We start from the raw sequence: 69,342 nt of genomic DNA on the forward strand, positions 1-69,342 counted from the left end.
GCATTCTGGGGGGCAGGTGGACGGGAATTCTTTGTCTTAAGTTTATTTATTTGGGAGGGGGGCGGGCAAAGAGAGAGGAAGAGAGAATCCCAAGCAGGCTCCGCAGTGTCAGCACAGAGCCTGACTCGGGGCTCGATCTCATCACCCTGGGATCATGACCTGAGCCGAAATCAAGAGTCGGACACCCAACCAACTGAGCCACCCAGGCGCCCCTGGACTTGAAGTCTATCACGATTTCATTGCCTTGCCTTCTCATACCACTTTACTTCCAAAGCAGCGGTTCCCCTGCTTTGTCCCTTTCCAGAAAAGTCTGGTATGAGAAAGTGACAGAATTTATAGGAGGCGTGGGGACAGCAGATGAAGGAGGTAGGATGGATTGGACCAGTCCAGGTCACGGAACAGTGAAGATGGAGAGAGGAGGCTGGAGTGTAGTAAGGACGGAGGGGTAGCCCTTCCCCCACTTAGAGCTGGTTTCGTGGGGCAAGGACATGAGGACCAGGAAACAAGGGAGCTGAATCACTTCAGGCGGGCTCATTCATTCACCGCACGTCGAGCACACCGTTCTGAGTCCTGGGGACACAGGTGCACCAGATCTGCTCCTAAAGTTCAAGGAGCTCATCCAGGTGGATGGATGGGGAAATGGGGGCCCACTCTGCGGGGATGAATAACTGAGCTGGGGGCGATGGCCCAGAGAGGCCCTCCAAGTGGATAGGTTGAGCTGCATGGGCCCTATGCCATGTCGAGGAGAGGAGGCTCCTACAAAGGCCTAAGAAATCATTATTGACTGTGGGGGAGAAGACACTGTCTCACTGTGTATGGTGGTGCCACCGTTTCAAACGTCTACACTCTGCAAAATGTTTCAAATGTCTACACTCTACAAAATGGCAGGAGTGTCTATAATGCCACCTTCTGAGTGCGAGAGTCTGAGTCCGCCGAGGCCAGATCTCCTGCAGTAGATCTCAGGACTCTCCAGCGGTCCTGAAGCTCCCACGGGAGAGCAGCAATCGGTATTTGGGGACAGAAGCTAGGATGGCCCCACGGGGCAAGGGGTGAGTTCTTGATTAGTGTGTTTGGAGAAGGAACAGTATGTTCACCTGAGCCTCTCTTGCTTTGGTCCGTGCCACGTAACAAAAAAGGGCTGATTAGTCACATAGGGCTCAAAACTTCACGGGGCGCCTGGGTGGCGCAGTCAGTTGAGCGTCCGACTTCAGCCAGGTCACGATCTCGCAGTCCGTGAGTTCGAGCCCCGCGTCGGGCTCTGGGCTGATGGCTCAGAGCCTGGAGCCTGTTTCCGATTCTGTGTCTCCCTCTCTCTCTGCCCCTCCCCCGTTCATGCTCTGTCTCTCTCTGTCCCAAAAATAAATAAACGTTGAAAAAAAAAATTAAAAAAAAAAAAAAAACTTCTCAAGCACGGTGGAAAGCAAGGTCTCTTCATTGTTTTTGGCGCTCGAAGCGTGGTAGAACTCGATCTTCCCTCTCACCCCCGTTCAGATCTGAAATGAGCACCGTGCGCTGGCCAAGACGGGTCCTCAGTGCCTGCCTACTGACCGAGTCACAGGGAGAGCTCTTAACCAACCAAGAAATGGATCCTAACCACACACGCTAGTGCAAGGGCTCCAAAAATGATTGCACTCATTGGTTATTGGTTACTACAGCCTGATGACAATCTAGAATGAGGTCTCTAGTGATATAACTCAAGGCTCAGACATCTAAGGTCCCTTTAACCCCTCTGGATGTATTAATCTTGAAAGTGTGAGACGTTAGAGTAGTGTAGGCTAAGGTCGCCAGTCACTCCCAGAGCTCAGGGGTCAAGCACGACAATGAAGAAACAGGCCAAAGACAGCTGGGTGGCTCTCCTCCAACTGTGACTCAGGGATCTCATCTGCTTCCGTCTTGTATCTCTGCCATCCAGAAGTTCTTTGCTGACAGCCCTTGAATGAGAGCACAAGAGTGTGGGGAGCTCACATCTGCTCTTAACAGCTTTGAACTGGTAGCGGCCAACCCCTCCCACCCACAGGCCCATCAGCAAGAACGCAGCCACATGACCCCACCCTAACCCAAGGGGTGCCTCAAACCCCAGTCTTCGTAGGCGCCCAGTAAGAGGAAGTGGTGTAGTGAGTAGAAAACATTCTCTAGGAGGGCCTGGGTGGCTCAGTGGGTTACACGTCCCTCTCCTGATGTTGGCTCAGGTCATGATCGCGTGGTTTGTGAGTTCGAGCCCCGCATCAAGCCCCGCATCGGGCTCTGCGCTGACAGTGCAAAGCCTGCTCGGGATTCGCTCTCTCTCTGCCCCTCCCCTACTCTCGCCCTTTCTCTCTCTCAAAATAAATAAATAAACTTTAAAAAATATAGGGGTGCCTGGGTGGCTCAGTCGGTTAAGCGTCTGACTTTGGCTCAGGTCATGACCCCACAGTTTGTGGGTTCGAGCCCCGTGTCAGGGTCTGTGCTGACAGAGCAGAGCCCGCTTGGGTTTTCTCTCTCTCTTTCTCTGCCCCTCCCCACTCATTCTCTGTCTCTCTCTCTCTCTCTCTCTCTCTCAAAAGTAAATGAAGGGGTGCCTGGGTGGCTCAGTCGGTTAAGCGTCTGACTTCAGCTCAGGTCATGATCTCTTGGTCTGTGAGCTGGAGCCCCTCATCGGGCTCTGGGCTGACGGCTCGGAGCCTGGAGCCTGCTTTGGATTCTGTGTCTCCCTCTCTCTCTCTCCGCCCCTCCCCCACTCATGCTCTGTCTCTCTCTCTCTCTCTCTCTCTGTCAAAAATAAATAAACATTAAAACATAAATAAATAAATAAATAAATAAACAAATGAGTAAACTTTTAAAAAACATTTAAATATATATATATGGAAAACATTCTCTAGGCTCCATGTATGTAGAAAACAGTCATCTTCATTGTATTTAATCGTACTAAGACCAATCAGGAGACACACAAACCTTTGTAGGATCAACTCGCTTTGCACCATAAGACAAGTAACTCTGCTCAAGAAGAAGCCTGGATCCTTTGTGGATGAAAACTTTCCACTAACCAGTCCTCTGCTTACACAATTGCCTCTTTCTAAGTCTGACCTAGAGCAAGAGGTTTGGTCCCACACAGGTACAAATGACTCAAGACTGTGTTTACAGGACCACGAGCAGCAGAGGGGGCGCTGTGACTTGCACGTGTGTTCGTGGACATCCCGCCGGCTAAGGGAACGGGGGAGCGCGTGCCACAAGGGGCTCCCCAGCGCCCCGAAGAAGCAGAATGTTTGCAGTAATTAACTGCCCTATAAAGCTTGGAAGTTGGATACAGCAAAAAAAAAAAAAAAAAAATTCTGTAAATTCTGCTAATTCTTACAAATGTCTAAACAAATACCCTGCGATAAAAACGCATGCTTGGGGCGCCTGGGGGGCTCAGTCGGTGGAGTGTCCTACTTCCGCTCAGGTCAGGATCTCACGGTTCATGAGTTCCAGCCCCATGTCGGGCTCTGTGCTGACGGCTCGGAGCCTGGAGCCTGCTTCCGATTCTGTGTCTCTCTCTCTCTGCCCCTAACCCACTCGCATTCTGTCTCTGTCTCTCTCAAAAATAAATAAACATTAAAAAAAACACATGCTTAATGAAAACGCACCCTTGGAATGAAAGTGTTTGTTCGTTGATGGGATTATGCTGATTGATAGTCATAAACCTGGCCCCAGAGCATGTGTGTGTGTGTGTGTGTGTGTGTGTGTGCACGCATGCACATGTGCACACTTCTCTGCTCCCTGGAGGGGCCTGAAGCTAGAGAAGAAAATGGGGCGCCTGGGTGGCTCAGTCTGTTAAGCGTCCAACCCTTGATTTCGGCTCAGGCCGTGATCTCACGGTTTGTGGGTTCAAGCCCTGCATCAGGCTCTGCCCTGACAGTGCGGAGCCTGCTTGGGATTCTCTCTCTCTCCCTCTCTCTGCCCTTCCCCTACTCTCTCTGTCTCAAAATAAACTTTAAAAAATAAAAAATAAGGGGCACCCGGGTGGCTCAGTCGGTTGGGTGTCCGACTTCAGCTCAGGTCATAATCTCGCGACTTGTGAGTTCGAGCCCTGCGTCAGGCTCTGTGCCGACAGCTCAGAGCCTGGAGCCTGTTCCGGATTCTGTTTCCCTTTCTCTCTGTCCCTCCCCTGCTCGCACTCTGTCTCTGTCTCTCTCAAAAATAAATAAACAGTAAAAATTTTTTTTTAAATAAACAAAAAAAATAAAAATAAAAACATCACTCAATACAACACTCAATACAAGCATCACTCAATACTTGGTCCACAAAATCATGCCAATTATGTTAAAACGTTGGCACATTTATGACGTCGTGAGCTCACCATTTAATCTCAAAGCACAGTTGACAGAAGAAAAGGGCTGGTGGCAAGTGAAGCGAGAGATTTGCATAAACTCCTACAAAGATGATTCATTTAGCCAAATATTTTTTATACCAGGGAAAGAACTGGGGGCTGCGGGTACTTACACAGGAGAAGATAAGAGTTTGGAAGGAGGACGTGGTCATAGCCCAACCAGCGGATGGTATTCCTGTGCCCTGAATGCAGAAGTCAGGTCAATTCACTGGGCTGGTCCCCCTGGTTCTAGCAATCATGTGCATAGAGACCCATCCAGTTTTAGGAGAGAATTCAGCAGCAGGCAAGGTGCCCTGGGGCGCTCTCGGTGAGGGTGCTGTGTCCTGGGGGGTCTTTGGCTGCACGCGAGGCAGACATTACTGCACCTGTAAATGCGCCTGGTAGGCTGGGAGAACGTTTTTCAGTATAGACGAGGCAAGGCACATAATCCCCTGAGCTCATGGGAGAGAGGGACCCGGTGCCAGGGACATCTGGATATGCCTAGGGATGGGGTCGTGGTGATTTTGTGACTAAGGACTTGATGGTTGAGGAAATGGCCTTGTTTCGTTCCCCCCCCCCATAGTACATGCTGTATGACTATGGTAGAATTAGGGTATTATGCTGACTGCTTGGTATTAGTTCTATTATCCATATGTATCATCAGAATAAAGTGACACTGGGGCGCCTGGGTGGCGCAGTCGGTTAAGCGGCCGACTTCAGCCAGGTCACGATCTCGTGGTCTGTGAGTTCGAGCCCCGCGTCGGGCTCTGGGCTGATGGCTCAGAGCCTGGAGCCTGTTTCCGATTCTGTGTCTCCCTCTCTCTCTGCCCCTCCCCCGTTCATGCTCTGTCTCTCTCTGTCCCAAAAATAAATAAACGTTGAAAAAAAAGAATAAAGTGACATTGGGTCTGTTTGGGTTGAGAGGCTGAGGATCACTGGTGGCCTGGAACAGAGGTTGAAGACGGCTCGGCGAGTCTTGCTGGCCTTGCTATTTAATAGCTGAGTGACTCTGGGCTAGTGACTCTGCCTCTCCCCGTGCCTCGGTGTCCTTGTTGTGAAGCGTCAAGATTTTTCTACATCCTGTGGAATCTTCCCATTTGGGACAGGCGAGGTTGCCTACAAGCCCCAAAGCCCTCGATCACGATTGGAATATGGTTACAAGTGGACCCGGAAGCAATGAAAAAATGTTAAATATGATGCATCAGCCCTCTTTTGCAAAAATATGCATTTATTTTGGGGAGAGTGCCAGCAGGGGAGGGGCAGAGACAGGGGGGCAGAGGACCCAAAGCGGGCTCTGTGCTGACAGGCTGACAGCACAGAGCCCGATGCGGGGTTTGAACTCAACTCACGAACTGTGAGACTGTGACCTGAGCGGAAGTCAGAGGCTCAACCGACTGAGCCCCCCAGGTGCCCCTGGAGCTCTTGAGAAATATTCCCAACAAGTTCACGTTCTCAGTTTTTCACCAAAGGCCTAGAATGCTCTTTGTCTCCCGAGAGAGAAAGACTTTTCACAATAAATGAGCAGAGTATTTGAAGACTATTTACACCTGTAGAATTACCCTGAGATGACAAGTCTAGTTGTTTGCGTGACAAAGAATCCTCTCTGCCCTCCTGCCTGACAAGGGGAGTCCCCTCAGCTCCCCAGATCATTTAACAAAAGTCCTCACCACCTTCAGAGGTTTCACGGCCCCTGGTGTCTTCTCTAGCTGCAAAGGAGCCAGCAAATTGTGTCACGCTGTCCCCAGCGGTATTTGTTAGAGGAAGCGACAGGGGGCAGTGTCCTCAGGGCGCCGTGAAGCATATAGAGCCTTGGCCTGTGTGGGGAACCCACCCAAACTGCGCGGGACTCATCAACACCCCATAGGTGGCCAAGGGCAACGTCAAGGTTATTAAGTTGGCAGCTTCCAAAATGTAGGCCCTTGAGTCAAGAATCTGATTTTATTTGAAAGAGACAAGTGCTGTTGACCAGGTCCCTCCTGAATGGGTGAGTCTGATCCATTGAGCTTAGTTGAAAAACAAGTTAAATGGAGTAAAAAAAAATCTCTTCAAGAAAGAGAACAACGTAGGCTGTGTTGGGGCCGTAAGCGGAATTTCGCTCAGCAGGAGCAACTGTTTTCATCAGAGAAAAGATTATGGAGTTCTTGAGGGAGGTTTCCAAGAAACAGAAAAAGAGTCCCGATTCAAGCTCGGTAAATAATGAGGTGTCTGTCTGTTGGCAACTGAACTGTCGGCCGAGTGAGGCCCAGTGAGTATGGTAGGAGGCGGATTCGCTGAGGGGAAGACAAAGCGGGTTAATTAATACCAAACGCCTCACGGACAGAAGGAACATCGCGGTGGGCGGGCAGAGTGGCGATCTGGGGGCGGGAGTCTCCCCATGACCTCGCTGGTCAAGTTTAAACGAAGACAAAACCCTCGGCGTTCAGACTGAGCCAGCGAGAGCTCCACCTTCTGTCCCACCCAAGTTCAAAAGCACCTATGTGAGGTTGTTGGGAAAATGAGAAGTCAGGAGACAATGCCTTAAACGTGTGCAAAAAAAGTAGTAAGAGCCCAGAGTCACCCAGAAGTCTTTGAACGCGACTGCCCTATAAGTTACTGCAGGAGTCCCTTCCTGGACAACCAGAATCATTTGATAGGACCCTCCCACGCTCATAACTACTTCCAAGATCCTTCCTCCAACATGAGGGGATTTGGGACTCGGTTCTAAGTCACAGCCCCTTTTGAAGACACCCCAGTCGTTGGTGAGCGTAGTAACTCAAAGAGAGAGTGTCTGATACGCTGTGTTATGCAGAACATCAAGGATTTCTGTTGGATATTTATGGAAGGAGATTGCTGGATTTTCTGCTCTTTAACTTATTATCATTGAAAAGTAGCCCGTGCCCACTGAGGAATAATGGCGGCGCCCACGAGGAGTAGCGAGGTGGCCGAATTAAAAGGTCAATGCCACCTGTCCCACCCGGATACCACCGCCAAGGGTCGACACTAGAGTAGTTCAGAGGGTGTCATTCCAGACCTTTTCTTTACATACACAAACTGCGTAAACACGTACCTCTTTCTTCCCCGAAGCTTCTAGATATAAATCTAAGGCCAACGTTAAAGCACTCTTTTCTCTTGAGCTCCATTTGATAACTGAGTGCTGGTGTGAACCATGATCTAAACCAGAACGCTTCCTCCCGTGGGGAAGTACTGTGTCGAATGCCAGGGCCCGGGGTTGGAGCCACGTTTTAGCTTCTTCTCAGCCCCACAGCTGTGGAGGTCATCGTGGCTCCAAATGGTTGGAATTTGGAATTACAACCTGGTCGGAATCTCATAGCCGGATCAGCCACGGAGTGAAAGCACGCATGGTCTCCAGGAGCCCAGGTAGGCCTGGGTCGTAGGTGCTGACTCGCCCTTGCAGGGCGGGCCCGGGAGCACAGACGTGGCTGTTCCAAGCCAGGTCAAGCTTTTGATGATGTTTGCGGGAAACTTATAAGGAAATACAGCGCAGCAAGTTCATTTACAACTAGGGCAGAAGACACCGCGTGTGAGAAGAATCAAAGAAGGTTTAGTCGTTAAGCCCATTCAAAACTCGCAGGAGCTTGGTTTCTCGGGTGGGGTCACAGCTCTATCTGCCCAGAAGCACCAGGATGTTTGTCCAACGTGCCACCCCAGGCCTGCTGGGTCAGAATCTCTGGGGGAATCATAACAAGCATTTTTTTTTTTTAAGAAAAAAAAATTTAAGGGGCGCCTGGGTGGCTCAGTCTTCAGCTCAGGTCACCATCTCGCGGTCCGCGAGTTCGAGCCCCGCGTCGGGCTCTGGGCTGATGGCTCGGAGCCTGGAGCCTGCTTCCCATTCTGTGCCTCCCTCTCTCTCTGCCCCTCCCCCGTTCATGCTCTGTCTCTCTCTGTCTCAAAAATAAATAAACGTTAAAAAAATATATATAAAAAAAAAAGAAAAAAATTTAAGCTTATTTATTGGGGCGGGGGGCAGGGCAGGCAGAAAGAGAAGGAGAGAGAGAGAGAGAGAGAATCCCAAGCAGGCTCCAAGCAGTCAGTGCAGAGCCCAACACAGGGCTTGAACCCATGAACTGTGAATTCGTGACCTGAGCCAAAATCAAGGGTTGGGCGCTTCGCCGACTGAGCCACGCAGGTGCCCCATAACAAGCATTTTTAAGGGCACCCCAGGTAAGACGTTAGTCACGCCACAGTGTGGAAACCACTGTCCAAGGGCACAGAAGAGAAGAAGACAGAAATAAGCCTGTCTCTGTTCCCTGGGGCTTATTTTAAGCCAGCCCGTGGCAAAGAAGACACGTAGACCAAAGGACGGGAGGTCTCGTGGCCTTGGCCAGCCACGGCGCACACACAGAAACCACGTGCAGGGACGAGGCCTCCCCTACACAGGACGTGAGGATTTCTGGAGCCAGAACAACTCGTTTTTTGATGTTGTAAATCAGTCCCTGTCGCTTAACAAGCAAGGAGTATTGACCGAGAACAGAATGAGCATGTGCTAAGGGTCATGGGACCAACAGATTTGCTCAGGGACAAAAGACAAGCAGAACTAAAGCTCTGTGGAGCAGCGGAAGCCATGGTGTTACGAAGCACTAAGTCAGGTGGGATAGACAGCAAACCCGGAGGAGACAGATGCGAGAGGGATAAGGTGAAACTTCAAGGATCGGTAGCTTTTGGACATATCTCCAGGCACTGGCAGGGAGCTGGGAAACAGCTCAGGATATTTGCAGACAAACGTGGGCCGGGGTTAAGGGAGTGCAGGTCGAGGAGAGAGACGAGGGAGGGCCCGGAAAATTAGGCAGAAAGTTGAGGCTTCGCAATGTGGCAAATGGCCACGGGTCTTTAGACGTGTGAGTCCACCTGTGCTGTGGGGGACAGATCGTCCTCTGACTGAGGGGCGCCCCTGCGAAAGCAAATAACACTTCTGTCCCAGATCTCGGTGGGTTCCTCAGTGCCTTCTAAGGTTTCCGTGGTAATCAGGCAACAAGCAGAGCTACGGGAGGAAGTTTGGGTTTTGGACTTGGAAAGTTTGAGATGCCTATTTAGATGTGCGTCTGAGTGGAGAGATAAGGTGGGCAGTGGGGTATAGTCTAGAGAAGAGGGAGATACAACCAAGGGCTCATGGGTGCACAGACAGTAGTTACGTGGCACTTAGTGCATCAAGGGACCTGATCAGCCTGCCCTGCTCCAGTCCCACTGCTTAGCGGCCGACTGGAACCGGAAAGTATTCCTGTCCCCTTGCTCAAAATCCATCTCCAAGCATGGAGAAGCCCCAAGCCCATGGGTCGTATTTTGTCACTTGGATATCTTGCCAAAATGTCTCATTCAAATAATGAAAAGACCTTATCAAAATTTGGCGTGCATCGGAAGTCATGCTCCAAGAAAAGCGTGAAACTTAGAACGCTTACCTTGGGCAAAAGGGGTGGCCAAAACATGGGCGATCTAAGTGGACGTCAGTAAGAAAGACAGACGACCCAACAGAAACGTCGGGAAAAGTCTCCATCAGGCACTTGACAAAGGAGATCCCGAGATGACCGACGCACATACAAAGAGATGCCCACCCTCATTAGCCGCAGGAAAAAGGTAAATTATCACTACCATTAGACACATGTATACACCTATCAGATGGCAAAAAGTAAAAGGCAAATCACACCCAACTGTGTGAACAACACACACTGCTGTTAGGAGGGTAAGTCTGTGCAACCTTTTGGAAAACCGTTTAAAACCATCTACCAAAGCAACCATATATCCCCCCCCCCCAAAATGCCACTTCTGGATATATACTCAACAGAAATGCCCACTGACATACACCAAAAACAGGCATTACGACGTCCATAGTGGCATTATTACGACAACCCTGAAACAGAAACAGCCCAAATGTCAACAGAAGGACGGACGAGTCTCTTCGGAGGCATTCATTCGACACATACAGCTCTGAAAATGAGCCAGAACCACATGCAAAACACAGACATCTCTCAAAATCAGAGTGAACAGCAAAAGCCAGACACGAAAGGGCACATGCTTCTGATTCCAACACACAAAACCAGACAAACGGAAAGACCGAGCGAAACTGTAGCTCCTACAGATGGGCGCTGCAGCACGGAGCTACTCAGGGGTGCTGGTCTACAAGCTGTTTCCAGCGCACCAAGGTCAAGGAGATTGCACCGGGGTGTCACTAAATGCGTGGCTTAGTTCAGCTGCCTTTTTTTTTTTTTTTTTTTTTGGTCGAGAGACGTCCATCTGAGGAGGCAGGGCCTTGACTTCAGGCTGACTTCAGCCAGCTCTCCACAACAGCCCGGCTGTGCATCTCCTCGGCTCACCTGGGTTCGCTCGTAGCCAAGCAGACAGCTCCCAGCTCAAGCTGCTGGGATTTCCTGAGGATTTGCTTTTCCTCCAAAAGGTGCAGCCACAGTGCAGGGCAGTTAATGCCCCCAAGCAGAGCATCCCTCAAACAGGGGGGGCAGGGAATGGGTAAATAAATGTCCCAGCTCCCATCCTCCAGGAGGACGATCACAGGGCTTCTCAGAGGCCCCAACGGGACTGAGCCCCAGTTGCCTACGTCTGTGACCTCCCCGGTCATTCACATCTTTGGTATTAGCTTTTCTCCCCTTCTCATCTCGTTCCTGCTTGCTGGGACCACCTCCCCAATAGACTACCGGCTTTGGGGGAACAAAAAATGACTCACGTGTAGATGTTACAGCTACAGAAATAAGCCAGAAAGCAATGAACACAGAAGTCAAAATGGGGGCGCCTGGGTGGCTCAGTTGGTAAGCGTCCGACTCTTGATTTCAGCACAGGTCATGATCTCACGGTCCGTGAGTTCAAGCCCTGTGTTGGGCTCTGTGCTGATAACAAGGAGCTTGCTTGGAATTCTCTCTCTCCCTCTCTCCTCCCTGCCTGTGTTTTCTCTCTCTCTCTCTCTGTCTCTCTCAAAATAAATAGATAAACTTAAAAAAAAAGTTGAAATGGTGATTATCTCTAGGCAGGAGTTCAGAGGAGAAGGGGGTAGTGACGCAGAAGGCAGGAGAAGGATTTCTGGCAAAGAGCCTGCTCTAGACCTGCCTATGGTTACATGTGTGTGATAAATCACTGAGCTGTTCATTTTGTTTCATGCACTTTTCTGTGTTAGATTTGATGATATAAAAGTTTACTAGTTCATGGGCATTCTTGAAATAAAAGGTTAAAATAATCTGAAATTTTGGGGGGCGCCTGGGTGGCTCAGTCGGTTGGGATTTCGGCTTCGGCTCAGGTCATGATCTCACAGTCTGTGGGTTCGAGCCCCGCATAGGGCTCTGTGCTGATGGCTCGGAGCCTGGAGCCTGCTTCAGATTCTGTCTCCCTCTCTCTCGGCCCCTCTCCTGCTCACACTCTGTCTCTCTCTCTCAAAAAAAATAAACAAATAAAATAAAATAAATTAATTAATTAAATAATTTGAAATGTTTATGTTTTTACATATATTCGTTGTAGACACAGTGGTTACATGCCAGAAATTTCTATTCAGCAGACTGTATTTAACTATTCAGGACTGTAATAAATTGGACAACTAGACAAAGCGATAAAACACAAAAACCACTGGAACTTAAAAAATCCCAGAGACGTACTATCCAGAAGTTTCTTCCCTCAAGAACCATCCAGAGGTCGGCCGGGACTTCTCGACGAATGCTGGGCTCACTCTTCTCTCAGGGAAACAGCAAATCAAAGCTGAGCCTGGCAGAGGGAGTTTCCCAGGCACCAGAAAGGGGCTGGAGGCTGGGGGTCCGGATCACCGGGCAGTCTCACTGGCGGGGCCTCGGGCTCCCAGGGTGGCCTCTTCTGCCGGGTTCCAGGAGCTGTCCCAGCAGCGCTGTGGATGGAGCCTATTAAAAATACACGTACCGGGGCGCCTGGGTGGCGCAGTCGGTTAAGCGTCCGACTTCAGCCGGGTCACGATCTCGCGGTGCGTGAGTTCGAGCCCCGCGTCGGGCTCTGGGCTGATGGCTCGGAGCCTGGAGCCTGCTTCCGATTCTGTGTCTCCCTCTCTCTCTGCCTCTCCCCCGTTCATGCTCTGTCTCTCTGTCCCAAAAAAAAAAAAAAAAAAAAAAAAAAAATACACGTACCAAAATGCAGGATGCCAAATATTGCCTGGGACGTATTTATATGTAAAAATTACGTTTATCTCAAATTCGAATTTAACCGGGCATCCTGCATTTGCCCTGTGTCCAGATGAGCCTCTGATCCCGGCTCACAGACAAGGAGTCCACAGCCGCCCCGGTCCCACTGCCTTGCCGGGTCCAACACCCTCGACTCTAGCACTGCCTGGTGTCCAGACCCCGGGTTCTTGTTCTGGCTCAGCTGGGCCTCCAACTGTAATCCTGTAGTCCCATCGCTGCAATTTGGACGGTCCCACGGGCAGGGTCTGGTTCTATAGGCTCTACAAGGAGGGCATATGTTTCCAAATAAGAATTCATTTTCCTGCAGAAACAGTATAATCAAGTTCCCAAGCCAGCCAGTAACAATCTGGTTCTCCCCCCACACCCCTTTTTTTTTTTTTTGAGAGAGAGTGCTTGCAAGTGGGGGAGAGGGGCAGAAGGAGAGGGAGAGAGAGAATCCCAGGCAAACTCTATGCCCAGCACAGAGCCTGACACAGGGCTCCTTCCCACCGTGGTGAGATCATGACCTCAGCCAAGAGTTGGATGCTCAACCGAGCCTCCCAGGAGCCCCCCATATCAATCTGTTTTAGCCCATAATATATCCGTGTGGACACAGGCTCAACAACACAACTTCAATCGATCCCGTTATACGTAGCTCAAATAAATACGTTTGCAAGCCTGTGTGTGGCCTTCTGCCAGTCGTTTGGGGACAGGACAACAAGGGATTGGGTTGTCCCGTACTCCTGGCGTTTGCTACGCCGTGTAATTAGAGGACCGTGATTTTGTGACTTTTTCTTTACGGAAACCTACGTGCTAGGTTCAAATGCAGAGTCTCGGGGTGGCTGCTGGTCCCCCAGCCAGAGGAGCTCCAGCAATTGGAATCGTGTGCGCACGTTCACGCACCGGTGTGCTTATCAGCGCGCACTGAGTGTGCCCGCATGCAAATTGTGTAGGCGTGTGTGCAGGCAAGTGTGTGCCTACATGTGTATGTGTGTGCGTGTGGGGGAGCGTAGGGCATGGCGGGTCAGTAGCAGCTTCCCTGAAGAGTGAAAACCGATATTGACCGGAGGACACGAATCCCAAGTTACCGACACAGAATTTAAGAGCAGACACCTTCCTCTCCAACGTTCCTGTAAGCACACACTTTCACGCATGTGTGCGAGCGCACGCACGCCTGAGGCTCTGAAACTGCCTAGATCTTTTGAACTGGGAGCCAGCGAGCAGCTCTCCTGGCAAGCCGTTTGTGGGTGGGCGGGGTGGGGGTGTGGGGGTCAGAGAGGACTGCCCGGCCGCCGCAGCCCTGGGGATCAGGGAAGGGGGAAGGAGCAGGGCTGGTTTTCTGGACTCCCTGCCTCCAGTCCCTGTGCCGGTGGAAGGCAGGTGCCCAACAAAACAGTCACTGGGAACCCGCATGAATGCCCCTAACCAAGACTGCAAACTGCATCCGGGGCCCTTCTGTTGCGGCCAGAGGCACACGGTGGGCCTGGGATCACCCGGTCCAGGGTTCCAGTCCCTGCTCCCACCCTGACTGTGGTGAGGCCTTCTCAGGGAGCCTCGGGTTTCCGGATCAAAAAACCACACGGTGGCTACAATACCCGTTTCATAACGGTAGGATGTGAGTAAAAGAGGTTTAAAGTACCCCAAAGCCTTAACGCAGGGCCCGGCACGAGATCTGGTGTGAAAAATGATGTTATTCACCAAAAACCACGTGGCGGTGCGCTTTGCAGCAAAAACGCGTTCACAAAGTAAAAAGAACAATCCAGTCTTGGAACCGCGAATCCTTGCAGCGTCAGAAAATGCTTGAAAAGGACCATCTCTTCGTCCCTTTTGTGCCAGAACAGCGCCGGATTTATACCGGTCCCCGCTCCGGGCGCTCCCGGCGGTGGCTGAGTCTCGAGTCGCCAAGGTGGGGCTCTTCCACCGCCTGGTGGACCCCCCGGGCATGGCAGGTTGAGCCGCGGGTCCCGCAGCCACCTGACGTCGGCTCACCAGCCTCCTCTACTGGCTGAACGGCAGGTCTGCGCAGTTGTTCACACCCCTGTCAGGAGGGCAGAGGAACCCGCGTTCACTTATTTATGTTACTGATCGGGGGGGGCTTTTTCAAGAGCCGCCACCCACCGGTCCTGCGCCTCGGAGGGTTGGGAGTGACAGGCAGGCACGAACTTGGTCAGACCTGGTGTATCGTTGAATCCAGTGGGCTCGTTGGAACAGTCCCCTTTGGGTCTGACTTGGTTGGTCTTTTTAGGATACCGACAGCCTTTTCGGGTCCGTCCTAATCCCGAATCCCGTCTAGGATGCTGCTGGGGTAGGGGCGGGGCGCACGTGACCTCCTGGGCTGGTGGGCGGGGCTCGCGGCCACTGGCCGTCACCCCTGTGCACTCCAGGGACCCCGGATTTCCCTGGCAGTCCGGTGGGAGGGGGGCGGGTGCCCTGCCTGGCAGTCCCCCCACTTCCTACCCCACCCCAGCCAGGCTGTGGCCACCACGTCGCTGTGGGGCAGCTCAGCCCAGAACAAGCTCCTCCCGGGACGGGGTAGGATCCAGGCTTTACCCTCGGGGTCCCCTAGACACAAGGCGTCCTGGCTCTGCCCAGGGACCAGGGGGCGGGCTTCTGTGCTTCCTCCAACCACCCCCCTCCGGCCCCCCTCTCCTGCCTCTCTGGCCTCCCGTCTTGACCTCCTGACAAGAGGGGGCTTCTCATCCACGCAAGGGGAGAAACACCACAGTTCAGTCTGGCCCTTGGAGGGGTAAGGAAGGAGGGTTCTAATCTTGGAAGGTTCTAACTTTGGAAGGTTAAAAATGGTCAAAGGGATCTTCTTAAAGTCTTTTCTCCCCTCCACAATGCCTAGATTCCAAGCCTTTTCTCTTGCCGCAAAATCCCTATTTTGAACCTCAGAAACGAGCCATCAACTTTTGTTCTCTTAGCGGCCCCGCCCTCCCCCTCCTCCCTCCTCTCTCCTCCCCCCTCCTCCCCTCTCCCCCACCCTCCTCCAGCTGATAAAAGGCCAGAAAAGCAGCTGCCTGCCAGCTTCCCCCCACACCCACTTCCTCCCCACCCCGGCAGGGGCCACGCATCCTGGCCTCCCGCGCTGGTGGGTGTGTCCCATCACCGACTGAGTGGCTGACAACGGCATGTGAATGGAATGTGGCCCTCTTGCAAGCCTGTCTCGGGCAGAGCCAAGATGGAAGGAGCCTGGGTCCCTGAATGACGGCGTGGACGTCCCCCACCCATCAGGAACACCCCTGTGGCCTTCACATGAGCCCCACCTAAGCGTCCGTCGGGCAAAGCCCCTGAGACGTTGAGGTTTGTCAGTCGCAGCTGTGAGCTTTCTGCTAATGAGAGAGCGGGTCATTTGGGTGTAAATGCAAGCTAGCAAAACACAGTGGTGTTTTTCCAAACCATTACTCCCACTTAGAGGGGGAAAAAAAGGTAGAGCCAGTTATCGTCCACGGCTGGTAGGCAGGTGACTCTCCAAGGACCCGTCTCTGAGCTCCAGACCCCCTACCTCTAGCGGCTTGGATGCCTCCCACTCATTCTGTCCCAAGGCCAACCCGCGACTCTCACCCCACCCGCCAACCTGCAGTTGGTCCAGATGCTTGAGCCGGAAACTTCCCGGCACCTCCCTCCCTCCTTCCCGCACTCCCTCCCCTCAATCTATCAGTCTGCCCGTTGTTTTACCTCCCAAGTGCCCAACCAACCCACACCTCGGTCCCTCTGCCGTCAACCCCATCCTCTCCCACCTGGACCATTCTAGAGGCTCCCCCCTGGTCTCCGGGTCCCCTCTGACCCACTTTCCAATCCGAGCTCTATGATCTTCGCAAAATATGAGCACGGTTGAGGCCATCCACTTCCCTGCATCAAACACTTCTAAGCTTCTCCTTGTTCTTAAAATATGACGGCAGCCCACGGGGCCCGCAGGCTGGGCCCAGTCTGCCTCTCCAGCCCCCATCAACCCTGGCCTCTGCGTTCCAGCCCCGCCGGTTCCTTCAGTCACCATGCCCTCTCCTGTCACAAGAGCTCAGCACCGGCTGACCCCTCTGCCTGGAACACGCTGCCCTCTTCACTCGGCTTTAACGTGCGTCCCAAGTGTCACTTGTCCTCAAGGAAGACCCGAGCCTCCCAGTGAGGTCAAACTCTCCCTATTAAAAACTTTCATAGGGCCACATGCTTCCCCTTATAGTATTTTCTGTGGTTATAATTTCACTACAGGCTGTGTAATTATTTGCTCTATCATTACTTGACTCAGCCTACCTCGCTTCTACCCCAGGCCCTTTGCACCTGCTCTTTCCTCTGCCTGGCATGACCTTCTCCCCAGATGCCAGCATTAATATCCCCTTTGCCTCCTCCTGGTCTCCCCTCAAATGTCACTTTCTAGGTAAGGACTCATGAACAACCCCATATAAAACCCCAGCGTTATCACTAATAGTCAAATTATGGAAAGAGCCCAAATGTCCATCAGCTGATGAGTGGATAAAGAAGATGTGGTATAAAGGGGCACCTGGGTGGCTTAGTCGGTTAAGCGTCTGACTTCGGCTCAGGTCATGATCTCTCGGTTTGTGAGTTCGGGCCCTGCATCAGGCTCTGTGCTGAGAGCTCAGAGCCTGGAACCTGCTTCGGATTCTGGGTCCCCCTCTCTCGCTGCCCCTACCCCGCTCATGATCTGTCTCTCTTTGCCTCTCAAAAATAAACGTTAAAAATTTTTTAAAAAATAAGATGATATATATATATATATATATATACATATATATATATGTATATATATATATATATATATATATATATATATAGTGGAATACTACTCGGCGATGAAAAAAAATGTTGCCGCTTGCAACGATGTGGATGGAACTGGAGGGTATCATGCTAAGCGAAAAAAGTGAGTCACAGAAAGACAGATATCATATATTTTCACTCATATGTGGAATTTGAGAAACTTAACGGAAGACCATGGAGGACAGGAAAGGGCGGGGGGCGGGGGGAGACAGTTACAAACAGAGGGGGAGGTAAACCATAAGAGACTCTTTAATACAGAGAGCAAACTGAGGGTTGATGGGGGGGCGGGGTTTGGGGGGGCGGGGAAAATGGGTGAAGAGCACTGAGGAGGGTCCTTGCTGGGATGAGCACTGGGTGTTGTATGTCAGCAGTGGATCGGGAGAGTCTACTCCGAAGCCAAGAGCACACTGTATACCCTGCATGTCAGCTAACTTGACGGCCAGTTATATTTAAAACTTAAAACAAAAGCAAACCGCAACAGGGCCCCCTCCCCAGCCCCACAGTCCCCGCTCCTTCTCTGGGGAGCAACCATCTTCTGGCACATCACGGACGTGTGATATTTGTCTTGACTGACGTGGCTCCCCCTGTCTACGATGTTGCGCCACAGGGGCAGGAACTTTGGTCTCTTTTGGCCATTGCTGTGACCCCAGTCCCTAGAACAGCGACGCGGAGAAGGCCCTGGTACACGTTAAGGGCCTAGGGGAATGCAGTACAGAAGTTGTGGGCGGGACCGACTTACCCGTTCTGTGCAGTGGGCACAGTGCCCGGAGCACCCGGTGGTTCAAGGATCAGCCAACATGAGTGTGTGTTTTATAAAATCATAATGAGTAACAGTAATAACAATAAAAAGGAGACCTCGTGGGCCTAGGAAGATATTGCAGCACAGCGCGTTAACATCTCCGTCTTCCACCAACCCGTTCCTAAACTGAAATCGTACTCTCCCGCGGAGGGCCCGGGGCTTTCCCGGCGGCGGCGGGAGGGGTGCGGGCCGAGGCGGGGCGGTGCCGCTTTAAGGATGCGCTGCGGGTACCGGGGCCGCGGGCGGCGCGGGATGCAGGGTGACGTCACGGCCCCGCCCCGCGGGGTGATGCTGCAGCCGCAGCGGCGGGCCGGGGGCTGCCGGGCGGGGACCCGAGCTGCGCGCGGGCCAGGCGGGAGCCCGGCCTCGGAAGGGGATGCCTCCTGTCTCGAGCCGCAGGTACCCCCATCTCCTCCCGCGCCCCCCCCCAGCACAGCTGCCGGGCTTTGCGCCGGAGCGACGCGGCGTAGGCCACCCCCTCCCCCCCGCCCCCGACCCCCGGGTAGTCACAGTGCCACGACTGGGGCTGGAGGTTGGCACGGAGACCTTTGTTCTTCCTTGATGCCTAACTGATTGACCTGTAAAGGGAGCCCCGGCCTCGCCCCCGCCCTGGGTGCGGAACCCTCGGCCCAGAGGAGGGCGGCCGCTGGGTGACAGGATTGATTCCACCCTGGCACACACTGGGACCTGCCCCAGGCTTGCGCGGTGCCTATTGGTGCCGGAGGCCTGATCCCGGGTCACCTGGGCAGGTGTCATCAGCTTCCGGTTTGCCTTCGGCCTGAGGCTGAACCCTCCTGCTGGCAGGGGGTTGTGGTAGGACCTCTGTCAGCATCCCAGGATTGAGTTTATGATGAGTTTACGGCCCAGGGTTTCTGCTTTCTTGCCACGGTTGAAACAGGAGGCTTACAGCAATTCAGTTCATTCCAACCTCATCAATAAACTTCTCGGGTTATTTCTGGGGTTACCATAATGTTTATGTTTTTCAGCCTTCGTAGGGAAGGAGAATCAGGTGCTAATGAAACCCAAGTTCGGTGTGCACCTGACCAGGGGTTTCTGGATCAGTTGGTTGTCAGGGAGGGGCCGAATTCCAGAGAGCAAAAGTGAGGAATGGCCGCAATTCAGTAACCAGCTCGTTAAATACACCCCCTCGGTCCCCGCAGCCCTTTGCTGGCCTGGGGATGGTTCCTTCAAGTATTAACTTTGAGAACTGGCGGAAGGGAGAGCGGGGAAGGGATGTGGCCCCGTGTGATCCCAGGCGGGAAACCTGTGTCATATAAAGAAGAGGAGAAAGAAATGAGGAAATCATTTGGCTCACAGTAGGGTCACTTTCAGCATTCAAATGGCATGGGCATTGTTTATGTTTATGAATCATTTGCCATTTAATCTTCCCATTCCACAGTTTGAGGGATTCATTACTTGAAACATCCTTTGTATTCTAGAAGCACAGTGGGCCCAGTATATAACTTTTGTGGGTCCAGGGAGATGATATAGATATAGATATAGACATATAGATATAAGTATAGACATATAGATTTTTTTGGACTGAATGCTCACATAATGTGATCAAGATGGCAAGATTGGTAAATATTGGTATTCATGTATCAAAATTCTATTTCATTATTTTAAATTTCACTTTCCTTTCTTATAACATTCAAAAATTAATTTCAGACATTCTTCTTAGAATGAACTTTCATGGACAGCGTTTAGTAAATGTATTTTTGGAATGAAAATAGTAACGTTGGCCCCAAAATTTGAAAATCAGGGAAGACTTCTTCAAGTCCAGGTTTCATTTCTGGTTTAGATGCCGGGGGGTGGGCGGTAAGGCAGGGGTGTTAGGGTCTCCCTTTCACTAGGACAGGCTGCAGGCTGTGTTTTAAAGCTGGGGGTGGCGGGCAGGTGATGGTGAAGTGGTCACATCACAGGTAGAGACATGGGTTATCCACAGAGTTCATTCTAAGAAAGGTTGAACAGTCTCCGCTTTTCAAAAATATGCTTCTACTATATGCGGTTTGAATCTGAAATTCTTCCAGGGTGGCCCATGGTTCTTCATTCCAAAATGAAAGGCAAGGTTTCTAATGCCCGTGCACTTAAGTTCACTCTATGGGGGTAACATGCTTATAGGAAAGAGCGATGGCGGAGAGGCAGAGAGGGAGTTAGTCACTGCCGTGGATGTGGGGCTATGACCGGGCGGGTGGGGTCAGGTCAAGCTCCCCACACACTTGTGCCAAAGGTCTTCCTTCTGACTTTCAAGGAGATGGTCCGATTAAGTGGTGTTCCAATGGGCTCTTGGTTTCTGTGGTTTTAACGAGAGAGTGACGCTCCGGAGAATGCTAACAGCCACCTGGGCTTTTAAAGGCAAGACTGGCCAAAGGACAGATTTTTCTGGAATATTTACTATGTCCAAGGGCCTGAGCTAGAATAGGAAGAGCACAATCAAGAAGTTTAGCTTTAAAAACAAAAAAAGCTTGACTTAATTGTCACAAACGGATCGTGTTTTTCATGAAGTACTACCTGCCTACATAGTTCTTAGGTATATCTGCCTTTGTTTTGGACATAGCGTGGGATCTTTCTGAGGCCATAAGATAAGCCACAGAGGCAAGAGTAGACTGGGTCTCTGGGTACATCCGTCCCCGTCATCCCGGTGTGAAATGCATCTCTTAGCAGGGCCACAAGGCCCTGCATCGTCAGCTGATCCCTTCCCAGTGGCCTCATCTCCCACCATGCTGACACGGTGCCCAACTGTTGCACACACTTCTCCTTTACACAGGTGGTTCCCACTGCTTAGAACTCCTTCCCTCCACCTCCCACCCAACTCAGGGGCAGGAACTTTGTCTTTCTTTTGTCTCTCTGATCTCAGTGTCTTGGTACTTAGTACCCAGCCAAATGGGAAGATGGGTAGGTTGGTGAATGAATGGATGGGTAGAAGGGTGAATGAGTAGATGAGTGGGGGATGGGTAGGGGTGGGTAGATGAATGCATGGATGGATGCTTGGAAGGATGGATGGATGCATGGATGGATGGATGCATGGACGGATGGATGCATGCATGGATGGGTGGATGGATCAGAGTGGATGTTTGGAAGGGTGGATGCATGCATGCGTGCATGTTGGAAAGGTGGGTGCGTGGATTAGAAGATCATGGGGTGGATGTGTGGTGTGCATGTGGATGGTTGGGTGGGTAAGTAGGTGGGTGGATGGGTTGGTGGGTTAACACGGTGCTCTAGATCCTGCCAGGGTGTCTCTAAAGAAAATCACTTCCGCTGTTCGTGTCTTCTGAACAGAAGGAAGATAATCCCTGAGCAGGTGGGGTAGGGGGTGGAGTCTAGGATACAAATCTGGAGTGATGAGGCATTTTGAAGAGCTTCATAAGGAAGTTATGGATTAGTGACGGTGTGATGGAAGGCGGTGAGTTAACGTCAGAAATAAGGGCCTCATTTTTAAAGCTTAAGAGTAATTTTGAAAGGGGTGCCTGGGTGGCTCAGTCAAGTGTCCGACTCTTGATTTTGGCTCAGGTCATGATCTCATTGTTGGTGAGATCGAATCCCGTGTCAGGCTCTGTGATGACAGCCCAGAGTCTGTTTTGGATCCTCTGTCCCTCTCTCTGTGCCCCTCCCTTGCTCATTCTCTCTCTCTCTCTCTCTCTCTCTCTCAAATGAATAAAAACATTTTTTAAAAAGTAATTTTGAAAAAAAAAGCTTATAATATTTATCTTGGTAAATAACAAGTGTCCTTGGCAGGAAGTTGGTCAATGTTGGGGGGTGTTGTCTTGAGTTTGGGACCTGCTTCTCAGGAAGGACTTCAAAGGAAATGTAGGCAGTTGCTTTTCTGCGAGGCAGATGGGGTGAGCTGTCCCAGAGGCCAGGCGTAATCCTAGAAGGTGCCCCTCTTGTGTTTTTATCTGCCTCTTTCCCTCCAACTTTGGTAGCCTTCCTCTCCCCAGGCTTAGTAAAATTGACGTTGGCCAAAATGCACAGGTCAACATACTGGAATCCATTCTTTCAACATCTAGATTAATCCCAAAGCAGTGAAGGGCAGTTGCATGACCAGGAACAGGTCTCTGTGTGGCAGATTGCTACTAACCCCAGGGAGCGGGAAGAAGGCTGCGCCCTTGCTAACTTCCTACCTGGGGCTTGGGCGTTGTGAAGATTGCTCCAAAAAATGATTTGAGGGTGGGTGGGGGCGGCGGGGGGTGGGGATCCATTTCTCACCCCCCTGCTTCTTTTTGTTCCTCACTTTTTTTTTTTTTTTTTGTAACTTGTATTCCTATTCAGGGCGTTTGGTTTATTTCTTTAAAGAGAGCATTTTCAAACACGCTAAAAGTCTCCATTCTCCTGACTTGACTACAAATTCACTCACCCATTGGTGCTGTAAGGAAAGGCCTTGAATTAAATTCATGCATCTGCTTTTAGGCAAGGGCCCCAGCCTTCTGGGAAGAGTAGACGTAAGCGTTAGGCAAGGTGACCGCTGCGACTTTCCATCGCACGAAGGAAGGACTGTCCCCTGACCGTGCACTCAGGGTGTGTGTCGGTGGGTCCTGCCCCAAGCCTGTCCCTGCCGCGGGGCTCCCCTGGGACCTGCAGGGAAAGGCAAAAATAGTTCCCAGAATGGGCTGCAGGTCCTAAAATAGCCTGGCTGCTTCCACTCCTCCTCGTGGAGCCAAGGGGGCGGGGTCGGTCCCCTTGAACTTCAGCGCAGGGACCTGAGGGCTGGGGTCCTCCCTCTGGGCAGGGGGACAGCGTCAGCTTTGGTCTCCTGAGTAGGAGCTGCACTGAGTCAAAACTGAGGCCCGGTGACATCACCCACAAGCAGTAGGCTCTACTTTGGGGGGCACAGCGTTTGACTCTAAGGGTTCTGCACCGTGAACTCATCCGTTCTCAAATGAGAAGGACAAGCAGGTGCCAGCTTGGGGGGGGGGGGGGGGGGTGGGAGGGATCCACCTGGAAAAATCAACTCTCGTGGTGGAGGCCCTGGTGAGTCACCGTCGCCCCCAAACGGGCTTTCCCCGCAGGCACTCGCACCGGCCCCCCCTACGATGATCCCCCCGGCGAGCGGCACCCCTCCGGGAGAGGCTCTGCTCCCCACTTTGGCTCCTCAGGACTTCTGGAGGTCTCAGATCTCCGGCTACACGGGGTCCGTGACCCGGCACATCAGCCACCGAGCCAACAACTTCAAACGACACCCCAAGAGGAGGAAGTACATTCGTCCCTCCCCGCCCCCGCCCCCCAACACCCCATGTCCCATCGAGCTGGTGGACTTTGGGGACCTGCACCCTCAGCGGTCCTTCCGGGAGCTGCTTTTCAATGGCTGTATTCTCTTCGGCATCGAGTTCAGCTATGCCATGGAGACAGCATATGTGACCCCCGTGCTCCTACAGATGGGCTTGCCCGACCAGCTCTACAGTCTGGTGTGGTTCATCAGCCCCATCCTCGGTGAGCCCCAGCTCAGCCCCGATGGCGGATGGCCTCCGGAAACCTCTGGAAGCTTCCGGAAGCCCGAGTCGAAGCAGCTAGAGGGGCCCCAGGGGCCAAGGGAGGAACGAGAGTTAAGTTCCACTCATTAGTCTGGGGCTGTGGGAAAACACAGGTATGGTCGTCGTCACACCCCATATTTTAAGGGACTCTGTCGAAACCAGACTCCAGAACAGGAATTTCGCAGACCCCGAGGATTCCCACCATCTTACACGGAGCTGTCATTGGAGGATCCAAGCGATAAAGCTTCCTGTGGTTTGGGGCTGGGAGGTCCTGGAATTCCTTGGATTCCCAAGGAAGGTCATGGCTGCTTAGGGCCTTAGGGGGGCCTGACTAGAAAATGTAGCGGGGGGGGGGAAGCTGAGCTTTCCCAAGACTCTGTCTTTTGTTTTCCGAGCTTAGGGCTGTGTACTCCGAGTTTTATCGTCTGTTCTTTTGCTGCCCCGGGACGCAGGGGTGCAGGTGTTTGAGGGGTGTGATGAGTCTCCCTCACTGTCCAGCCCAGGGTGCCGTGGGGACCCCCGCAATGACCACTGGCCTGCTCTGTTTCAGGATTCCTACTGCAGCCACTGTTGGGTGCTTGGAGTGACCGATGTACCTCAAGGTTTGGAAGGAGACGCCCTTTCATTCTTGTCCTGGCTATAGGTCTGTCGTTTTGGAATTGAAATAAAGTGGAAAAAAAAAAAAAAAAGAAAGAAAAAAGAAAGGAAAGGAAAAAAGGCCCCAACTGCTTCCTCTTAGCAAAACCTAGACCATCCATTGGTGACCGAAGCAGGGATATACAGATCATTTCTCGGGTGTGGGGGCAGGGCGCACCCCTAGCCTGGCCCGAGGTCACTGTGAGAATACATCACTTTGGTTTTTTAAGAGTGAGTTAATAACGTGTATGTCGTTCCTGCTCTGCTTGACAAAATAAAAAACCCCGACCCAAGCCGAAAAAAAAAGTATATATATATATATATATATATATATATATATATATATGGTGAGTCTGCGGGTGACTTTTCCGATGGGCTCTGCTTGAAGTTTGATTACAGAGGAATTCTCCGGGGCCCTAAAGATGCTCGACTCGAGCCCCGGGCTGCTCCGCGTTTCCTCCAGTCACGTCGGTTCTCTGTCCGCAGGGGCGCTGCTGGGCCTCTCGCTCCTGCTCAACGGCAGGGACCTGGGCGCGGCGCTGGCCGACTCGGCTGACAACCACAAGTGGGGCCTCCTGCTCACGGTGTGCGGGGTCGTGCTGGTGGACTTCAGTGCGGACTCGGCAGACAACCCCAGCCACGCCTACATGATGGACGTGTGCGGCCCCGCCGACCAGGACCGCGGCCTCAACATCCACGCCCTCCTGGCGGGTAGGTGTCCACAGCGCGGAGGCACGGGGGGCTGAACTCACACGTACAGATGACCACTGAGGTGACTATGTCTCAGAGGCGCCTGGGGGCCCAGTGGGTTACGGGGCCGACTCTTGGTTTCGGCTCCGGTCACGATCTCACGGTTCGTGGGTTCGAATCCACGTCGGGTTCTATGCTGACAGCACGGAGCCCGCTTGGGATTCTCTCCCTCCTTCTCTCTCTGGCCCTCCCCCACTCCCTCTCTCTCTCTCTCTCAAAAATAAAATAAAATATACTTAAAAAGAAGAAAATATATATCTCAAATGATATATTTTAGTAATAATATATAATGCTGGTACATGCGCATATGTATATGAACTATAGATATAGCTATAAATGTGTGTACGTAACTATCTGTGTATATAGCCTTATGTATAGTTTATTCTCATCGTTCGAGTAGTTACATTCTACAGAGTCGCCATGAAGCCTGAATTAGCCAGTACTGAGTCACTGCCCCAAGGAAAAGTACAGGGTTAGCTCCCTGTGAACCTCTGGTCACATTTTCATCAACCAATCAATACCTAAACTTGTTTTATGTGTTTCTATTTAAAGACACCCTTGGAATGTATATCACAGATTCAGTGCCATTGAGCCCATGGCCAACAGCCCTGTAACACGTCCCTGAACAAGGCTCATCTCACACACTTCTTCATAAGACCCATCACAGCTTTCTCGAACTTACCAACAAGAGACAGCAGTACATCAACGCTACACGTGGGGGCCATTTTAAATGGTGACGTCTCTCTCTCTCTCTCTCTCTCACACACACACACACACAAAACAGAGCAAAAAACCCTGCAAAATGATGGCACCATCTAGACAACAAAAAGGTCGGTTGTTCACACCTGAGGGTTGAAATAAGAAGGCGGAGTTTCGCCTTGTTCAGCCTCAGCTGGGACCTTGGTGGGTCCAGCCACTCAAAGTTGTTGCTTTGAGGGTTATCACCAATGGGCTCAGTGACGGGGCAGGTGAAAACTTCCAGAGAATTCACCGCAGAGCAGTAAGAGAATTCAGGGTGCTCTTTGGTTATCAAACTATCCCGTACAAATCAGTACTCCCAGCTTTCTCAATATAAAACCTGTATCCTGTTACAACATCAAACGGACTAAGACAATCCCACTTAAAATAGAGGTGGAAGGTGTTTGTCAACGTCAAGGGAAAGACGTGACAAGACGGGGTCGTGTGGGACCCGGACGGAGGGGTGGGAGGCCTGAATCGGTGTCCTCCTGTTTGTTGTGCGACCTGGGGGCAGACGGCTCAGGCTGTCCGGGCCTCTGTCGCTTCTTCTAGAAAATGCCACTGCCGGACTCTGTTCATACACCCGTGTGGCTGTGGGTCCAGGGAACTTCTGGAGGGGTCTCGGCAGGACCAGTGCGGGGTTTGGGCTTATCTCACTTCCGGTAATGTCCATCCATGTCGTAGCGGGTGTCAGAATTTCCTTCCCGCTTCAGGCTGAATAACATCCCGTTGTGCGTACAGATCGTACGTATCTCGCTTATCCGCTCACCCGTTGATGGACACAGGGGTAGCTTCCACGTTTCAGCTGCTGTGAATACTGCTGCCACGAACACGGGTGTGCAGATAACTCTCCGAGACCCTGCTTTCGATTCTTTGGTGTATGAACCCGGAAGTAGAATTACTGGATCTTACGGTATTTCTCTTTTAAATTTCTTGAGGAACCTCCACACTGTGCCCCGTGGCAGCTGTATCATTTTGCCTCCTACCAGCAAAGCACAAAGGCTCCGATGTCACCACATCTCCCGGCCAGCCCTTGTCATGTTCTGTTTTTTTTCTTTTCTTTTCTTTTCTTTTCTTTTTTTCTGATACGACTCATCCTGATGGGTGCAAAGCAGAATCTCGTTGTGTTTTGATCTGCATTCCCCTAAACGCTCGTGAAGTTGAGCGTCCTTCCATGTGCTTATTGGCCATCTGTATGTCTTCTTTGGAGAAACAGACATTAAATAGACATGCGAGTCCTTTGTCCAGTTTTTTAATAGTTCCTTCTCTGTGTTTCTTTTTTTCTTTTTATTTCCTTTAATGTTTATTTATTTTTGAGAGAGAGAGACAGACAGAACGCGACTGGGGGAGGCAGAATCAGAAGCAGGCTCCAGGCTCTGAGCTGTCAGCGCAGAGCCCGCTTCGGATCCCCTGTCCCTGTCTCTGTCTGCCCCTCCCCTGCTCTCTCTGAAAAATTAATAATTTTTTTTATTTTAAAAAAAATTGTTTTTTAACGTTTATTTATGTTTGAGACAGAGAGAGACAGAGCATGAACGGGGGAGGGGCAGAGAGAGAGGGAGACACAGAATCGGAAGCAGGCTCCAGGCTCCGAGCCACCAGCCCAGAGCCCGACGCGGGGCTCGAACTCACGGACCGCGAGATCGTGACCTGGCTGAAGTCGGACGCTCAACCGACTGAGCCACCCAGGCGCCCCAATAATTTTTTTTTTTAAAAAAGAGTTACTATTTAACAGTGGCTGCTTGCCCCCAAAGCGGAGGGCAGCCAGAGAGCCCACACGCTGCGGGGAAGCAGGTTCCTCTTCAGCAGCAGAAGTAAACAGACTCGCCTCCCAACCAGTAGACGGGCTCCAGATAACACACGAGACCCACAGTGTAGCGGCGAAGGGGCCTGGGGTGGGGGGGCGCTGGGACGTGGGGGGCAGCTGGGGGGTAGGGGGAGCAGCACTTTCTGGAGGTGAGTATATGTCGTGCCGGGGGCCGGCTGCAACGCGGCATTGCCTGCATTTTAACGTTGTGCTGCACAAATCAGTTTGCCCTTTACCTGTTCCCGGAGGCCTTGGGATACAGCAAGCGGGAGCAGAGGAAAGGACCGGATTCCCGCAGCCCTGTTGTGTCCCGGTGGCCCGCTGACCCGGAGAGCTAGTCACCAGGGTGGCCGTCCTCGGTCACCATTAGGGGTGACTCTTAATGGTGGCCGTGTATGAGGATGCTGGCATCGGGCGAGCAAGACACAGGGTGGCCACGTGGTCCCCCCTCCCCCGCCACACACACACACACACACACACACTTGAGTAAGCAACCTGAGTAAGAACCACGGTCCTTACTCTCCCAGAATGATGGTCTGGAACCGCGACCGTTGAGGGCCTTCCCTGCCCCGGGGACCTAACCCCGCTTCTCTCCGCAGGCCTCGGAGGAGGATTCGGGTACGTGGTCGGGGGCATCCACTGGGACAAAACCAGCTTCGGGAGAGCCCTGGGCGGGCAGCTGAGGGTCATTTACATCTTCACCGCGGTCACCCTGAGCATCACCACCGTCCTCACACTGGTCAGCATCCCCGAGAGACCCCTGCGGCCCCCCGGCGAGAAGAAGGCCACCATGAAGAGCCCCAGCCTCCCCCTGCCGCCCTCCCCGCCCATGCTGTGCGAGGAGGGGGCCGGCGAGCCCCTCCCCTGCCACCCGGCCACCAGCCTGTACGCCAGCTTCTCCAGCCCCATCTCCCCGCTCAGCCCCCTGACGCCCAAGTACGGCAGCTTCACCAGCAGGGACGGCTCCTTGACCGGCATCAACGAGTTCGCCTCGTCCTTCGCCACCTCCAACATCGACAGCGTGCTCATCGACTGCTTCACGGGCGGCCACGACAACTACCTGGCCATCCCCAGCAGCGCCCCGCCACAGGCCATTAGCCTCAGCTTCCCCCGGGCCCCCGACGGCTTCTACCGCCAGGACCGCGGCCTCGGGGACAGGCGGGAGGTGGCGCTGGCCGCCGGCCCCGACGGGGACGTGCTGAGGGTGGGCTCCCTGGACGCCCCCAAACCGCGATCGGCCGGGATCCTGAAGAGACCCCAGACCCTGGCCATCCCGGATGCGGCCGGAGGAGGCAGCCCCGAAACCAGCCGGAGGAGGAACGTGACCTTCAGTCAGCAGGTAAAAGTCAGGGTGAGGGGGACCACGGGTCAGCGTGTGTTGTCACTGTGTGTTGTCCACCGCCCCCCAGCCCCCAGTTAGATGGAGAGGGGTTGTCGCTCTGGAAAGACATCCGGAGCCCTCCCTGCTGGGGGGGATCAGAAGGTCTGCGGATCTAAATAGACAAGCCCCACGCGTCGGTGAAGAGACCGCCCTCCCCCCCACGAGGGAGTTCAGGGTGTCTGTCACGGGCCCATCGATGGCTTAATACATGGGCCACCATTAAAGGGACACTCCTTTGAGATGCGGCCACGTTTGCCCGAAGGCCACCCAGGCCAGGACGAGGCTGCAGCGAGCCTGTTGCAAGCATCTGCATTTGCAGCCCCTCCTGCTCCCCCCCCCCCACACCCACCCCCCCACCTTGGCGGCGCGAACCTGCTGCCCGCGTCTCCCGCAAAGGTGGACACCGAACGGAAAACCTGGCACGCGTTTCCGGGCCCTCCCCGCGTCCCTCTCCCGGCGTCCGGCCTCCGCCGGCCGCCCCAGAAGCTCTCAGGACTCTGCATTCTAAAAGGCAGCGCACGGCAGGGTCTGTGCAGGCCGAGAACCTTCCGGAAGGCTGTTTGCGTTGTACTTAGTACACGTCGGATCGGCTGCAGGGCCACCGGCTGACAAGGCGGGATTTTAACCGCCGTCGGACTCCGTTGTCTTGAGGAGGCTGCTTGAAATCACAGGAAGGTATTTCGTCAGTTGCAGGACCCATAATAGTTCCGCGGCCCGCCTGTGCCAAGGGTGAGCGAGAATGTCAGTAAGAACTCGGAGTTGCCCGGGCAGGAGCCCCGTACAACCGTGTTCAGCCCGCATAGGCGCGCGGGAGGCGGGCCGTCCTGAAGGCCGGGTGGCTCGGAAGCGTGGCCTGCTGACGTGTCTGCCCGACGGCAGGGCTGCGTGTCCCCGTGAAGTGCACCCACACGGGGCTGTCCCCCGGCCAGGCGGCCCCTCTGTGCGCCCGGGAGGACCGATGGGCTCCCTGACTCAGGGGGAGGCGGACCGGAGACACGTGTCGAGGCGGCCGTTCCTTTTCTCTTCGTTGTTCCGTCCTCGAGTGCGCCTGTGGGTCTGGTCTGCTTTTCTCCGGGGCGCTAGGGCTTAGTCTTCGTGGGTCTCCATCGTCTCGTAAGGGCGACCGTCCTCTCGCCCCGAGGCAGGGTGCCGGGCAGGTGCGTGGCCTCCTTGAGGGGAGGTCTCGAGGCTCCCCCGTGGGCAGCACCGAGCACATCTCCAGGGTCCAGATCTGGGAAAGGTTTGAAGAACCCGAAGTCACTAGAGGGTCAGGACATCCCCTTATTGTCAGAAGAGAGAGATTTCTCTAATCGCTCAGGTCAAGGGCGTTCTCTTCGTTCATTGATGACATCGGAGCAATCGGTCAGACCTTTTGTCGATCCCCGACCAGCCTATGCTGTTCCAAAACCAAAAAATTCAAACTGCCTTCTAGATACAGCTCTTTAGTTATGGTTGAAAATCTCACTTGAGTCCCTTCTATTTCCATGCTCGGTGTAGTACAATTTGTGAGTCAGCTCTTCGAGGAGAGGAAGAATCCTGAGCTAAATATAAACACACCCAGCCTCAAGCGGGCACGAGTGTGATGTGAGTGGTCTTCCTCCGGCAGAAACGGGTGACAAGCTCAGTGGGCATGGCTGCCCGGGGAGCCGGTGCCATGGGCTGTTGGCCTCCTTGGCGTCCCCACTTGGAATGTCCGGGAGCTGACCGCAGCACGAGGTCCCGCCCGGAGGCGGGGGGGGGGGGGGGGTGGTGCGTCTCTTCCCGCCCCTCGCTGCTCACACAACCGTTAGGTCACCCGGCTGGTGTCTACACCAGCGGCCCAGGTAGGGCGACCGTGGCGTTGACACCTTCTCGTCCCAGGAGGACTTCGCAAACCGGATCAGCGAGCGCATTTGACGTTTGCCGGGGGGAGCGGTGCTCCTGGGCCCCAGAGAGAAATCTAGACCACCCCCACCCCGCCCCCCGAGGGCCGAGGTAAGCGTGTCCGCTCCCTGCACCTGCTCACTTGGCCTCCGTGTGGATAGAGAGTTTTAAACAGATTCCCCGGTCACCGGGCACGAAGTCTTCTAGCCCCCGCTGTTGCGGAAGAGAAGGGACTTCTGTACCATCTGGATTTGAACTGACCCATATTTCTTGTATTTCAAGTGTGTTTCACGTCCGACGGGGTGTTCCCTCGCGCTCCGTGGCACGGATCTCCCGCCCTGGGGCCTAGGCGGGGGCACGCCCGACACGGGGCTCTGTTCCCAGCTGTGCCACGTCCCAGAAGAGATGACCTGCTGTGGGCCCTGTCGTTCAGGGCGGCGCTCGGAGCTCGGCTGGCCCCGCCCGGGAAGGCGGACCTTCGCGGCCCCCGCGCGTGTGTCTCTCGTTCACTTTCTCGTCGCGGCGACATCCGCGCCTCGGCGTGGCGGCCGCGACTTGCTGCTCCGTTGAGGAGGTTTGTGTGGCTTCCTCCACAGGTGGCAAATATTTTACTGAACGGCGTCAAGTACGAGAGCGAGCTGGCGGGCTCCAGCGAGCCGTCGGGGCAGCCTCTGTCCATGAGGCACCTGTGCGTCACCATCTGCAACATGCCCAAGGCGCTTCGCAATCTCTGCGTCAACCACTTCCTGGGTGAGCTCTTGGCAAACCTCCCGGTGCCTCCGTGTCCCCGCCTCGCTCTGCTGCGGGGACGCGGCCCTGTGACCCGGGCCGCTCCCTCCCCCGCCGGCCTCCCAGAGAGCCACGTCCCGGGCTGGGGGTCATCTCCCATGAGTTCAGGACTCCTGAGACGCCACCAAGGGCAGGACGTGGCGTGGGGCTGCCCGAGGGGGCTTTTCTCCAGGAAGGGCCAGGTAGGCCCGAATCGAGGCACACCCCTTCCCCCGAGCGGGACGCAGGGTCTCCACGGAGCCCGGATTCTCGTTACCAAAAGCTCCTGGGACAATTCACAGTGAAGTGGTACCACTGGAGGGACTTGTGTCTTAAGCCCGTTTGAGCCTCACTGCTGTCCTGCTCTCAGAGCCGGGATGGACATGTGTGCCGACACTCACACGTGCCTGCCTGTGCCCGGCACCGGCCTTGAACCCACCGGCCTTGGCATTCCGATCGCCACGGAAAAAGCCCTGGCTCTCACCTCATTCCATGTGGTACCTCCTTGCTGTAGGGCCGTTGAACCTCTGAGGCTGATTAAGCATTTGAGATGCTCTAGGCTCTCAAACATCGTGGGCCATAAATCAGGATGACTTTCTAGAAGGCAATTTGGCATCAGGCAAGAATCTTTTTTTTTAATGTTTATTTTTGAGAGAGAGAGAGACAGACAGACAGACAGAACCCGAGTGGGGGAGGGGCAGAGAGAGAGGGAGACACAGAATCGGAAGCAGGCTCCAGGCTCCGAGCTGTCAGCACAGAGCCCGACGCGGGGCTCGAACCCACGAACCGTGAGATCATGACCTGAGCCGAAGTCGGACGCTTCACCGACTGAGCCACCCAGGCGCCCCGGCAACAGCCAAGAATGTTGAGAATGCCCATAACCTTTATCCCAGTGGCCCTGCTTGGTATTCTTTGCAAGAACATCATCAGCAATTTTATCAAGAATGTATGTTCCAGGGGCACCTGGGTGACTCGGTTGGTTAAGCGTCTGACTCTTGATCTCAGCCCAGGTCTTGATCTCAGGGTTGTGGGTTGGAGCCCTGCGTTGGGCTCCGTGCTGGGCGTGAAGTCTCCTTGAGAAAAAAATAATCTATGTTCCGGGTATTAATTACAGCATGATTTATAATGGCCAGAAGCTGGGAAGCAGGGGCAGGGAGTGCGGGAAGTATAAACGAACAATAGGAGAGGAGAGGGGTTAAATGTATTAATGGCGTGTCCGCCTTGTGCAGTATTTTGCTGCCATTAAAATGGGGCTATTGAAGAATTTTAATAGCATAGGAAGTTGTGCATGATAATTATTGGGGTTCAAGAGGTCCAATAAATGCCACCCCCCTTGTGCTACTGAAGGTGAAACTGAAGGAGCCCTCAGTCTCCTCGGCGATAGTGGGCCCGTATCGACATTTGCGCTTCCTGACGCGTTTCTCTCAGTGAAATGCCCCCCCTCGCGTGCCTGTGGCTGCGGTTCCACAGGCATTTTCTTGTCTCCCTTGCAGAGAGGCGAGTGGGGAACAGGATGAGGCATTTATTTTATTTTTTTTTTTAATTTTTTTTTTCAACGTTTATTATTTTTGGGACAGAGAGAGACAGAGCATGAACGGGGGAGGGGCAGAGAGAGAGGGAGACACAGAATCGGAAACAGGCTCCAGGCTCCGAGCCATCAGCCCAGAGCCTGACGCGGGGCTCGAACCCACGGACCGCGAGATCGTGACCTGGCTGAAGTCGGACGCTTAACCGACTGCGCCACCCAGGCGCCCCCAGGATGAGGCATTTAGAGGGAGTGAGCGACTCGCTTTCCTTGTGGCAATAATGTTTAGAGAAAGAACAGACTAGCATCTTTCAAGCAACAGAACTGTGTTTTTTTTAATAATTAAAATTTTTTTAATGTTTATTTTTGAGAGAGAGACAGAGAGACAGAGTGTGAGCAGGGAAGGGGCAGAGAGAGAGGGAGACACAGAATCCCGAGCAGGTTCTAGGCTCCCAGCTGTCAGCACAGAGCCCGACGCGGGGCTCGATCCCATGAACCGCGAGATCATGACCTGAGCCGAAGCCAGACGCTCAACCGACTGAGCCACCCGGGCTCCCCAGAGCTTGTGTTTTTATAAGGATGCGTATTTGCTTTCAAAAAGGCTAGAAGGGAACTTATAAAATCTTAACAGAGGTCAAGTGACCTCTGGGTGGCAAGGCTATAGGTAATTTCTTCTTTAAGTTTCCAAGCGACGAAGGCCCTGTGTTCCTTTGACGATCAGTAAAACCCCGTTGGGGAAAGACGGGGCCACGCCAGCGTCCGGGCCGGTGGTCACGAGCCCCTCCCTCCTCCCAGGGTGGCTGTCGTTTGAGGGAATGCTGCTCTTCTACACGGACTTCATGGGCGAGGTGGTGTTTCAGGGAGACCCCAAAGCCCCGCACACGTCGGAACAATATCAGAAATACAACAGCGGCGTCACCATGGGCTGCTGGGGGATGTGCATTTACGCCTTCAGCGCCGCCTTCTACTCAGGTACCCGCCACCCGGGGGGGGGGGGAGGCGGGGTGGGGGGCCCCCCATGGGAGTTATGGCTTTAGCGGGGTCGTACGCCGAGTGGAGGGAGGGTGGTGCCTTTGCAGCCGCAGGCGTGGCTTCCGGGTGTGGGGGACACAGTCGTGGAACAGCCGTCGGGGTCAGCCGGGCGGCGGGGCAGGGCCCGGGTGTCCACCGAGACCCGAGGAAGCCAGCGGGCAGACAGGCCAGGCCCGCAAGCGAGGGCAGAGTGGGGGCCAGGCCCCAACATCGACGTCGCCCCCAGACGGGCGTGCTGTCTGCCGCCCCCACCCTTCCCACGTGGAGTCTCGGGGCGACGGGTCCAGAGGGAGGGGAGAGGCAGGAGAGAACGGAGGGCAGGTGGGGAGAGCCGAGGCCAGAGGCCGAGATGACCCCGAGGCTCGCGTTGGTGGACACAGGGGACGTAGGAAGCCAGGTTGGGTCCCTGCAGGGTGCCGGGTACCGTCCCAGCGGGGGGCCTGGGCAAATTCCATCTCAGCGTCGGCCCACGTGGGCCCACGTGTTCCGTCAAGGCCCAGATGGTGGGCGAGGTCAGCCTCGAGGGCCACGTGGCCCCTGGGGAGCCCCTGGGCTCCGCCCCTGTGGCTCGGAGCCGCCTCAGACGAGATGTTTCTGTCTCACCAGTGTTCACGGCGGAGATCCGGTAAAACTTCCTTTGCGCTCACGGGAATTGGAATTTCATGTGATTTTTACGTGTCACAAAATATCTGTCTCCTTTTGATTGTTTTTAAAACCATTTGCAAATACAAAAACCATTCTTAGCTCTAGGCGGTGCCAGGCGGGCCGCCGGCCGGGCTCGTCCCCAGAATGGTTTTACTTCCCCGTCCCCCACCCTGGGCCCCCGTGGGGCTTCGGCCCAAGACCTCTGTCCCTGCAGCAGCGCTGGGGGGCTCGAGACCACCCTGTTGATACCCTCGGCCCCCCACGCGGGCTTTCTGGCCTGGGGCAAGCTGCCTGCCAGCCGGAGGGCCAGCCGGGGGCAGGTGGCCCAGGGAAGCGGAGTCCCCGGGACCACCGGCCGGTGCCCCTGCTCACCCTCCTTTCTGGCCCGCAGCTATTCTTGAGAAGCTAGAAGAATACCTCAGCATCCGCACACTGTACTTCATTGCCTACCTGGCCTTTGGCCTGGGGACCGGGCTCGCCACCCTGTCCAGGAACCTGTACGTGGTCCTGTCGCTCTGCATAACCTACGGGATTTTATTTTCCACTCTGTGCACCCTGCCCTACTCGCTTCTGTGCGATTACTACCAGAACAAAAAGGTAAGTGCTTCCATTTTTCTGCTTCGGGTCCTGAAAAGGCCAGCCTGGGCCTGGCCTCCACACCCTCCCCACCCCCCAGCTTCTTGGAGAAACCCCCTGAACACCCCGAGAAATGAGCCTGAGAGCAGCTACACCATGAAAGCGAGGGGCCTGTTCACACATTGAGAATGTCAAGTGGGGCGCCTGGGTGGCGCAGTTGGTTAAGCGTCCGACTTCAGCCAGGTCACGATCTCACAGTCCGTGAGTTCGAGCCCCGCATCAGGCTCTGGGCTGATGGCTCAGAGCCTGGAGCCTGTTTCCGATTCTGTGTCTCCCTCTCTCTCTGCCCCTCCCCCGTTCATGCTCTGTCTCTCTCTGTCCCAAAAATAAATAAACGTTGAAAAAAATTAAAAAAAAAAAAAAAAAAGAGAATGTCAAGTGGCCGGCAGCAGAGGGCACAGACCTGAGCGCGTAGCCGCCCCGTTCGTGGCAGTACTTGGGCGGCGGGGAGAGAGGAAGGGGAGGCCCGCCCCTTTGCGTCCTCCAGTGTCAGGCTTCGGGGTCACCCGTTCGCCCGGGGCCTCAGGTGAGGCAAGCAGGGGCTCGCCTTGGACACACAAAACTCAGTGATCAAGGTCAATGATAGGAGAATGCGGTATTTCGAAAGACGGGAATTGGTGCCGAAACCCCGCACTGAACGCGGTAGCAGGACTTTAAGCAGAGACCGGGTAAGTCGCGGCACCGTGCCGAGCCACGGTGGAGTCTGAGGCAGAAGGATAAAAAAGGAAGCCGAGCCCTGCCTTTGTATAAAATGTTGATGTTGTGTTCAGCATGGATTTTCCTTTAACAGCCTTACTGAGCTAGAACACACCGCACAATACAGTCCGCCCCTTTCAGGCATACCATGTACCCACAGAGCTGTGCAACTGTCACCACAATCGATTCAGAACATTTTCGTCGCCCCCGAGAGAAACCCTACACCCATTAGCCATCCCCCTTCTTTCCACCGCACACCCCCCCCCCACCCCCACGACCACGAGTCGACTTTGTGCCCCCTGTGCACTCGCCTGTCCGGGACGTTTCATGTAAACGAAATCACGCACACGGGGCCTCTGTGTCTGGCTTCTGTCACTCAGCATCAGGTTCTCAAGGTGCGTGGCCTGTCAGTGTGTCCGTCACTCCTTCTTATGGCCGACAATGCTCCCATCCAAGATTTTTTTTGCGGTAATTTCGAGATTTTAAAATGCTGCATTAAAAGATCACCTTGATACCTGGGTTTCTTCGCACCCCCTTTTCATTCAGGGCCTCTGCCGCCTCCCCCAGGCCCGGCCCAGGAGGCATCCTGAGTTGTTGTGAGGAGTTTGGAGTCTCTGATGAACTCAGTGGGGGCCGGCTCTGAGCACAGTATTTTTTGTGAGAAGTCCAATCGGCCCAGAGACCCAGGCACTACAAGGGGCCAGACCCGGGGCCTCTGGGTGGTAGCCGCGGTGGCCCCTCCCAGCCCCTTCTCCGCCAGCAGCTGGACTCCCAGCTAGGCGGACAGGCAGTGGCCCGTCTGCACTCTCCCCCAGGGCAGGGCTGAGGCTGTGACGGCTGGAGAGTGAGCCCCGTGCACGACCCGAACATCCAGCCGGCACCTGCAGAGCCGCCACAGCCGGCGCCAACGGCACCCAAGGGACCAAGAGGGGAGGGAGACCCCCTGACTGGGAAGGCAGATGGGCCGGCGCCAGGCTGCCCCACCCGGTGGCAAGGGACGCCCAGAGCCTCGGGCCACCCTCGCGCTGCTCAAAGCCTTGGGACTCTGGCTCTAGGGTCTCCTAGATGCTCACAGTCCTGTCAGTCTCTGCTCCGTTGCAGGTTCGGGGCTAACCCGTGACCTCCCCACCACGGTGGCCTTGCCAACCGTGTGTAGCCACGGGGAGCCACAGTTTCCCCAGGACACACGAGGGGCCCCTCCACAGCCCCTCGAGGACACAGCCTTGCCCGGGAAGGGGGCTTAGCAATATCCCAGAGGCAACCACGGCCGCGTCTGGAGGCGGGCCCGGCACGCTGGCCCCGCCCCCCCTTCCCCCCCCCCCCCCCGGCGGTGCGCGCACGGTGGTCTGTGGGGGTGGCGTCATCTGCCCTCAGTGGGTGAGGGTGGCCTGTGCTGGGGGAGCAGCGGGGGGACCCACCCTGTCCCCTCCCACCGTCACCCTTGCGGACCCGCTCAAGGAGCGCGTTTTCCCCCCCGCACCGGGGCGGGGGAGGGGGGCACGGGTGGGAGGCAGGGAGACGTGCCCACCGTGGAGGCCACGGGGCCTCCGAGCGCCGGGCCAAAGGACCAGGCACGGCGACCGTGAGAGGGTGTTTCCGAGCGTGGCGTAGGCATCGTGGCGGCCAGAGGCTGGGGAGGGGGCCGGGCCGGGACGTGGAGTGCCCGTCTCTCCGGGGAGAGGCCGGGGAAGGCCAGATCCCCAAGCCAGAGGGAGCCTCTGTGCCGCCCGGGCCCGTGGGAACACGGCCCTTCCACTCCTGTTAGTCACGGATTCTTTTCGTTGCCGTCATCTCTCTGAACACAAATATTATTAAACTCTTGGCTGAACTCCCTGCGCACGTCGGCGCTGGAAAATGTGAGCCCGCTGGGTCCCCTGGGCCTGCAGGAAACGTGGGGCTGAGGTCCCCTTGCTGTCCAGGTGGCCCGCTGACGTGTTTCTCCTTCTGGATCAGTTTGCAGGGTCCGGTGCGGACGGCACCAGGCGGGGCATGGGCGTGGACATCTCCCTGCTGAGCTGCCAGTACTTCCTGGCCCAGATCCTGGTGTCCCTGGTGCTGGGGCCGCTGACCTCGGCCGTGGGCAGCACCAACGGGGTCATGTATTTCTCTAGCCTGGTGTCCTTCCTGGGCTGCTTGTACTCCTCCCTGTTTGTCATTTACGAAATCCCTCCCAGCGACGCCACCGAGGAGGAGCACCGGCCCCTCCTGCTGAACGTCTGACACCCCCGAGCCCCCGGCTTTGGCCTCAAGCCTGCGCCCGGGGGTCTGGAGCAGTCCGGCCAGCGAGGAACCGAAAGGCCTTGGTGGACGGACGCGGGACAGGTTTCCTGCGGAATGTAAATATGTGACAAAACAATAAATGGCAGCAGGAACGCCTACAGTTTCTAGTTGTGGCTCTCCCAGGGGTGGAGAGGTCGCCCGGGGCGGGGGGGGGGGGGGGACGGGCTACTCTCCATGGGGACTCTGGGGGAGGGAGCTGTGAGAGTCGCTCACGGACAGTAAAGGCGTAACTGGTTCTCAGCTGGCCGCGGTTTGGCAGGCCCCCCGCCCCCCGCAAACATTGTCTCGAGGTCTTTTTGTTGTCACCGCCCAGGTGGGTGCCACTGTCCAGGGATGCCCCAAACACCCTACGGGGCACAGGACAGCCCCCACAACGAAGAATTTTCCAGCCCCCCATGCCAGTAGTGCTGAGGCGCAAAGAGCCTGATCTAACTACGTTGCGTCCCAGAGTGGAGTCGGAGTGGACAGACGCTTTCGGGTCAGAAGGCCTCATGTTCATTCACTCGTTCATTCATTCCCCCACCCGCCCGCCCATCCGTCCATCCGTCCACCCTACAGATGCCCATCGAGTGCCCTGGGTGTTCAGGCAGTGGTAGGTGCTGGGGGCCAGCGGTGAGCGAGTCTCCGCCCTCACGGAGCTGATGTGGGAAGAGAAGCAGACCGTACACTGAGGTCTGTGCCCCAGGATCGCGGTGAGTGCTGTGGAGAAGGCAAGCAGGGTAGGAGGGCGGGGTGACGGGGTCGGGGAGCGGGCCGAGCTAGGGAGAGGGGGCCGTTCCCTCTGGCGATGCCGCGGGGGCAGCGCCCCGGAGGAGAGGGGAAGGTACCCGACGTCCGAGGTGGGAGCTTGCTTGATGCGTTCGAGGGACCGTAGGCTCCAAAGCGCTCGGGCCGTAAAATGCCGGGTGAGGCGGGAGGCCCGGGAAGGTGCAGCGGCAGACGCCCCCGACTCGACGCGTTCACCTGCACCCACCGTCTTGCAGCCGATGGACCTGGACGCATCTGTCTTCTCGTGAGTGTCGAGGTCCTTCGCCACGTGGCTTCCGTCACTCCACCACGCGACGCCCCGAGCTGCGGCCGGGGCCCCTTCCCTTCGCAGCCGGGTGGGCTCTTCTCCCCAGGCCGTGAGCGCTAGCTGTGTGCGCCGGGACGGGGGAGGGGGGGGCCGTGGCCAGTCCCTGCTGTACCGGCCCGCTGCCCCAGAACTGGGCCTGGCCCCCCCCCCCGCACCCTCACTGCACGCTCCCTGTGTTTGGGGGACACAGGAGACACGGACCACAAGTCCCCCCAAAGCAACGGGGTCCTGGGGCCGTCGCCGGCAGCCAAGGAGGGTCTGGGGTTTACCGGCAGCTAACGTGTCCCATCGTCTTTCCGACGAGGCAGGGACAGTAGGCGTGAAACCCCCAGCCTTCTGCGGGCCACCTTCCCCACCTCCCCATGAGGGCCATGGGCTCCCCCAGGCCTCCCTCAGTGCCCTGTTTGTTGCCCCCTGGAGTTGAGGAGGCTCCTCTGGGTCCCAGAAGCCCAGGCCCTTCCTCTCCGTGGCCCCAGTTCTGGCCCAGGATCTCTGCCGGCTTCCTTGTCTCCAGTCTACCCTCCCCGCCCAACCTCCACCCTGTAGCTGGGGGAGCCAGAAACATGCCCGAGTGTATCCCTTGCCTCTGGCTTCCCAGAGCCTCAGCAACCAGCTCTAAACTCCTCAGGCCCCACCTGGGCCCTGACCGTCTTCCCAAGCCCATCGCCTCCGTCCGGCTCCAGCCTCCCGTGCTGCGGCCCCAGAACCCTCTCCACCACAGGGGTCCTCTGTGCCTGTGCCCACGCTCTCCCCGCAGGTGAAGTCTTTCTACCTCTTCGCTGCCCATCAATTTCTGAGTCGACTTAGCTCCGTCTAAAACGCCACCTCCTCTGTGCAGCCCACCCTGGTTGGAATCAGCGAGTCCTCTCTCTGTGCCTTCATGACATGCCATTTTAGCCTTGGTAGTTACAAGCTAAGTGAGGTAGGTCTCATCCTCCCTGTTCAGTGTGTAGGTGAAGCAGACAGAATTTGGGTAACTTTTCTTTTCTTCTTTTCTTTGCATTTATTTTTTGAGAGACAGAGCACAAACAGGGGAGGGGCAGAGAGAGAGGGAGAGAGAATCCGAAGCAGGCTCCAGGCTGAGCCGTCAGCACAGAGCCCGACGCGGGGCTCGAACTCACAAACCGTGAGATCGTGACCTGAGCCGAAGCCGGACGCTCAACCGACTGAGCCCCGCTGGCGTCCCCGGGTGACTTTTCTAAGTCACACAATTCCTTTGGGCCTCCTGTTAGTCCCATGCTTTTCCTGAGACTCCAGACTCCTCCTCCCCCACGTTTATATTGCTTACGAGAGCTTTAGATTTTTAAAAATAGGTGGTTTCGGTTGGCTGTCCTGCGGTCTGGGCTGGTTTTGTCCCGAATGGTCACGTCTGTGAGTGAGAAGCAGAGAGGCTCCCCTCCCACTCCTGGCTGGCCAGGCCTCGGGCCTTCTTCCTAGAACTTTCGAAGTAAACAGAGGTTTGCTCTTACACGTGGGAATCTGCCCCCCATCCGTGGGCGGCACAGAGCACAGGCCGCCCTGAGGCCAGCACCCGAATCGCTGCCCTTGACCTTGGGGTCTGTTCCCAGCAGATGGCAGTGGGAGCGGCCACAGGATCCAAACCTCGAGGAGGCCCCGGACCCGCTGAGAGCCACGCCCACTGGGTTTCCACATCTCAGAGAATCGCTCTCTTGGCTTCGAAAAGGAGCCGTGAGGACGGCGAGGACAGTGGCCACTGCTCACGAGCCCCGGAGTCCTGCCCAGGCCGTGTGGCGAGCTCGGCGGCTTCTTCAGTCTTCTGGCTTCATCGCCCCCCCGCCCCCCCCCCCCAGTGAGGGGCAGGGGCTAGTTCCGCTCCGTCTCGCAGACCGACCTGGACCCCGACACAAGCACACTAACTGCCTGGCCCAGGTCACACAGGGTCCCACCCTGGTACCAGGGGCCTCGGACTCCGGCCTCACGCCGCTTGATGTTTCTGGAGCGAGTGTTGGGCCGCCGCGGTCCCTCCCCCCAGCCTGTCTCGGCCTGGCTGTAAGAGGAAAGGGCGAGGAAGCCTTGGCTCTGTGGGCCGGCGATGAGACGGACCCTGTCCGAGCCGCTGAGGCCCAGACACTCCTGACTTCGCCAGCAAACCTGAGCCGTCGACTCTCGTCGCTTGCTGCTGCTTGGGAATGAACACACCGCCTCTGCCCGCGGGCCCAGGGGCCAGTCACGAAACCACAGCCTCCCCCGTCTGGTGTCTGCCTTCCCAGGCTGCTAGACCCTGGTCTGGGATACGGGGACTGGGTGAGGCAGCAGCCCCGCCACCCATCACACCGGGCCACAAGTCTCGAGGGAACGGAGGTGGCTTCCCTGGAATGTGCCAGAACTGACAACTGCCAGGCCCCGCGGTGCGGTGAGGCGCTCCGCTCCTTCCTGCCCCCCCCCCGGTCGTGTTTACGGGGTCTGCAGGTGCGTGCCGTGCCCCCGTCCTGGCTGTGAGGTCGGAGGGCAGCGGAGGACCCTCTTCCTGGAAGACTCGGGAGGAGAGGAGACGTCCAGAGACGGGGCACATTTGGGGCACGGGACCCTCGGGGCAGCGGCAGCTCAGGGGGACTCTTTAGGGGGCTACTGAGGCCACCGTGCCAGAAATCGTCACTGCTGGGGACGTCCCACGGGGTGACCGCCACTCAGTGAGTGTTTACTGAACACCCAGCGTGGGGACTGTGGCTGAGAACAAGAGAAGCGGCTCCTGTCCTCCCGTCGTAACATCCATGCTGGCCCTTGGCCCCCAGATCTTGCCCCTGCTCCTGGGACCTCTTCCGGTGACCCTTTGCCCAGAACACCCCGCCCCTTCACCTCTGACCCACCAGCCTGGCTGCCGGACTCCAGGAAACGTCTGTCCTTTTCCAAAATACTCGACATCATTCCTACACATCTCTCCCCATCATCGCAGGGCCGGGGACCTCGACAGGTCCCTGCAGCCAAAGCGGCGGATGAGCGGCGTCAGGGCTTTACAGACAGCGCCACCTGGCGGTCAGGACCGGGAGTGGCAGCGAGGACCGAGTTTCAAATCTATTACTCCGTGGCCCAGCCGTGTAGCTGAGCCCGTGCAAAGAAGGGGAGCAGAGGGGACCTGGGAGTGACATGTGGTGGCCAGGCACGTAGAAGACACCAGCCCTTAAACAGCTTGTCCTCATGAGGTTGAAAGCGTCTTCTAAGACGTGCCTTAAAGTCCCATCTTTAATTAAGTCACTACATTGAGTGCCCACACCCTAGGGGTTCCCCAGAGGCCACCAGCGGATGCCCCCTCCCCAACTGAATCCCAGGGCCGGAGCCGGAGGGGCTGTGATGTCCCAGAGCAGGCACTGCTGGTCAGGGGGAGGCGGGGTTGAGAGCGGCTTGAGGGAGAAAGGGGGCCACTTCAGGTGCCACAGTAGCGACCAGCTCCTCGGAGGGGGCCCAAGGGCACCTCACCTCCACCAACCGCTCCACAGCGCATCTGGACAGTGTGCACCACGGAGTCTCCCTCTGCAAGGGGGCCCTGGTGATTCAGTCAGCAAAGGTTTGCAAAGCAAGTGCCTTCCACCCACGGGGACCCGGTCCGGTAACGAGGCGCCCGAGGTAAGGGGAGCCGGGTCGGGGTGGGGGGGGACACAGGCACAGCTTCCGCAGCCTGGGTCCCCGATGTGCCAAAAGGAAACAGTTACGACTCGGAAGCTGTTCCTGGCAAACGCAGCTACCGGAGCAGCTGCCTTGGGTCAGAGCACCGGGGCCCAGGACTCAAGCTGCCAGAGCGCCCCGGGGCGGCTGGGAACCCAGTGAGGACCCAGGGAAAGGACCCCTCAGATACGGAGACCTCCAAGGACCAAAAATGCAGGACAAAGGAGCCAGTGAGGGTTCACGCGCCCCACGGTAAAGCATGCGCTCCTGAGCCACGGGCTTCGGCCACGATCGCACCTGCAGCTCCGACGGCCCAACTCCTGCCGGGCCCTGCCTTCCACAGGAGCCCCAGGACTCCAGAGGCTCGCTTTGTCCTGCAGCCTGAGGAATCCAGCTGCACGGCCAACGCTGTGGCCCGCCTCCCCCAAGCAAGCTCGTCTGATTTTCCCCGGGAGGGGGCAGGGAGGCCAGCGTCCCCTTGGTGTCTCCACAGGCCAGCGGGAAGGATCTGCTCAGGGGTCGAGGGCCGGACAGACACCTCCACTGGCCCCGGGGCCTGTCAGCTTGACCCCGCGTGTCGGGTGTAACTGGTCCTGCCCGGGTTCCACAGGTCTTGAGTTCGGAGCCGACCGGGTTGGCCAGGAGAGGCCAAGGGTGATAGCTGCTCTGTGTCGGTGCCGGATCCCACTCAGGTGCTCAGGGTCTCACCGCGTGGTCTCCGGAGACTGGCGAGGGGCGTCCCCAAACGTCTCTTGAGCTTCCACACAGCACTCCAGCCCTGACCCTCACCCGTCGGCCGTCTGCACTCACAACCGTCCAGCTCCGCGTTCCTGGTACTCGAGGGTCACCTCCACGTGTACGCGGGAGGTCACTGCTCATCTCTCTGTTGTGCATCCTCACCCTACAGACAAGCGACCTCCATCTTACACAGGTGGTGCCCACGCGGGGCACCCCGTTCACCTGTGCTCACCAGAGACCTTTATCGATACAGCGACCATGCGCCCAGCCCCGCAAAGTATCACTTCCTTAGTTTGCAGCAGGTTGGGAGCAGGACGGGAGGGGCTGCTGAGCCACCACCGCCAGGCTGAAGATCCACTCACAGGGACCCACGGGCAGAGAGAGGGGCGCCCCAGCGCCAACTCATCTGAGGAGCGTAGCTAGTGACGAGGGCATGGCCAGGGGCACAGTGGCCGGACGGCAGACCCTTTCTCCTTCACGTGGATCCATTGACGCAGGCCCCCTGCCTCGGAAAGGGTGCGTGGCAGGGTGGGGACAGTGGCCACAGTTGTCCACACCGGAGAAACTACCACAACCTGTGCAGCTCTGATGAGGGTCCTTTCTGCAGCATACATCCACACATCCGTTCACAGACACGCAAGTCTGATCATTTAACCTACTTGAAATTGGTATTCATAAATTCAGGTCTACGAAACACTGTATTTCCGTAAAATACAGTGGATAAAAGACCAGCAAAGAAGGCACCTGGGTTCCAGCTGCTTCCCCCTTCCCTCTACGCCCCTGGCCGCTCCCATCCTGCCTGTTCGTCCCTGACCCGGCACGACAGTCACCTGTGCCCCCTCTGCGGGCCCCGCAACTTTGTCCCCCCTGACTACCCAAGCTGCTGAGCGGGACTCCTGCTGTTGGGAGGACACAGAAGCGTCTCTAGGGCCACCGATGTGCAGGCCACCCGGGACCCTCTGGTTGGCAAAGTTTTCTCGTCCAAGGTCAGTAGTTCTGACACGTGCCGTTCCCCAGGCCTTCCCCACCACGGGAGTCTGTCTGCCTGGTTTGAGGGCAGTTTATCAATAGAAAGTGCTCTGGGTTGCTCTCACTCCATCTCCCAGGACATCTAGAAACCCATATTCCAGACGGAGAGGTGAGCGTATAAATTTCCAGGGACAGTCTGGAAGCTCCAAGAAAATGCCCTTGCCGGTCGCTGAAAGCACGGCCCGAATCCATTCTGATGACTGCTGCGTCCTCACGGCCACGTCCACGCCCTGCAGGCCATCTGCTGTCCGTCCCTCTGCGATGGGGTGATCCCAGAGAGCAACTCTGAGGGTGGGCTAGGGCACTGGCAGGCCTCCAGGAGAGGGGGACAGGGGACAGGAGTAGGAGGCCACCGCGCTGGTGGGTGGCTCAGACCTCTCCTCTGAGCAGGGGAAGGAGCTACACGCCCCTTCACCTGGGAGGCTGCTTGCTCCTGGTCCCAGGGCCATCACCCCCAGACCCATTCTGCTGCTTGGGTGAGCTCCCTGCAGCCACTCAGGCTGGAGCAAGCCCCTGGCAGCACTCAGCCAGAGAAACCCTGCCCTTCCCACCAGGCATGGCAGACAGGAATCTTTCCGGAAGCTGCTTTGGAGGGCAGGCGAGCCGCGTGCCAGTAACGGCGGGGAACCGGGCGCTCCCCTCCGCCCCTTGCCCGCCCTGGGGGACCTAGGTGGAGGGCGACTGCCAATCTCCCCGCCCGCTCCCAGGAATGAGACACAGTCCACCGGTCAACACCCAGCTGTTGTAGTGTAGCTCGGTTTTATTTATGTCCACAAATATTTCAAAAAAATTACAAAAGACTCAAAATGGAGAGAACACAGAAGTCACGATTTCTGGGTGTCTACTCTGTTTACACTGTGTTATCTCATGGCAAACTACTCATATATACATTTAGCTTCAAGATATATATAAACGTAGCAAATCAGAATGTACACTCTGCTCCTGCAGTGAAACAAAGCTCAATCTTGACAACATTCAACAAGATACGTACAAAACACAGAAAAGCAAAACCAAACTTCAAACAAAAGGAAGGAAAATCCAAAAGGAAACCAAGGGGTCGGGCTTCAAAGACACTGTGAAGGTCTGGGGCCTCCTAAACCAAGTGCAGCTGACCAGGTGAGGGTTTCGGGTTGCAGGTTTTTAAGTGGAAGAATCTCAGTGCTTCACCCTGGGATATGGGGAAAGAACCAAAACCGAACAAGAAAACGCCTGCAGACAGTTTTCAAGCGGAGACTTTCGAGTACTTCACTCCGTCTCTTCTTTGGAAAAACGGAGGACACAGAGAGGCGGCAAAGGTTTAACTGAATGGCGGGCACTGTGTGCCACCAAGAGGAAACCAAAGATGTCAGAGAAGGTGGGGGCAGCGGGGCAGGGGCTGCAGGAGAGCCGGCCCGCCCCCCGGAGGAAACAAGTGCCTCGTGCCCGTGCGGCCCCAAGTCTGATGACACAGGGTTCATCTGAGCTCGCCTCCCCTCTGAGGAGCTAAAGTTAAGGCAGAAATGGAATGAGAGAAAAATCAAAGGAGAGAACCACGAACGTTCCCAACAGACAAAACAATCCTCTATCTGTCCCGACTGAAACCAGACGTAGTTTTAACAGAAACTGGAAATGGCCCTGATGCAGGCTTGAATCCGGAACCTGGATCTGAGCTCACACCTGCTGGCTTCTGGGTCAAAGCGCCAGCCTCTCTTCCTACCCCGACTCGGCTCCAGCCCTAGACACGCCCCACATCCACCGACCCACACGTGCTCTTGTCATCCCACAGCTCTTGGATGTGACTCCCAGTCTGAGGGGAGAGGAACGGGGAAAGGTCACATCCTGACGGAACCCTTCATCAACAGGCGCAGACACCCCCCACGCCCGGCCCCGCTCTGGAGAAAGTGCCTCACGTCCACAACTAGGAAGGAGAGGCGGGCCCCCTGCAGAGCAGCCCGAGCCCTCAGAGGGGCAGCTCCCGGGCAGAAGGAAGCCATTCCGACCAGGAACGAGAGCAGAGGGGGACTCAAACGGCGTCCCCACCCATAACCGTGCCAACTCCGGGCCTCCCTCAAGCAAAAGCGGCCTCAGGCCGTGCGGCAGGGGTGGCCTGGCCTCAGTGCGGGAAGATCCTGGTGATGACACACAACAGGGGAAGTTTCAAACAGATTCCTTTGGCAAGCGTGTGCTATTTGTAGGGAGTCGTTTTCTTGTTGGATTTTCTAGAATGTTTACGAAATTGTCAGAGTATTTAAGAAGGCAGTTCATCCAGAACAGCCAAACGTGTGTGCATAGAAATGTATAAGGAAATCTACAGTCAGACACACAGAAACATGTGCTTTCTATCCCGTGGAGACAGAACAAGGTGGACACTTAACTCCGGGGCTCCTGGTACAAAATAAAAAAGGTTCGATCTAACAAATATCCGCACCTCTGGCGAAGCACAAGCTGGGAACAGACAGAAGTGAAAATCAAGGCAGCAAAACAAAGAAACGGTTTGTAACATCGTCCCTGCAAACCCCTGGATGCCCACTGCTGCGACCAAACCTCGTCCCAAGCTCCTGCCCGTTTGCAATTAGTAACGCCCATCTGTTCCCTTTAATTAAAGGGATAATTATATATAACTTTTTATTAAAAAATCAACTCTGTATTCTGTCAATAGCTGGTAGGAATTCACAATTAGTGACATGGCTGGAAAAAATAGATCAGAATAGTTTGTGGAAGAAAAAAATGCCGTTCTAAAATTATTTATTTACAGACGTAAAAAGCCATGCTGCAGAACTTTCTCAAATTATGAAGATTTCCTACAATGTATTAAATAAAAGTTTTTTTAAAAATTATAGCTCTTGGATTCCAAACTCCTATGCCACCTATCTGCAGACCTCGTGGGCTCTGGGACACACGTGGCTGAGTGTGTCTGCACACACAGTGAAGGGTGTGAACTGGATTCTAGCACCTACCAAGAATCAAGGAAGGAAAAGAAAACTAAAGCCAAACCCCAAGATTGCAGGGAAGGTTTTCTGAATGTTCAGTCCAGTCCAGGACTCACTAAGTTTCTGGGGGACTGTCATGCAGGGAGACCCGAACCAGTCTCAAGGTATTCTCTCTACAAACAAACACTATTATGCTGATAACATTTTTAGTTGTGGGGTTTTTAAATATATAAAGGAAATCTTTAGAAGATATTCTTTTGCTTCTGTAGCTCGTATTGTATGTAAAAAGTCCTGTTTCTCCCCCCAAGAATTGGGGTTTCCACAGCCAGCGTTAACAAATAAATAACTTATAACTGCTTGTCACCTTCTTTCTTCAGTCGACTGGAAAGGGAAAAAAGGGAGAAAGTATTCAGCACCAGGCCCTGGGCAGGTGTGACCAGGCATGCAGCTCGATGGTCCAGGTGACCAGAGTGGCCTCTCGTGCAGCCGACCCTCCCCTCGTCTCCCTCCCGTCAAGATGGCTCCCTGGGAGTCCCCTCCAGGGCCAGGAGGCCGGGGCCCGCAGAGCCATGGGGGGCGGGGGGGAGCGTTGGCCTCTGCGGAAACGGGCGGAGCACACGGCGGGCACGGCCAGGAGGGGCGACCGTCAGGCTGGGTCAGTGGCCACAGGTGGGACAGGTGGGAGCCTGGGCTCAGACAGCGAGGCCCTCCCTCCCTCCCGGCCCCTCCCCGCCTCACCTGTAATAATCTTCCTGACTCGGTAGGTGGCCACCGTGCATGTGGGGGTGTCCGTGCAGCCATTGCTGCTCCATGGCCAGTCTCTGCAGCTCTGCTGACTGGGCATGCATGGCCTGCAGCTGGTGGGCCGCAGACATGGGGGGCGGGATGGCCCCAGGCAGGTCCCGGGGGTAGGGGGTACCTGCCAGACACAGAGCGGCCTTTGAGACGGAGGGGCCAAGGGAGCGGCCGGGACGCGGCTGGCGAGGAGGTCAGGTCAGGAGACGGCCTCCCGAGGCGGGGAGCAGGAGGGCTGCTTACTCCGCAGGGACCCGGGGAGCAGGTACTGCTCCTGCGATCCCCTGAGCCCAGGGGTGCAGGCTGGGGGAACACGGACGGAATACACGCTCCCTCGTCCTCAGGCCTCGTGGCTCAGGCTCTTCTTCACAGAGGTCCGCTCCGACCCTCAATGTGAGTTCAGCGCCTCTGTTGTTCCTTCACGTCGCACTGCCCTCGTCCTGGCTCTTATGCATCTCTAATGCATCTCTACCCAACCCCCCCCCCCCCCCAGCTCTCGGGAAACATCATCGGGTATTTGCTGAAGACGTGGATGAGGGAATGAACGAACGGGACATCAGACACCAACCCAACTCTCGCACTGGACCTGGACCCCTCCTTCCCCAGGTGCGTTCTTACCAAAAACTGGATGACGAAGCATCTCGTGCTCATGGGGGGGGATGTCCAAGCAGAGGGTTGGGGAGGGTGCCGGGGGGGTAGGGAAAGCGAGCCAGGTGAGGGCCAGCGGTCAGGGGGTCAACCAGCGGGTTGCACCGGGCCCTGCTGAACCTAAAAGAGGGGCAGAAGTCCAGATGCGGGGGGTGCGGGGCGCCGGGGCTCTCTCCGTGTCTGCCCTCCTTGGCCGTGACTACCGGTGGCTTCCTCCTCACCACGGCCGGCTCCCGCCACCAGGGCCACCAAAAGTCCTGACCCACGGTGGCTGCCCTCACCCCCACCCGCAGTAAAGTTCCAGAAAGCAACAGGGAGGTAAAGAGCCGGCTATTCACACACAGCCCCTCCGCTCACTCCTGAGCATGGCTAGAGGCACAGTCTCCGCCCCCCCCCCCCCCCCCCCCCGCCACCGTCTTGCCGAGGACCCCATGTCATCAGAGCCCACCCAGCCCAACACCCCAGGCTTGCCCTGCACCTGTCAGGTCCACCGGAACCCGAGGGCCGCTCGGGTCCAGCCAGCGTTTCTCGCCCAGCTGCCAGCCAGACTGGCAACGCTGCCCAGAGCTGCCTCCCTGGCCCTCTGCCCAGAAGCTGGCGGGGTGAGACTCACTAAGCCCCGCTTTCTCCTCTCAGGCCAGGTGCCCCTGCTCGCCCTGTCCCTGCGGACGTCCCTGCCCACCGTCGAGCCCGCTCAAAAGTTGCCGTCTTGGCGAGCTTTCCTCTCTAACAGCAACCTTGCCCCCAGCTCCCCTGTTCCCTGTCCCCGCTCTGCCGTCCTCCAGAACACGCGCTGCTTTTCACACTCCAAGATACGCTGACTGACCGCTTCTAGGCTGGGAAGGTAACGCGCGTAGGGCTGTTGTCACACTGACAACCGTGCCGGACACATCCCAGGCACCCAAATATCTGCCAAGCGGAATGAATGCCGTATGAACAAACGACTGCCTGTCCCCATGCGGCATTTAGGACACATCCACCGACCACGGAGCTTAAGCCCATGCCGGGCGGCAAATGAAGTTCCAGACGTCAGGACTATGGGGTAAACGTGACAGCTCCTCGGCTTCCCCAGAACCATCCTCGTGCACGGAGTCCGGGCTCCCCTGCATCGGGGCTGGGCGCACAGGTAGAAAGAAGGTGCAGGCCTCCCCACCTCCGGTCCTGCTCCATCTGTCACCCTCCTCCCTAGTCCGGAGGCAGGTCTACCCGCTTGGGAGTCCTGCACGTGGGCTGTGCCACAGGAGCCCACGGCAGGCCCCCGTGCCCCGGTGCAGGCACAGCCCCCCTCACCCCAGCTGGCCGGTCGGCGGGCCTGGGGGAGCTCTCGTTCCCAGGGTGGACAGAGAGAGCCGGGTGGTCCTGACCAGATGAGCCAGCAGAAGCCCAGGCCCCGTCCCTCAGTGGGGAACAGAAGGAATGTTTCTTTTTAAGTTCTCACTCAAAGATTCCCTAGAGCCTCCCTGGTGTCCCATGGCCTCGCCTGGGCTCCAAGGCCCCACCTCCCGCCCTGAACCTGCCTCAGTGAGCACAGGCTGCTTCCTGCTATCCCTGGCACCGGAGGCACAGGACCAAGAAACGAAGCTTCAACCAGGAGACCACGAGCTGAGGATTCCCAGACAGATGCTGAACGTCCTCAGGTCTGTCAGGAATTGAGGGTTCCTTCGGGAAAGAACTGCCTCCGCCTCTGGACAGCGGCTCTGCCCGTCTGGTCCGTACCTTGTCAACCAGAGCTCAGCCCACAGCACCCTGTCACAGCCCGGCCCGGGGGGCACCCACCTTGATGGAGGGGGTCCTGCTGGTGGAGGTGAAGGTGCGAGTGGATGTGTGAGTGCTGGTGGTGGTGCGGAGTCACGTTGAACATCTGCAGGCGGGCCAGGGGGTCGCTGGTCAGCGAGGCCATGCGCTCAGCGTGGATCCGATCGGCCGCCAGTCTATCAGGGTAGCTCATCTCAGGCCGCAGCTGGGGGCCCGCCAGGGCCAGTCTCTCCGCTCCAGGGGGTTCAGGCCCGGGTGGAAAGAAGCAAAAGGGTGGGGGCCCGCAGCGGGGGGGATGGTGAGGGCGCTGTGCCGGGCGAAGTGCTCCATGGGGTTGGTGGCTGGGTGCAGGGGATCCAGCTCCGGGGGCTTCACCTCGAAGCCCGGCTTCATCCTCTCCCGCAGCTCCCGCTCGCGGATCTCCCTCTCCCGGATCTCCCTCTCCCGGAGCTCCCGCTCGACGGATGGTGGGGTCCACGTTGTAGAGGCCGGGCATGTGGTAGGCCAGCAGGGGGTCGGTAGGGTTGAGGGGCATGTAGAAGGGGTGGTTGCGGTTGGTGGGCGACATGACGTGGGGCCGAGCGTACTCGCTCAGAGTCCGAAGAGCGGGGGGTGTCGGGCCCGATGTACGGAGGCACCGCGGCAATGGTTGGTTGGTGGCGGCTCGAAGGATGGCCGCAGTGGGCCGGGACCACTGAGCTGGGGGTCGCTGAGGCGGCCCTCGTGGGCTGCGCTGGACGCCTTCTGCTGTAAGGAAGGGGGCGGGGGTGTGAGCGGCGGCGTGCCCAGCCGCCGGGCCTGTACCGACCGGCCAACCTGGTCCCTCCTCCGCAACCACCAGGGGCAGCCCCAACCATGGCCGGGGACGGGCTAGGGCCGCAAGCACGCGGTCTGGACCCCCGCTGGGACGGCCTGCTCTGCGCTTTCAGCTTCCCTCGCGTCCCAGCCGGGGCTGTGCCTCTGCGAGAAAAGATCACGCCCGCGGGCATCCGAGAGTGTAGCTGAGACAGTGAGCCCCAGAGCGGGGCTGCCTGGTGGACCCCAACTTACGGCCGCTCGCTCCGCCTCCCGCTCCGCTCGCGCTCCCGCTCGCGCTCCTTCTCCTTCTCCTTCTCGCGCTCTCGTTCCTCGCGTGCTTTCTGCTCAGCCTCCCGTTTGGCCTTCTCGATGGCCTCCTCCCTCTTCTTGGCCAGTTTGGATCCGCCAGAGGCATGAAATACAGGTCGTCCGCGCACACGAGTTGTACCACGGTCCAGGTGTTTGTAGAACCTGAAGAAGGGTCACATCTCTCGATGGGGCCCTGCCGGGGCCTCCGCCTGCCCCAGCCGCCCAGCCTGTCACCTGCCCCTGGCTGTGCCCACGCTCCGGGGAAGCCGGGACCTGGCCGACTGGCTGGCATGGCTGGGGGTGTCCACCCACAGTGGCTCAGGGGACGGGCTCCTGGGCGGGGAGCGGGGACTTTCGGGCTCCTCGGCATCATCCAGAGCATCTTCCTTGATCGGACGGTGGGGAGCGGGCAGGCTGTCCCCCGGGTAAGGCCGCTCCCGAAGAACGGCGGCAGAGCAGGGTGGCGGGGCTGAAGGGCCAGGCCCCGCGGTGGGTGGAGGTGGAGGAGCAGGCGGGGGGAGTGATGGGAGGGGGGCCCCCAGGGACAAAGGGGTGCTGAGCAAATGGGGGCTGGGGAGGCACCTGGTGGAGGCCTGCTGGGGGGTGAGCGGCAGGGGGCAGGCTCTGGCTCTGGGTCAGCACTGGGGGCTGGGCAGGGGAGGAGGGCAGGGGCTGGCTCTGCGGCATGAGCTGCAGGGGAGGCGGGTGGGCCGAGGGAGGGTGATGCGTGGACAGCGAGCTCAGGGGCTTCAGTGCCGGTGGGGGCGGGAGGTTGGCATTCATGGAGAAGGGCGAGGGCCCTGAGAGGTGAGGCGGGTGCTGGTGGGCTTGGGGGGCCGGCAGCTGGGGGATGGGCGTGGTGGGCGGGGGCTTGATGTGGGCATGGCCAAGGGGGCCGGCGGCAGGGGCTGCTCCCGCGGAGGCTGCTGGGGCTGCAGTGCGGACTGCGAGGCTGGGGGCTGCAGGGAGGCATGAGGGAGAGCCGACGCACTGAGGGGCCTGGGGAGGGAGGCCAAAGGGCTGAGGGGGGCCTGGGGTGCTGCAGCAGGGGCCCGGCCTGGAGGCTGTGGGGGCCGCCCGGGCCCTGACTATGCAGCGGGGGCTGGCCGTGGGGTGGGGCGGAGGGCTGGCCAGCCCGGCGCGGTCAGGGCTGCAGCGGGGGATGGGTGAGGGCAGCCGCTGTGGGTGCAGGGTGGGTGCCTGCTGGATGTGCGCATGGGGAGCGGGAGCCGCTGGGGCCCTGCGGCTGGCTGGGGGGCTGGAGGCTGAGGGGGAGCCCTGGGGAGGGCCCGCAGTGGCAGAGGGCACGGGTCCCGGTGCGGGGAGCTGGGGGGCCCCTGGGGGGCGGCGGAGGGAGCCGGAGTGGCCGCACTGGGAGCCTGCAAGGCCGGTGGCTGGGGCCTGTAGCATCTGCTGCTGGGCCGAAGAGTCCGAGTCGCTCTCGTTGTCCTGGGGGCGGGGGATGCTGGGGGACGTGCTGCGATTGTCCTGGTCGATGTCTTTGGGGTCACTGCTGCCCTCATCGTTGACGCTGCGGCTGTCAGAACTCTCTCCCTCGCCTTCGGATGGCGAGTTGGGCCGGCTGATTTCCTAGGGCCGGAGACGGGAGGGATGAAGCTCTCGGAGGGCAAGGGCTCTCTCTGCCTCGTGCCGGGCGCACAACAAAGGTTCGTGCAGACGACTGGCGGCGAGCCTGGCCCCGGCGACCTCAGGTCCTCCTTTGGTCCGGCTGGCGTCGGAGGCCGCTCTAGGTCCCTCCCTAGGAGACAGGGCCCTGCCGTGACCCAGGGAGACCCTGGGCTCAGGCTTCTCGGGGGGTGGTTAGCAGTCCCTGAGCTACAGTCCCTGTGGCTAGGCTGCACAGCTCACCTGGGTTTTTGTCTTCTTGGAGCTGGTCCTGTCGGCCTCCTCTGTATCGGAGGCCACCTTCTCCGCTGGCGCTTGGTGCTCTTGAGGGGGGATGAGGCTTCCTCCTTCACTTTCTGCAGTGGGAAAGCCCATGAGGGGCATCAGCCGAGGGAGGGGGTCCCTCAGCCCCGGGAGAGACGACAATGGTTCGCTGACACCTTGCTCCTGTATTCTGAGCTCCATCTCCAGAAGCAAGAAAGTTCTGGAAGGGACCAGCTGAGGCCGGGAGAAAACAAATATCTGGGGGTGGAAATAACTTGGCTTTGGGGGGAGGGAGCCTTTCTAATCCACACCCTACCCTTTGCCTCCGAGGCCTTGGGAAACTTGAGGCAGAGACGGCTCCTGAAGGTCAGTGCTGGGAGCTGCAGAGGACCACCTTTGTCCAGGCCCTGGACCCCAGACCCCAGACCCCAGACCCCAGTCCACAGCCCTAGGCCAGGCAATGCTGATGCCCAGGGCGGCTCCAGGAACGACCCGCAGCCCCATGTCTGAGGGAGCTGAACATCAACTCCAGCAACCTGGGGTGTTAATGAGGGGGCAGGCCCAAGCAGCCCCGCTACCCTCGGTGACAGGCACCTCACCTTGGCCGACTTCTTCACTGTCTCTGCTTTACTGTCATTGCTGGAGGTGCTGGCAGCGCTGGGTGAGTTCCGGCCACTGGAGCGGATGTCTTCATTGATCGGCGAGGCGCGACCATCAGGGCTGGCTGGCTGCTTCTTACGACCGCTGCGCAGTGTAGACATCTGCCCACCCAGACCGGAGGCTGGTGACACTGGACCCCAGGCTCTGCTGTGGGCCACCTGGGCCCAGCATACATGCTGGAGCCTCGGGAGCAGACCCACACACCTGCCCTTTGGCAGATCCCAGACCAGGGTGCCTGGCAAGCCGACAGGCACCTGCAGCTTTTCCTCACGGTGTGGGGGTCAATGCGGACTGAAGGGAGGAACGAGGGGTGAATGGGTGGGTCACACAGAGGAGACAGCCAGTTCTTAACTAAAATGCTCATCTCCAGGGATGGTCCTGGATGCTGTGCGGTAGAAACGAGCGAGGTTTTCCGAGGGGCAGAAGTTGGCGAGGGCCGTTTACTCTGCCAGGTTCTCCAGAATGGCAATCACACACAGGGTCTGCTTTAAATCACCCCACCCTTCCTGTTTGTTCCACGGAAACTGCCCACTTCCTTGCCCAAACCAAAACACCTGCTGATTTCATCTGACAGGATGGGAAATGACCCAAAGAGATGAACCGACAAATAATGTGGCTCAGCTCCTAAAACCACCAAGCACTTCGGTTCATTTCTGCAAAGCCATGGGACTCAGAGGAGATGGGGATACAATGATTCACGCCAGTCCATGTGCTGGGTGGCCAGGGCGCGGCAGCCTTGACAAGATGCTAGGTCAGAGGAAGGTGGACGGTGCCCTCTACAGGCCTGCAAGGGCCGCTGGGGAGGCTGGCCACGGGGGAAGACTCTGGCGGTATCCCTAGTGAGAACTCTCACTCCCAAAGGCCCTGCTGACACATTTCCAAGCTAGAAAACAAAACCTCTTTATGAAAAGGGCTATATAGTGAGGACAAAAATGTACCCGAAAGTTTCCAAAACTGAATCAAATACTCATTTAAAAAAAAAAAAAAAAGGCAGCTGCAAGTTTAGGCAGCAGAGACACGGCCACTGCAGGTGTCAGGCTCAGGGGCCAGAGGCAGGTCCTGAGGGACTTGGAGATGCACGCACTGAGCCAGAAACTGACGCTGAGTTCAGGACCACACACCCCACTGACTCCCTGAGGACGACACGAGGGAGGGAAGGAGGAGAACAGAGGCTCTTCCCAGACCCACAGACAGAACTAGTATTTTTGGGCCAATCACTCCTTCAAGGAGGCTGGTCCTCTACATAAAACCGGTCACCTCACCAGCCTCCCGGGAGGCACAAGCCCGGGCATCCTAGTAACCCGAAGCGGCCCAGGTCGCCTGCCCGAGGACTCACCGAGCCACGACTGCGCCGTGTCCTCATGCTATGCTTCCCACTGAGCCCATCGTCTTCCTCTTTGACAGGTTTGAACATGAATGGTGGGGGGTCCACAGGCTTCTCGATGGGGGGGAGCTCGCCGTACTTCTTGAAGTGGATGCGGCAGTCCGGTGCACAGGAGGATGTTCTCCCGGCCCCGTGGTGCCAGTCTTTGGAGGCTGCGTGAGGCAAGAGGGGTGCGGGTGGGGGCCCCTCCGTGGGCTCGGACAGACACCCGCCGCTCTCTCCCAGGGCGGGAGAGGATTTCAGGAATACCCGCCACCACTCCCACCCCGACCACGCTGACTGCTCGACAGGGGAGTGACAACAAATACGAACTTCTTGCTTTTTCTCAAGTAACCCTGAAGCGCAATGCGGACGTCAAGCCAGCGACTCCCTGGCAGGTCTTCAACTGGACTCACGAGACGTTCCGAACCTGGAAGCGCCCTGAACCTGGCCTGCCTCAGCGAAAGCGCCGCCCCCACCCCCCCGCCTTCCCACAGACCCCGCTTACTGGTGGTTGAAGCAGTGGCGGCAGGCGTACCCCTTCAACTCCTGTTCGCTGTCCTCACTGTCAAAGTCATCCTCGCTGGCTGAACTCAGGTCCACTGGGCATGGCAGGAACACAACAGGGATGGGGAGACACCATCATGCTTGGCCCAAGACCGGGACCACCTGTGACCCGTGGCCTGCCCCAGGCTCTGAGCCACCAGAGTCGCCTGGAAGGGGCAAGTGTTCACGAAGGCCCACTCTGAATTCCTCAGGGCCGGTGATCAGAACGAAAACTCGGGTGAAGTACCCGAGGGTCTGCCCTACCGTATTTCGGGGGACTGGCGTCACACCCGCATCCCGGAGTGGCGAGCACTGATGCCCACAAACTGGGAATGGGAGCAGGCGAAGTGCGTCCAAGTGCCTTCCCTGACACATGCGGACGTCCCGAGGCGCTCCCTCTCCACCGAGTCCCGCCCCTGCCAGCCCTACTGGGTCGATTCTGGTTTGCATGTCCCACGTAAGCAACCCTCAGGCGGAGCGCCCTGGGCCAGGACAGAACCACCGGCCCCGCTGCTGCACGCCAGCTTTTACGGGTTAAGAAGGTATCTGCGGCGCCTGGGTGGCTCGGTGGGTTGAGCGTCCGACTTCGGCTCAGGTCATGATTCTCACAGTTTGTGAGTCGAGCCCCGCATCGGGCTCACTGCTGTCAGTCTGTCAGCACAGAGCCCACTTCAGATCCTCCGTCCCTTCTCTCTCTGTCCCTCTCCCACCTGCACTCTCTCTCTCTCAGAAACAAAACATTTTAAAATAAAATTTTTTAAATAATTAAAAAAAAAAAAGTTAAGAAAACATCAAATTATTCTGCATATTACACTGGGGACCAAGAGGAGAAAAAGAAGAAAATGTGAATCTTATTGCCAACACAATACCAACGCAGTAACTCAAACAGAACACCCGCCATGAAGTGGGAAATCTCCTCTGAAATTATCGAAAACACCCCAGGACAAGTCAAGACTTACGTTTTTATAAAAAGCTACAATGATGTTGAGTTTACTTAAAAAATTGAAATGCATAAATAATTTATGAACCTCTCTTACCAAGTCCCCCAAGTCAGTGCTACATCCAGGCGCAAGTTTCATACGCCTGCACCACACACATGGTGTCCCCAAGCCACTCTGCGACAAGGACACCTGTGAGTGCAGGCCCAGAACCGGGACAGCGAGCAGCCCCGCACTTACGGAACTCGCTGGAGGGTGGTCTGGAGGGCGTGCTGACGGGTGTGGACGCGGTGCGGTCTTGATCCTCTGAACACGGCCTGCCTGCGGTGCCGGCGATGGGCCCGGGAGCTGGCTGCTTCGGGGTTTTCTTCCAGTAGTAATAGAAGGTGATCAGCTCCCCTGCGGGAGAGAAGGGCCGGCGGTGACGAAGGGCTCGGGATGGCTTCTCTTCCCTGCCCGCAGCGCCCTCTTCTGCCAGGAGCGGAAGCTACTTGGGATCGGCTGTGCCGGGGAGGAGCGCAAAGGACGCTTTGCTCCTGAGTCGTGAGGGGGACTGGACTTGTCCCCTCAGCCAGGGGAGCAGAACCTCTAGATATCTAGAACATTCATTCATTCAACAAGTACCTGCTGAGTAGCTGCCATGTGCCAGACGCCAACATGGAGGTACAGCGATAAACAACCGAGGAAAAGGGAAAATCCCTGCCCGCTAACCGTGTGTGCGCACAGATGGTTTCTTCACCGCACTGCACTGAAATCATACAGGTGGGACAAGGGAACGCCTGGCCACTTAGGCTATTCCAGAAACAACCCCTCTCCCCCTCCAAAAAACCCCCAACAATTCAGGCGCTCAGGTGGTGGGGAGCCGGGGTCAGGAAAAAAGGAGTTCTCCCCAAACCCAGGAGAACTGCCCCACGGCCTCCACCCGGTCTGAGTGACCACAGTGGGACAAGCTGGTACAAAATCCTGAAGGTGACGCCCGAGGGCCACGTACACAGGGGCACTGATGCAGAGATGAAATGCCACATGTCACAAGGTCAGTCTTTCGTTTTTAAATTTTTGAGAGAGAAAGAGAACGAGCTGGGCAGGGGCAGAGAGAGAGGGAGACAGAGCAGCAGAGGCGGGCTCTGTGCCGACAGCAGAGAGCCCGATGCGGGGCTCGAAGCAGCGAACTGCAAGATGATGACCTGAGCCAAAGTGGGAGGCTTAACCAACTGAGCCACCCAGGTGCCCCACAAGGTCGGTCTTTAAGGTTTTCCGTGCCCAGCAGAAAGGCAGGCAAGACAGCTTTTTAAAAAATACAGCAAGGGGATATGAACCCAAATGCAACCATTAAAAAGGGGCACTTCTGCTGCCCTTGTGCCACATTTGGTTAACCCTGACTGACAAAGACCAATTTCTTAAACATCCCAAGGTAAAGTATCTTCACCTGGAATAGAGGGAAAAAACCCCAAAACACTTAAAGCAGTGAGAGTGCCTAGATCACACTGATCTTTTCTAACTGAATCAATCCTGTGGACAATCAACTTGGTGGACCAGTGTATCCTGGAAGTCATCCTGGGAGCAACTCGTGACCCAAGGTTGGAGCCACTTGGCCAGAGCACCACTTAGCCTCATGGAAGGCTCACTGCTTTGTGAATGGAGGAGCCGAGAGCCAGAGCCAGAGCGAGAGATTCTGTTCTCCGGTGACCTGAGATCCATCTAGCTGGAAAGGCCAGTGCTGGAGAGACTGAAGGAGATAAGCGCAGATACTAGGCGACAAACTCTTGTGATGCCGAGCACCCCATTAGACGAGATTTCATTAAAACACCCCCCAGAAGCAATGGCCTTAGAACACGATGAGAAGTCAGTTTGAAGAGAAGGGGGCAGGTTTTTAAGTGGGGAAACGGCTTCTGCAAAGCAGGTACCACGCGCGTGTGAGTGCTCACCGCTCAGAGTTGGATTCTATGCCTGTGCGTTTCTAAGAAGTGGGACCGCAGCTGTTGCCAGACCCTTAAAGGAGCCTGTGGTTCAGAGGAACTTCTGACTGGCTTCCACAGGTCCGTAGCATGTATCTCTTGGAGCTGTGGATAGGTTCCAGTCTTTCCAAGTGCCACTCAGCCCAATGCTAGTGACTGCCAATAGTTAACAGATGAAGCGTGACCCCAGGCCAAGGGAGGCCAGGAGCCAGCCACCAAGGACGAGCACAGGCAAATCTACAAGCTCACCCCACCCCCTTTCCAGTTCCATGAGACAGTAACTGAACAAGGGAAAATGTAGGAAATGCCCTTGGATTTCTGACCTGTTTGTCTGTCACATGTTATTCTACAAATGTAGGTTACAACTGTCCCCGTGGTGACCGGAGCGTCCCGAGCCCCTGAGGTCATCATCTGAGAAGCTCCTGGCTCCTGCTCTTTATCTCCCATTCTCCCGACTTGGAAAGTCACTTATCTCTACTGATCTTCTGGTGTTGGCTGGCGGAGGGAACAAACCCAGACACCCAGTGGGGGATTAAGAGACCTGTGCGGATACAAAACTGATCTGACGCTGGTCCTCCTATGAGAAAATACAGAACAGAAGCCAAGGCAAGTCATTGTCACCCTTCAATACTTTGTCAGCGTGACATGCTCTATCAGTTCAGAAGGGCAACTAGTGCAGTGAGCCACGGCCCAATCCCAAAGCTGGAAGGAAGGATGTGAGACCCCAGAGTGGTTCCTCCCACCCTCCTCTAGCTGAAGTCACTTTAGGGGCCAGTGGATGAGAAAGGCCTGGGGTGTAAGAGGAAATGGGAAGCTACAGGAGGAGAGAAGGAATAAAAAATGGGAGAGAAAATCAGGTGGGAAGGTGCTAGCAGGGTCTCTGCCAAACCTCAGCCTGACTTTACAGGCTGTTAAAAAGCAGCCACCCTAACCCTTTGTACAACGTTGATCTGTGACACAATATTGACTCACACAGTTACAAGGGACTGGAGGTGAGGGGCACTGACACAAGATCCAGGTACAACTTCGGACTCACCCAAAACTTAATCAACAAGTCTACCGTTGACCAGAAACCTTACTGATAACATAAACGGTTAACACGTATTATATATGCTACATATATTTTTACAGCATGCTTACAATAAATAAAGAAATGGATACTAAGAAAATCATAAGGAGGAAAAAATATATTTACAGTACTCGACTATATTTATCAAAAAAAAAAACCTGCTCGTAAGTGAAACTGTGCCATTTTAACCTGTGTTAAGGTTCAATGTATTTCTATTTCTCAAACATGAATGTCTGAAAGAGTTTCAAATGGTCTTAGAAGACAGCATAACTCACAGATTAAAATAGGGCAAGCCAGAGTCCAGTGAGGCTATGATACTGGCCTAACGTCACACACCGGGCAGAAAAAGGCTCAAGAAAAGCCGGGTTCCCAACCTTAACCTCCACTCCTGCTGTGTTGTGTCTTCCTCAAGTATGTGAGAAAAGCAGGACGTGACAAAGAAACCTAATACTGAAATAATCATCAACTTTTTGTCAACACCTGGAGGCTCAACTGGCTGGCTGTTGGACTCCTGATTTGGGCTCGGGTCAGGATCTCGCGGTTCAGGAGCTGGAGCCCTGCGTCGGGTTCCGTGCTCACAGCATGGAGCCTGCTTGAGATTCTCTCTCTCCTTCTCTCTCTGCCCCTCCCCTGCTCTCTCTCTAAATAAACCTTAAAAAAAAAAGGAAGGAAAGAATAGCCTTCCGACAAGAAAGAGAGTCCAGAACACATTCTATTTTCTCAGTACCAGGGATCAAACGACCAAGCCAGAAGGACTCTCCACTATAGGCCTAAAACCAGTTCAGAAAATGAGAACTACACATTTCAAAATTCAGGAAGATGGGGTAGCAACTAGAACTCTCATACATGGCTGGTGGGAATATAAAATGGTTTACCCACTTCATAAAACTTTGGTAGTTCTTACAGAGCTAAACATTTACCATATGACCCAGCAGTTGATCCCACTCTTCGGTGTTTACCCAAAAGAATAAAAGCATGCTCACACAAAGACTTTTCCACGTAAACCGTTCAGAGAACCTTTACTCTTTGCCACCCCAAACTCGAAAACTATCCCAATATCCCTCAACGGAGAAGGGAGAAACAGATTACCGTGCATCCACTTACTAGATACTACTTGGTAGTAAAAAGGGCAAACGACTGATCTACGTGACAACACGGATCAACCTCGAAACATCACACTGACTAAGCAGCCAGACACAAAAGCACAGACTGTGGGGGTCTGTTCTGGAAAAGGCAAATCTACAATCACAAAAAGTAAACGAGTGGTTGCCCCGAGTCCAGAGGACAAGAAGTAGGAAACTACCTCTAAAAGAATATGAGGAAACCTTTCGGGGTGAAAGAAATAAATCCCATAAACGCCCCGCGGGTTTACGGTCGTCAAACTCCCTGAACGGTGCCCTCACTGCGCTTAAAGTGGGTGTCCTTTTACGGTATATATGCTATGCATACCAATTACACAGCCATGAAGTTAACTTTAAAAAAAAAAATCCAGGCCAGGTTTTATTAGCTGCCTCTCAAGCACTGTACCGTCTACGAAGGGATTAAACACTGGAACGGAGCGAATCTAGGCGGATTAGAAACAGCATACTGGTGACTGCATGGGTGGCTAGGTCTTGGGCACAAACAAAAGAACATGTCGGGAAAAGGTCTGGTTCTACAAACAGGGAATGAGGCAGCTAGAGGCCTCACCAGGAACGAAGTCAATTGAACTTTAATCAAACATGCATAGTGTGTGCTGCAGAGACCCGCTGCACATAAATTCAGGAACAAAAGCTGTTGCAGAAATCAATAGCTTGCTGAAACATTAACACAGGCAATCATCGATCAAAAGGCAGCTCCACAAAGGCAGCCTTGGCAAATGAGCTCCCGCCTTTGCTTGCAAGCGGACACAGAGGCATAAACGCGGACACGAACGGCCGCGGCGGCGGTTTTGTTCCTGGGGCTCTCCCCCCACCTCGCGACAAGGCCTCGCAGCCAGCACACCTCCCGTCTCTGTGCTGTAACTGCACACGGCACGAGCGACTAAACTGGGTTAGTGCCTGGGCCAAAAAGGGAAAGAGAGGGGGCGACGTCCTCCATCCGGTCGACAGCATTATGGGCTGCAGTGCTCGCCAAGAGAAGCGCTTAAAGCCACTGGTCTATATTTAGTGGATTCTCTCTCTCTCCAACTCTTCGCCTTTTCTGCAGCGTGTGAAGGGGGGGGGCAGGGGCGCTGGATTTTCCCAACAGGTCATAAGCAAAAAGCCGCTGGCAAGAAGAGATTTGCTCCTGGATTTAGGCACCGGCTTTCCCTCCCAGGCAGGCTCTGCACAGCAGGTCCTCTCCCCAGACAAGCCAGTGAGGGGGGAGGGGGCAGGCCCCTGTAGGTTTCTCTGATTTTCCATCCAAAAGCAAACATGGGGTGGGGACAGAAGGAAAAGGGAGGTATAAGATGCTCTGTGCAGCCCTCTATCTGGGTGGGTGGGGGCTGGGACAAGAGACAGAGAGTGTCAGGTTGACAAAAGGCTCCAGGCACCAGCAGACAGCTCAATCACAGCCACTCCTGTGATCCAGAAGCTTCCTGGGCTCCACCACTTGGAATCAGTAGGACAATTGGTTCCTCCTCCCCGGTCACCGTTGTACTTCTGTGTCGCCTCGTGTTAGACCGTGAGTCCATCAAGTTCGCCCGACATAAAATGGCAGGGCACGCTCCCTTCATGGCTCCACGGCCCGGACAGCCTGAACTGAAACATGGGGAGTGAGGGGTACTGTGGGTTGCTCAGCACTTACTGGCAGCCTTCAGGTAAGTTCTGCTGGTACGTCTAGGTGAACGTCAGACTGGCGACGCGTCCCAGGGTCCAGAGTGAGCATCCCACCGCATGCGTGTGTGTAAGAGCAGAGCGGGCGGGGGCTGGAGGTGGGAGCTCGCAGCACCTGCAGCAGGGGACAACCCGGACTGGTCTCCTTCCCGTCTGACCAGCAGGTTAATCTGCCTGTAGCCACTTGGCTAAACGATGCCCAGCAGACAAGACTATTTCCTTCCTTCAGGCACCGCAACGCTACGGGAGCGGAACCTGTAGCCCGTCCAGCCTGACGCACACGCACACACACACACAAACACGCATGTATTTCTTAAAGTAAGATAAGCTATGTGTCTTCTAAGGGACCCTGGGGAAGTGAAGGCACAGGACAGATGGCAGAGCGAGAAGGCACCGTAAGCACAGCGAGGGTCAAGGGCTCACGGCGGTGGCAGGTCTGTCCTGACTGAGCACAGCAGCAAGCCCTCAACTCCCTGGGTTCTCTCTCACCTCGGCCCAGCATCAACTCAAGACAGGAGACCCCTGGAGGCTGACGTGGAGGCACGAAAAGGTAGTCAGTCTGTTTTTGTCCAATGTTAGAAACATAAGGGTACGCCCAGGATTGAGTCCCCATTTTTGTGATTATAACATATTATTATTGCCACAACCAACCAGTCTTGACGCCCCGAGCTGGACACAGTGCACGCAGACCATGGGTACCTGCAGCCTGCCACCTACTGTTAGGCCAAGCGAGGCCTTGGGTTTTTTGGAAATAACCCTCTTCTCTCACACTCCCTTCAATTCGGTGTCCAGGGCCCTATTCCTGTATCTTCCATTCTCGCAGTGCGGTTCCATGACCAGCAGGAAAAATGGTTAACACCCGCTGGCCTCAGTCCGGCCAAGGAAGGCCTTGACAAACCAGTCCTTGGTACGTGCACAGGGAGGGGCAGGGACGAAGGAAAGGAAGGAAGGACTCTATCTGGGTCCCTGCACCGTAGCGAGTGCCCAGGCACCAGCCACAGAAGGTCCCCAGTGGAGGCCACCCATCAATGCTTCCTCCCCCCGAGGAGGGACAGCCGCTGCTAACTTCCTCTTCTCCACCAAAGCGTCAACAGGCATCCTCTCGGAGCCAGGTACCACGTACTCAAAACAGAGGGGCAGCAGGGGTGGGGGAGGAGGCCTAGAAGCCATCCTCCACATGGATAATGGCATTAGAAATACAGCTTTCTCTGAAGCTGCCATTCAGGCCCCTCAAGCCCGCCTGCCCCTGTCTGCTGATGTGACGGACAGGACCCACTGTGTGGTAGGCTGACAAATGCATACCTTTGCACACAACTGACATACCCCACTGCAGGGGTTAGAAAGTAAGCGTTTAGGAGAAGTTATTTTAATTCTTTAAGATCTATTACTAACCGTTCCAATGCTAGATAAATATGTTAACATGAATACGAGAGAGAATACACTTAAATGATCTCCACCCAATCCACGCCTTCCCTTAAGTCTGCCTGCGAAAGCACAGCTGGTTACAATCAAGGTGTTTTGCTGCAAAAACCCTGTTTGAGGGATGATGCCCTTCAGTTACCATCCAGTCCCTTCTTTGGTGGTCCAGGCAGAGAAGTAAAGAAAACCCGCCCTTGCTGGATGGAATGGAGAAAGCTAAAGCCCCAGCCCTTTTATTAAAAGAAGGTGTGTTTTCTCCAGAGAGAAGTTCCAGTAGGCAATGACTAGTACAAAACAAGGTCCCAGACGCAGAAGGGGCAGGAGGGAGAAGGAAACATGGCACGGAGCTGTTTCTCAGACTTCATTCCCCAAGCCGGGGTCCCAAGGGCGGTCAAGGCCACAGGGGAACGTGGCCGCGGCTCCTGGAGCGGGTCCGGGCAAGCCCCGCGCGCTCCAGGCCCCTGGGGAGCCCTCGGACCGGCGTGCTCTGACCCTGCAGCTGAGCTTGGGCCCTCTGACATCCACAACCACTTCTGCCTGGGAATCACAGCTGCATTTCTTGGCCAAACTAACTCGAGGGGTCGTGAAGCAAGTCAGTAAAATTTCCTGGCACGGCTCCTGTAACCAGTCATTCTTTCCTTTCGCTCCCCGAGGGACTCCAGGGCTGGAGCTGACGAGTGTCCTGAACGGCTCAGGTGAGGAGCCCGGTGCCGGGTAGCGCCATCAACTACGTTCGGGAGCGGCCACCTTTATGGATCTTTTTCCAGCAGGCAACTGGTCGTCTTCCAGCAATCGACTCTGGTAATTAAAGCGGTGCTCTCCTGGGCTCCTTCTTTGTTAACCAACCGAATCCCCTAATCCCTGACGGAGCCCTGACACCGTCAGCCGGCTCTGCTGCTAATCGTTAAACACCGACTCTGTGGGCTCAGAGAGCACTTGACAGGATGACGATCTGCTTGAAGGCACACGGCAGAAATCACCGCCTTCCTCGAGCGAGAGGCTGGAGGAGCACCTACCGAACGTGCCACGCGAGAGGACCCGACGGCCAGGAGGCAGCCTGCGTCTGGGCGAGGCGATCTCCCCTACCCACCTCCGGCTCCTCGGGGGCAGGGCGAAGGAGACGGAGGAGAAAGAGGACTCGAAGCGGGTGACGCTCTCCTGGGTTGAACAGGTTGTAAGAGGCCACGCTAAGACGCCCACAGAGACGTTCTGGAAACTGGCACTCCCCCAACCTCTCTTTAAAAAATCCTAGTTGAGCAGGATAAAGAATTGTCTTTTTTTTAAATAATGATGACCACTATTTATTTATACGTTGTGGCGAAACTGAAACAGAGCTATTTTCTGTTTAGCCAAACTTGTAACGAGATTTCCTAAGCTCGATGTTGCTTCAGTTGCTGACCACTTGTGGATTCTCCGTCTGGTCCCACACCTCCCCTCCACTCAGATGTCCAGACTCAAGCTCCTAGGCAGGCCTGTCCTCTCCCACAGAGTGACCTGGTCACTACCCTCTCCACACAGTAAGGCTCCCGTTCCTCAAGACCAACAGAACACAAGGCCCCAGTCGCCTTGCTGCCTCTCCCGGCCTTTTCCCTCTGGCCAGCAGAAGACCCTTCTACAACCACATTCCCCACCCTCACAGCCCTTGGCTTGTGCCAAACACGACGGCCAGTCTGCTGTCCCCTCGTGTCTGGATCCGAGTCCTACCAGTCAGGGCTCAGGTCACCACAGATGCCATCTTCTCCCTGAGCCGTCCTCTCCTTCTCCCCAAGCCCCGAGGTCATCATATTTGCACACCTGAACTTTTTCCACACTTGTCTCTCTCCTGTACTCACAGGCTCTCCTGTGGACCGTAACCCTGATGGAAGAGGAGAGACAGCATGACTGGGGGGAGGGGCAGAGAAAGAGGGTAGAGAACAGAATCTCAGGCAGGCTCCGCCTCTCAGCCACGGAGCCCATTATGGGGCTCGAACCCACGAACCGTGAACTGAAACCAAGAGTTGGATGCTTAACTGAGCCATCCAGGTGCCCCAAACCGTAACCATGAGTGACCTAATGTCCCCAAGTCTGTGCCTACTTCCTTGGCAAATACCCACAAGTCTAGGGCAGTATCTTGAATATCTTGAGTATTCAGTAAACATTTGATGAGATGAGTATTCCCTGAGCATTAAAATTCACCTGAAATTGGGGCACCTGCATGGCTCAGTCGGTGAGCATCCAACTTCAGCTCAGGTCATGATCTCACAGTTCGTGAGTTCAAGCCCCACATCAGGCTCTGTGCTGACAGCACGAAGCCTGGAACCTGCTTCGGAGGTTTTTATTTGCCAAATAAGGTCATTAAAAATAACTGCTTCTTGATCTCATCATTATTTCATAAAGAAATGACACTTTAGCTCTAAAGAAGTAGAAAAGACAGACTATATCCAAATTAGAAGAGTTCCTTAATTTGATATCCAGCGTTATGAAGAATGACTACACTGTCTTATTTTTAGTTCATTTTCCACGGGCCCGTGAAAACGTAAGCCACGTGCATGCGGTGTCTAGAAGCAGTGCTCTGAAAGTGGGGGTCATGGGCTGACAGGAGGGTGGACTTAGGAATCCAATGCCACTTCCCCATTCAGCAGATTTATAGACCACCAGTCACCTTTCACCGGGCTTACGAAATCTGCAATGATGAGAGCTAAGCACAATAAATGTTTTCCTTAATATACACGTCATCTTCGTGGCTACCCTAACACATAAATCGCATCATCCTTGCTTACACATGAGACAACCGAGGCACAGGGGACAAAGCCATGTGTCCAAGCTCACACAGCTTCAAATGGTAGCCCTGGGAGTCTGGTTCCAGAGTCCTATGCTCTTAACCACTCTGCTATGAACTAAGGGGAAATCAATGTATTATTTCTTAAAGCCAGAGGCTCAAATCTGGTTATCTTTCACCTAGGGAGTATCTTAAACCTCTTCAATGGACCCTGAATAGTTTAGGAAGAAAAGCAAACGAAGGCACTGTGCGTCCCTGATAACGATGGGTGGCCAGCCTTCCCACCCCAGGGCGGAGCCACCTCCCCCACCCCCCAATGCCGCACCCAAGAAGTACAGAACCACACCTGCCCGAAGCCGGGGTACCAGGTTCAGAAAACATCTGGTTGGCACAGTGCACAATCAGAATTGTGCACGAGCCTAGACAAATACGTTCTACTTCCCACACCAGGAACAAGCTCCAAGGACTGTACCAGACAGACCCTGGGAGCCCACGGCCACGAGCACCCCTCACAACCTGCCGGCCATGCCTCAAGCCATCCAATGGCTTCTGTTATGGACAAAGCCCTCTGGCCTACTTTTGGCTCTAGGCTGCGTATGTCACAGAGATGTGCCAAGCAAGTGACCTTCACAGGCCTCTTGACCTAAAAGCAGTAACTCTTCTTTCTCTGAGGAAGGTGAAGAGTTTGATCAAGCAGAGTCCTTCAAAAAATGGCTTCTGAATATGCTACAAAGCATCTTTCCAAATTACTTCCAGCAGGAAGCATCTATCAAAGTGGGCACATCTATTCGAAGTGTGCTCAAAACCACGGAGATGATTCGAGGGACAGTGGGTGGTCTCCTGAACCTCTTCGCCTTGCCACCTCTCCAAGCAGCTCCACTAAGACACCTACCAGTCAAGCAACACGTAGAAGATTCTTCCACTTAGCCAAAAATAACAGCAATAAAAAACAGAAAACAGATTTGGAAATGACTTGCTTGAAGACAGAGTCACGGCCATCACAAATCCGTCTAAGGCCCAGCCTGAAACCCACCCCGTGTAGTGCCTACACCAGCCTGTGGCACAGAAGCCTGGGCAGTCCCGATGCAGCGACAAGACTGGCCTTCACTTAACACAGGACCCACACACCAGGGCCCACTCGGGGGCTTCTATCCCTGGTTTTATGGAGCCGTTGAAGACTTCACATTTTAAGTACAATAACGCCCACGCGAAGAATCGCGTCTTCTCTGTAGGGTTCCCCGAACCCCCAAGAATTCATTCACTGAAACCGGTTTTCTTTCCTATAAGCCAAATACTTCATTATTTCCTGAATTCATTTTATTGGAGTTCAGCAACAGGGCAAGTGGGATTTCACCGCTGTCGGTTCTATTACCACATCGCCCTTCTTAATGTTTTCTCGTTCTGTAACAAAACCACAATTCTACCAGCAAAGGGGGAGAAGAGAAGAGAGGAAAAGAGAAAGCCATAAAACTGTTAAAAGCACCATTCTCCGTGTCGTAAACATTTTTCTATTTATCGGCCTTTCATTATATGTGCAATCTTATTATCCCTGCACAGTATCAAAGTGACACCGCCAGGGTCACCCTATAAAATATACATTGGCGATGTAACATTTAATGACGGGAACAGGACAAAAGATGAAGGATGAGAGAGGATGGCATGCTGCAGGACGTTTTAAAGGGATCATCAGTTATATCTGTGCATTTCCCGAGGTGATAATTGAATGACAGGGGCTGGAGGGAGATCCATTTTTGAGCTCAGAACGGACAGTTAGGAGAAAAATGTTTTTGTATTGGAAGCATGTAATGACTGCCAGGAAATGAGAACAGCCACTCTCGCAACATTGCTTCTTATATTTTATGGTTTTTATGGACGCACAGCAAATTATCAAGTACAATCCATTTCTGCAAGTCGAATTGTAAAATAAAGGACAGACTTCTCATTACAAAGAAAGGAGGGGAAGGGGTATTTAATTTTGTCACCGTATCACATTTGTTTAATAAAAAGAACAGAGGCGAAGATTACCCTTCGAAGCACGAA

At 55.7% G+C, this 69,342-nt stretch overlaps 2 protein-coding genes across 2 annotated transcripts in view; one reads left to right on the forward strand and one right to left on the reverse strand.

Moving 5' to 3' along the window:
* The first annotated feature begins 18,334 nt into the window (after window positions 1–18,334).
* Window positions 18,335–38,325, forward strand: SLC45A1 (solute carrier family 45 member 1). The gene is made up of 9 exons (XM_030327686.2): window positions 18,335–18,406; window positions 23,014–23,434; window positions 24,026–24,118; window positions 24,598–24,822; window positions 28,003–28,742; window positions 31,244–31,397; window positions 33,736–33,912; window positions 35,009–35,214; window positions 37,903–38,325. The coding sequence occupies exons 2-9, from the start codon at window positions 23,038–23,040 to the stop codon at window positions 38,167–38,169; spliced, it is 2,259 nt and encodes a 752-aa protein (XP_030183546.2). The 5' UTR covers window positions 18,335–18,406; window positions 23,014–23,037; the 3' UTR covers window positions 38,170–38,325.
* A 7,105-nt stretch (window positions 38,326–45,430) lies between these two features.
* RERE (arginine-glutamic acid dipeptide repeats) overlaps window positions 45,431–69,342 on the reverse strand; it is a 424,733-nt gene continuing 400,821 nt past the window's right edge. Inside the window, 28 exon segments of the mRNA XM_030325464.1 lie at window positions 45,431–47,982; window positions 48,340–48,520; window positions 49,015–49,054; window positions 49,056–49,158; window positions 50,817–51,033; window positions 51,036–51,258; window positions 51,260–51,409; window positions 51,411–51,449; window positions 51,451–51,543; window positions 51,850–51,875; window positions 51,878–52,068; window positions 52,180–52,401; window positions 52,403–52,787; window positions 52,790–52,896; window positions 52,898–52,941; window positions 52,943–53,073; window positions 53,076–53,252; window positions 53,255–53,303; window positions 53,305–53,496; window positions 53,776–53,840; window positions 53,843–53,888; window positions 54,396–54,557; window positions 55,793–55,992; window positions 56,328–56,334; window positions 56,336–56,421; window positions 57,544–57,605; window positions 57,607–57,667; window positions 57,670–57,702. Coding sequence (XP_030181324.1) covers window positions 47,949–47,982; window positions 48,340–48,520; window positions 49,015–49,054; window positions 49,056–49,158; window positions 50,817–51,033; window positions 51,036–51,258; window positions 51,260–51,409; window positions 51,411–51,449; window positions 51,451–51,543; window positions 51,850–51,875; window positions 51,878–52,068; window positions 52,180–52,401; window positions 52,403–52,787; window positions 52,790–52,896; window positions 52,898–52,941; window positions 52,943–53,073; window positions 53,076–53,252; window positions 53,255–53,303; window positions 53,305–53,496; window positions 53,776–53,840; window positions 53,843–53,888; window positions 54,396–54,557; window positions 55,793–55,992; window positions 56,328–56,334; window positions 56,336–56,421; window positions 57,544–57,605; window positions 57,607–57,667; window positions 57,670–57,702 — 3,326 coding nt within the window. The 3' untranslated portion in view covers window positions 45,431–47,948.

This window comes from Lynx canadensis, chromosome C1 (assembly GCF_007474595.2).
Source record: "Lynx canadensis isolate LIC74 chromosome C1, mLynCan4.pri.v2, whole genome shotgun sequence".
NCBI lineage: Eukaryota > Metazoa > Chordata > Mammalia > Carnivora > Felidae > Lynx > Lynx canadensis.

Coding starts and splice junctions, on each gene's coding strand:
- SLC45A1 (XM_030327686.2), top strand. CDS start 23,038: ATGATCCCCCCGGCGAGCGGCACCCCTCCGGGAGAGGCTCTGCTCCCC. Junction 24,119..24,597: donor CATTCTTGTCCTGGCTATAG/GTCTGTCGTTTT, acceptor CTCTGTCCGCAG/GGGCGCTGCTGGGCCTCTCG. Junction 24,823..28,002: donor CATCCACGCCCTCCTGGCGG/GTAGGTGTCCAC, acceptor TTCTCTCCGCAG/GCCTCGGAGGAGGATTCGGG.